General features: G+C 47.4%; 4 protein-coding genes across 10 annotated transcripts; 2 read left to right on the forward strand and 2 right to left on the reverse strand.

The window, feature by feature from the left end:
- The first annotated feature begins 283 nt into the window (after window positions 1-283).
- Window positions 284-26,814, forward strand: LOC118245299 (SLAIN motif-containing protein-like). 4 transcript variants are annotated; one of them, XM_035541339.2, is made up of 10 exons: window positions 317-517; window positions 1,186-1,286; window positions 2,247-2,971; window positions 12,707-12,843; window positions 15,327-15,476; window positions 20,371-20,511; window positions 22,478-22,795; window positions 23,018-23,155; window positions 23,327-23,645; window positions 25,658-26,795. In XM_035541339.2, exons 3-10 carry the CDS (start codon window positions 2,265-2,267, stop codon window positions 25,722-25,724), a joined length of 1,977 nt encoding a protein of 658 aa, XP_035397232.1. In that variant the 5' UTR covers window positions 317-517; window positions 1,186-1,286; window positions 2,247-2,264; the 3' UTR covers window positions 25,725-26,795. The 4 variants fall into 4 exon arrangements, with proteins under 4 accessions (XP_035397234.1, XP_035397232.1, XP_050569290.1 ...); XM_050713332.1 differs by lacking the exon at window positions 317-517 and adding an exon at window positions 1,002-1,076 and having other exon boundaries at window positions 25,658-26,319; XM_035541341.2 differs by lacking the exon at window positions 15,327-15,476 and having other exon boundaries at window positions 284-517; window positions 25,658-26,814.
- A 1,133-nt stretch (window positions 26,815-27,947) lies between these two features.
- On the reverse strand, window positions 27,948-47,528 carry VAMP7 (vesicle associated membrane protein 7). 2 transcript variants are annotated; one of them, XM_035541343.2, is made up of 9 exons: window positions 47,418-47,481; window positions 45,370-45,662; window positions 43,007-43,165; window positions 39,933-39,990; window positions 39,221-39,358; window positions 34,901-34,991; window positions 34,261-34,328; window positions 32,280-32,372; window positions 27,948-31,655 (listed from the first exon to the last, which is right to left on the reverse strand). In XM_035541343.2, the coding sequence occupies exons 3-9, from the start codon at window positions 43,150-43,152 to the stop codon at window positions 31,608-31,610; spliced, it is 642 nt and encodes a 213-aa protein (XP_035397236.1). In that variant the 5' UTR covers window positions 43,153-43,165; window positions 45,370-45,662; window positions 47,418-47,481; the 3' UTR covers window positions 27,948-31,607. The 2 variants fall into 2 exon arrangements, with proteins under 2 accessions (XP_035397236.1, XP_035397235.1); XM_035541342.2 differs by lacking the exon at window positions 45,370-45,662 and having other exon boundaries at window positions 47,418-47,528.
- LOC118245301 (DNA-directed RNA polymerases I and III subunit RPAC2-like) lies at window positions 46,110-53,204 on the forward strand. Of its 3 annotated transcripts, none has more exons than XM_050713336.1 (6): window positions 46,110-47,050; window positions 49,836-49,933; window positions 50,920-50,996; window positions 52,032-52,114; window positions 52,225-52,387; window positions 52,576-53,010. In XM_050713336.1, exons 2-6 carry the CDS (start codon window positions 49,920-49,922, stop codon window positions 52,620-52,622), a joined length of 384 nt encoding a protein of 127 aa, XP_050569293.1. In that variant the 5' UTR covers window positions 46,110-47,050; window positions 49,836-49,919; the 3' UTR covers window positions 52,623-53,010. The 3 variants fall into 3 exon arrangements, with proteins under 3 accessions (XP_050569293.1, XP_050569292.1, XP_035397238.1); XM_050713335.1 differs by lacking the exon at window positions 46,110-47,050 and adding an exon at window positions 47,532-47,672; XM_035541345.2 differs by lacking the exons at window positions 46,110-47,050; window positions 52,225-52,387; window positions 52,576-53,010 and adding exons at window positions 47,533-47,672; window positions 53,017-53,204.
- A 5,153-nt stretch (window positions 53,205-58,357) lies between these two features.
- On the reverse strand, window positions 58,358-64,784 carry LOC118245298 (endothelin receptor type B-like). Its single transcript, XM_035541338.1, has 7 exons — window positions 64,323-64,784; window positions 62,325-62,437; window positions 61,619-61,823; window positions 60,776-60,925; window positions 59,971-60,104; window positions 59,267-59,375; window positions 58,358-58,507 (listed from the first exon to the last, which is right to left on the reverse strand). The coding sequence occupies exons 1-7, from the start codon at window positions 64,770-64,772 to the stop codon at window positions 58,358-58,360; spliced, it is 1,311 nt and encodes a 436-aa protein (XP_035397231.1). The 5' UTR covers window positions 64,773-64,784.
- Window positions 64,785-68,606: the final 3,822 nt, after the last annotated feature.

Here is a 68,606-nt window from a genome sequence, read left to right on the forward strand (position 1 = left end):
CCTAATAAAAAGATGCGTCACCCAAAACGAACTACCAGCTTATTCTAAAAATAATAAAGCTTATATTATGTTCTTGAAGAATTGCCAACCACCCCTCTCCCACCTACCCTCCTACCCAAAAAAAAAAAATATGAAGTGAAACGAGTTAAAGACACGAATCCAAAAGTATTTTATTTGTCCGCAAACGCCGGGGTCTCCTCAGAGCCCCTCTCCCCTCACAGCCCCGTGTAGGGAACGGGGCCTCGCGCGCCCCCCTCAGCCCCACGCACGCGCAGAGCGCGGGAAGGCGGCGGGCGCGCGCACGGCGCGAGGGAAGGGGGCGTGGCCGCGGCCCGAATGCGCGCGCGGCCCCCTCCCCTCCCCTCCCCTCCCCGCCCGGCCCGCGGGGCTCCGACCAACGGTCGCCGCGGAAAGGCGGCGGGACCGGACCGGATCGAGCCGGAGCGGGTCGGGGCGGACCGGACCGGACCGGATTGGAGCGGAGCGGAGCGGAGCCTCCCCGCGGGCACCGCCTGAGGTAAAAGGGCGGGAAAATCGGGGGGGGGGGGTCGTGGCTGAGGGCCCGGTCCGGCCGCGCCCCGCCGCCCTCACGGGGCCGGGCTCCCCCTGCCCGGGTGCCCCAGGGAGCGCCCCCCGGCCTCTCAGGGACCCCCAGGGAGCCCCTTAGGGCCGGGGGGTTTCGTCCGGGGATGGGTGAGGGACCGCTGGGTGCCTGCCGGCGGCGTGCGGTCTGTGCTGTGCGCTCAGCCCCGCGGCCGGTCCTGCTGGGTAGTGGCTAAGGAGCCACGCCGCCGCCCTACAAATTCATGTGGCACATAGGAAATAAAGACCCGGCAGGATTTCTGTCATAAATGGAGAGAAAAGGGCCAGCGGTGCGCTCCCCGGGGCTGCTCTGCTGCGGGTACCCAAGCAGGAGCCGGTCGGGGTTTTAACCCGGTGCGCTTTGTGCGCTCGGTGTAACGTGTGGTGATCGCCCTGCCGCCGGCCGGGGGCACCGGCATCGGCACAAACCGTGTTCAGGCGGCGGAGGAAGGGGGAAGAAAGAACAGGCAGGCTCCAGCCGCCCAAATGTCGGGGTAAATGCAGCCGCAGCACCTGCAGCAGAGCCCTTGAGCCGTGCCCTGCGGCCACTCCTCCGTTTGCCATCCATCTGCAAAACAGGATTTAATTTTATATTTTTTTTAGGGGTGCCTGGTTTACCTGCTCCACGTAGCATTAATCTCCTATCGGGGGCTTTTCAATGAAGACTCAAATCGGAAATAAACACGTCGAAACTGAACGCTGAGGTAAATCGCTAGCGCAGGGGAGGACTAGCGTTGGCGTGGCTATAGGGTGCGTGCTGCGAGCGTGCACCCGAAGCAGCCCGTTACCGCTAAATGCAGCGCTTTGAAGCAGCCCATTACTGTTAAACGGATCGCTTTATGGCTTCCCGGAGGCTGGGACACGGCTGCGGTGTGAAGCTGCCTGAGCCCTGCACACTCCTCGGCCCCTGCAGCCACCCGATGAATTGTAGTGCTTCGGGTGAGGAAGGCAAAGAGATGGCTTCCTTCTGTAACGCTTACTGGAATATGTCATCTGCGGGGGGGATTTGTTTGTCTCTATGTTCTTTGCCTTATTATTTTTTTTTTGCTGCATTCACATCTTGCTTCTGTGTCCTCGATGACAACAGAAAGATACACCAGTAAAGACACTAGTTATGCTTATTTTCATGTACCAGAGTAACTGAAGTTCCTATCTGTAGTTATTGATATGTAGTCAGACCTTAATATAAGTTGATACAGAAATGTTTTCAAGTGTTTTTGTGCATGTGTGTTTTGCAGGATAAACCTGGTAGCAAACAAAGGATGTTTTTACCATTTTCTTAATGCTGTCATTGTCTGACGTCAGTACCTTGTTAATTATGTTTCCTGACTTTGCTCCATCAGTGTTTTTTCTCATGTGTTTTGGTTGTTACCAGATGGGGACTAAACTATTGTGCGTGATTAAATTAGGCTCCTTTTATATGGCCTGATTTGTAGCATAAATGTTGCATACCCAGGTGTTTAAAAGAGTAGTTCGTTTGTGTTGAAAGTCTTCGTACTGATGCATTTGTTCTTTTTCACTAGATTTTGATTGAATTCAGTCACCTCGTACCCCAGTACCATTAGCTTATGTTTATGGAAGTCAGGGTTTTTGGTGGTCTAAGTTTTTTGTTTAGAATATCGTGTGTCTTTACAGAGCTCCTGTACATTTGTCGTGTCTTGCAGTGAAGCCACGCGTTTTGGATGATGGTAGTTCCTGGGAGCGCCCCGCTCATACAGCAGGATCATGCTCTGGAGCCTGGCTTAGGGCGAGACTCGACGGAGAATTCTGCCATGGGCCCCGACACGGAGCCGGCATCTGAGGAGGTTGGCCCAGAGCTGGAGGAGGTGCGGAAGCTGCAGGAGCTGGTGCGGAGGCTGGAGATCCAGAATCAGCACCTAAGAACGAGGAGCCGCAGGAGTCTGCTCGGGACCACGCCAAGTGAGGTCCACACCAGCGTGGATAACCATGACTCTGGTCTCAATGGGATGGAAATAAATAATAGCATCAATGCTATAACTGAGAAGCAGGAGTTGCAAATAATGGCAGATCTGCACAACAAGCTAAGCAAAATCAGGAAGGAGGAGGGAGAGAACAATTGCTTAAAAAAAGACAAAGATGCCCAAATGCAGTATAGTTGTAACAGTGCCACTGAGGGATTGTCTTCCAACACGTACAAGGCGGAAATGAAGACTGATGATAACGTTAGGCGTTCTTCACGTATGGATGGGAGTAATAGCACAGAGCTTATGGGAAACGTGGTCGTTGCTGGTATTGATTCCTCAGTTAAAATACATGAACAAAATCCAAATGAAAACTGCGGAGATGTAGAAAGTCTTTTGAATAACACAGCTCTGGATGAAGTGAAAGTGTTAGAACTTGAGAACTGCAATGAGGAGGAAGATAGCTGGTATGTATTTTGAAACTTTGCTAATACGTAGAACTCGCACTGCTGCAGTTCCAAGTTTCTGTGTCTAAACATGCGATGTTTTTTAAAGATATCAAATGCTTTGATTTTTAGCAGCAAGAAAGTGCCTAACATTATTGATCGTTGTTATTTTTAAGAACACTGTGTCAGAAGTTTTTTTTGTTCCTGAAGCAGTTTAACTGTAAAGCTCGTCCTTCTCTTTACTTGCCGAAGCTGCTGGAGCACGCGTAGAAATCCTCCTTTCCTTGTTAGTTCATTAACACATGCAGAAGAGTGGATTTTTAATCTTTGTACATAAGCTTCAAATGTTGTATTTAAAATAAGTATTTAGCAAAACACGAACTGAGATCCTAGAGCATCTGGAATTTGTGGCTTTCACTAATATCGCCAAAGAATCCGTTTCCATTTCCTGAATATGGTTTCTTTGCAGTTAACTGGTTTCTTTTGTTTAGCGACATGATCTGAAACAGATCAATGATGTCATCCTTAACTGACCTGACTTTGTAGGGCTCCACCAGCAGCCTCATTTACAGCTGGCTGTATAAATCAGCAGATTAATTTCCCTTGCCCTTCCAAAACTAGTTAAAGTTTGAGGCTAATTCCAGCTCATGCAATAACTGGGACTGGAGATTTTATCCAGAGTTCTTAAAATTAAGACTTTGTAGGATAGCCTCAGGGATCTACAAATTGTGTTCCAAACTTATTTAGCTGGAGATTAATCTGGCAGTGAAGATAGCATTCCAGAATGGCTACTAAATACAAAACAAGCCATAAAATCTAAAAATTCATTAGCTGTTGCAAGTGAGGGTAAGCTTGTTTGTAAATGGCATGGAGCTCAGTAACTTAATGATGTCAGCTCAAACCTTTTTTTTTTTTATTATTATTATTTAAAAAACAGGGAAAGCATTTTTCTGATGGCAAAATGCGGGAAGACTGCTTTTCAGCATTAGTTAGTTTTGGAAAAAAATTCATAAAGTTAGAAGTGCTCTTCAAAATTGATTTATCGTGTGCTGTTTTTGTTTTAATTTTATTTTATTTTCCTGGGGCAGTCAGAAAGTTCTCCTGCACGCCTTTCCTGGCTGCAGCTGGTACATGTGACTCCTCATCTGTTTGTAACTGCTACTGACAGTCACGATGCAAGCCTCATTTGGACACCCAAATACTGGTTCTAACTTGATCACTGAAAATCTAGCATACCTACAAAGCATTTTGATCAGATTTTTTTTTTGTAAAAAAAGGGGGGGGGGAGGGAAGGGGATGTATTTGACAAGCTGGTATATTTAACAAGCTGGTAATTTTCCTTATTTCCAGTCTTTCATATATACTTATAGCCTACAACACGAGATGTTCTTCAAACTAGGTTGTCTTGATAAAGAAACCAGGCACAGCTGGAGATTTATATGGGCAATGAATACTGTGAAATGAAGCCAGGAGAGATTCTGCACTCAGAGGCTGAGTTTATTAATCTCCCCTTGAGTTGGTGGCTAATAACGTCGTTCTTCTTTACCAAGTACTGAAAGTGAGGAACTAATAATGGATGTCGAATTAATAGTGCATGTCTGTGCTTAGTGCCAAGTATCCGAAATTCACTTTGCAAGAACATCTCATATGCTGTCTGTGCTGATATTCTCGGGTTCCCATCAGCAATAGCCAGATAACAGTGGTTATGTGGGTGTTTCTTTTTTTTTTTTTTAAAAGAAAAAAAAAAAAAGAAGAAAAGCTTCTAATGCTATACGGATTTAAGATCAACTTTAATAAGGTGGCTTTGCTGACTGGGGGGATTTTGTGCTGCCTGGACGGAAGTAATAACTAAATATGTCAAGCAGCGCATTAGTCAAAGCGAATAGCTTACTATATTGTCATAGTTGCAGTCTTTTTCAATACCATATGTATGGGAAAAAAGCAATAGCTAATACGGAAGATAATCTTGTAAGCACATCTTTGACATTTATGATTTTTGGTGGTCTCTGAGAAGCGCCCTGCGGCTTGTGTTCCCCTCTCGGTGCTGAGCTGACAGGCTGCTACCGGCCACGACCTCTCGGTGTGCCGACCTTCTCCTTTAATATCTTCTGGTAGGTGGGATGATGCTCCATACCATAAAGAATACCGAGAGCTTATGTTGCAGTTTTCTAAAATATAAACCAGTTTCAAATATGGAATGGGGAAAAAAACATCCTCGTGTCACTTCTCTAGCTTTAAGAATATGCCCAAACCGGAGGGTGGCCTTGTGCTGGTGCCCTCGTGATTTACAGGGTTTGAAACCTCCAGCAAAATCTCCTGTGTGGATTTTTGCCACCTGTGCTAACAGCAAAGCGTGTTGCACTCGGAGTGCCAAGGGGGAAGCACGACGGAGTGGGTCAGAGGCGTTGCCACAGGTCTTTGCAAGCACAAGTAGAGTCTCGGTTCCTGCACCACTGAAAACACCGTTCCTTGGTTCAGACTGCAGGCGTTTCTGGGCTAACAGTGCAGCTTCCCTCGGTGTCAGCAAGACCTGGTGTCTCGTGGGCTGTTTTTAGAAACAAGGGTGCGACGAATGAGCTCCTGTGAAACTTGAGGTACGGCATCACAGGCGGTAACGGTACTCTGCGCTTCTTTGGTGTCTGTCCCTTGACTTGCATCCGTAGGTCGCTTTCTCAAGTAGCTGTTCAACATTGTAAATATCCTGGAGGCCCAACTGAGGGCAAGTCGGCTTTCTGTGCTGTCCAGCTCAGCACGATGTTTGGCGTAGGCTTCAGTGGTCTCTGCCCCGTATTAGATTCCAGCTCGGTCCTTCGTGGCACGCTTCTGTGCACGTCAGCTCCTGAGCTGGTTGTGGAAAGGCAGAAGGGAGCCGACAGGATACACGTGCAGTCGTCCCGCCTCGTTTGTCATTCCTGCGAACTCCCCAAGTGGAAGAATTAAGTTACAGTTTTCTGTGAGCTTAGTTTGATGTTCTTCATGCGGTGATTTGTATTCAGCATTTTGTTATGCAGACCGCTGCTGCTGGTTTGGTGCTTTGCAAATTGTCAGTTATCTTTCCTGGTAAGACTTGGGCGAGAGGATTTGGAATTATGATGAAATGATTCAAATTCCACCCACCTCTGAAACACAAAGTGTTCCTGTTGGTGTGGCGTTGCATGAAAGAGAGAGAGAAAAATGGTCAAGTTTTGAAGAAGTTGGGCTTTGCACTCTTTCTCCTTGTTACTAGATTAGACGATTTTTATCTCCGTCCCCCAACGCCTGTTTTTCTGTTACTGGGATGAGTACCAACTCCTCCATCCACGCATTGCCTTGAACAGCTTCCCTTTTCCTCTTGGTGGAAGGAAAGAAGAGGCCCTTGGACACGTCTTCCCAGTAGTGCTACTGCTGTTGTTTGAGATGATCTTTAAGCTAAAAGTTCTGCATCCCCGGGGCTAAAGCTAAACTGCCAGCAGGTTAACATGGGGCTTCAGGTAGACTTCTAGTGTGTTTTTCTGCCTTTTTTTTTTTGTTTTGTTTTTTAACTCAAACCTAACAATCATGCAAATTCAACAAAATCTTTTAAGTTCCTTTAAAATTGTTGAGTTCCTTTTTGGAAAAGCTGTAAAATGGGTGTCTACATGAATGTACAAATCTACTCGGCCTTATATCCTGTTATTTTTTATTTTGTGGGGTGAAGAGGAGAATGAATCCCTGGGCCACTCGGGTGAATCCCCATGTGGCTGTTTCATCCGTGTCTTGCAGGGTCTCCATCCCCAAATCATGTCTTCCCACTGAAAGCAGGCTGTGCCACCGTCACCTTTGTGCTGTGTTGCCTCCTGTTTGAACCCAGGATCCCCACACAGCAGGGAGGGACCCCTTGAAATAATCTTTGAGCCAACCGTATGACCGGTTCCTACAAATAGATTGCTATTTAGGAGCTTCCTTGGAGCGTATGTTTTCAGCATTAGCTCTGGCTCAAGTTTTACGGCGTTTAATTCAATACGCTGCAGGGTATCCTTGCTGTTAGCTTGTGCCGTGAGAGATGGGAATGAAGCTTCTGGAGAAGTCCCACCGAACGAGGGGTTCTGCACAGAGCTCAGGTATTACACCAAAACAGCATCCTGGAAACGTGACATCTTCCCACTCTAAGCTGGGGAGAGCTCCAACTGCCTTCCCTCTGGACTCACTTTGTATGTTTCAGAGGCCATGCAGTAGTTCTCCAGGGATCTCCCCTTGCCAACAACCGCATGATTAGCGACAGTAACTTGCGCAGTGTCAGTTTTTCAGACAGGTTAGCTTATGAAAAGCTGCTGGAGGTATTTTTAATACCGTATCAGCTAGCTCTGTGGCAATAATGTATTGATGACTTCTCAAAACCATTTCCTGATGTTCCAGCTTGTCTTAGCAGCCCTTTGTGTTAGCTGTAGGAAGCCGTTCGGATGTCTGGGGCAACGTCTGACCCGCTGTGCGCAATGCTTGGGCAGAGGAGCTCCTTCAAGACCTTTCTGTGCAGCTCGAAGGTAGTGTTGCCATCAGCAGCCTTCAGTGCTGGTAATTGCCAGTGCCTGAGCGGAGTTAGCTGAAAGGAGAGCCTACCAGCTTGTCTGATGCTTGCGTGCAAAATGCAGCCTTTTGATTTCGGTCACTTTTGATGGGGGAAGCCTGAAATGCCAGAGTTTGTCCTGATGCGCTGGAGGTGCTGGGTGAGGGCTCCTTCTGAAATGAGGGGTGGGCAGGGGGCCGTCTGCGGGGCCTCGGGGGGCTGCAGCAGGAGCGGTGCTGCCCCGCTCCCCGACGGGACCTGTGGGTGCCCCTCGCTCTTACAGACGGGTGGCCGTGTCAGGAGATTAAGCTAATGTGGTGTTGGAAGCTCCTCCGACTTAGTGCCGCGATCCTTGGTGGTTTGTTCAGCAGGATTAGTCACTAGAGAGACATAAAAAGGTGGTGCTGCCTCTGGGATCTGCTGCGCACTGGTTTTTTCCTTTCTCCGGTTTCTGTTTCTTGGGAATGAAAGCTCAAACTGCTCTTTTAGCTAATGCTCTACTGCTTGTGTTTGAGGAGTGTTTCCCACAGGGATTTTCTCCTTATTTCTTTCGTCTGTCATTTCATGGACCATGTGTATATATATATATATATATAATTTTTTTTCTGCCGTTGCTTTCCACAGCACTCCATTACTGATATTTCTGTTCAACAGCAGTGTTAGATTTGAGACTGGGAACTGCAGCAGCACAGTAATAAATCTGAAAATCCACCCTGTCTGAAGGCTGATACGTAAAGGAAAGGCAAAAGAGCGCATTGTGCGTTTGAAATGCTCGCTTTATAGAAGAATTTAGCTGCCTTCTTAGCACCGTGGAGGTGTACCTTATAAATCTAAATTGTTCTAAACACGTTTAGCTACCTCAGGTTTCTGTTTCCATGTGTCAGTGCCCGTGTACTGGTGCTAAGTGCCTGTAGGTGACGTGTAATAAACCAAGCTTGTGTCATAACAACCGGGGTTCATTTTATTTTCAATGTAACTTACAAGTGTATTAATTATAGAACTTTCTGCAGCCCCATTTCTCATCTCATGATCTACAGGTTGACTTGTGTAAATATTCTGCAAGATTAGGACCTTAAATTTTCAGTCACTGCTGACTTTTGCTCTTACAATTGATCTGATGCGTTACTAAATTGTAAAGAAGCTTTTTTTAGTGAAGAGTTCAATTTAAGAAAGTTGTCATAGTATCGTCTAGATTCTTTTTGTTTGGTTGTTTTCTCTAAGGAGGTATTTTCTAAAACAAACAATAGTGGCTACTGGCTCCCATGTATCCTGTAACACTCGAAAATTGCTAGAGGGTGTTTTGCTGTTAGTACACTGGAATAAACTGCAAAGAATGCCGCAGATTTATTTTTGAAATACTTTTTCTTCCATTATTCTTAAGGGAAGAAAAACCTCACATGCTCACTGCCCAACTAAACCCACTTGCCTCTTACTGGAGGTGCATTTAACAAAATACTTGATAGGGAAAGCGAAATGCAGGCAGAGTAAGGAGAAACTAAGGATGCATTGTGTAAGGATTTCCTCACAGAAGCTGTAGAAAATCTCATTCATATTTAATGAATGACACAGCAAATCTCCGATATATCAAACAGAATAGATATCTGCCCAAGCGTCTACTTCCTGAACTCTGTGTTAGGCCTTGGAACTATTTAAACAATTGGTTAGTTTTCATTTGTGATTTGACAAAAGGAAATATTCAAAGCATAACTTCTTGCTGTTTTAAACAGAACATGCTTGCTTCCAAAAACTGCTGAGTTGTAGGAACAGAGTGCAAGGTAAAGCTTATTCACTAAGCAGGTATTTGCTAAACCCCAAAGACTTTGGCTGACTTACAAACTGGCAGCCTTGTGCACGCTTAATGGCATGCCTGAGTACATTTTTTCCAGTGATTACTGGATTAAGTTATCCTGACAAATCAAACATGCTCACAGGGTGAAACTACCAGAAACAATACCCTGCATATTTGGAAACAGAGCACAGTGAACTTACTTTGTCACAAAAACCTCTTTCAGACAAAAACTTGTTCGAGTTGGGCTACAAACGTGGCGCTGTCTTAACTTCCCTCGCTTGCTGTGGCCGTTGTGCCACCGGAGCGATGGAGAATGGCACTCTGGGAGAGGCAGTAGTAAGGACAGACTTTTAGGTCTGAATACTGTCCAGAAAGATCCTCGCTTCTGGTTGCGGGGCAGGTGGGTTTAGTTTGTCAGCTGATGGTGTGCAGAGTTGTGGGAGAATAAGCGGTCAGAGCGCGTTGTGACGAGTTAGCTTGGGGAGCGTTGAACCCGTGCCCAAAGCTGCTAAAAAGGAAGATGGCAGCACGGACTTCGTGAAATCAAGGCAGAATTCCTCCGAAGGCGTTATCTTTCTAGAAATTGCCTGGCAGTGCTCTGAAAAATTGAGTTGTCCTTACTTAATTGAGTTTAGTTAAATCGTAAGTGAGGCCGTCTCTTGCCGATAGACTTGTCAGCTGAAAAAATGAGCCCTCTGGCAGACCGCAGAGCAGGTTGCTCTGCCTCGCGGGGAAGCGGCTCCAGCAATCAAACGAGCATCGTAATTTTCTGCTGGTGCGGTCCTGGGTAGAAACATGATTAGAAGGATCTGAGTAGAACACGTACTTCCCGAAGTAGAGCAAGATTTTCTCCCTAAACCTAAAATAAGCAAAGAACAGCGTGACCTGCCCTAAGGAGGCTGTTGGCCTCTTTTTTTTTTTTTTGATGGTTTTATTGCTGCTTTTTTGGTCTGTACTGTAAAACAAACCCAGCGAGAGCGAGCGCTTCGCTTTCTCTGTTTTATTCAGGCTGAGTGGCTGTAATGCTCGTTTGCCCGTGCAGAAACAGCAAGGCTTGCTTTTGGAGTCTTTTATAAGAGATAATATTGTATGTTCGGGAATATTGCCTTCCCTTTTCTCAGCACTTATTTTCCCCATAGCAAATTAGCTTTGGGATTTTTTTTATTTGTGTGTGGTTTTATGTAAAGCTTGCTATGAAAAAGCCTCTGCATGAGACATGGCTACGTAGACTGACTCTCTGCTCCCCAAAAAGAGGATCTGGCCAGGGGCAAGAATATTATTAAGATCAGTAAAGTTGTGGGCGGCATGTCAAGAGACAATGGAGAATAGTTGCCTTCCAAGCTCCCTTCCCCAAGAACTTCCCCTTGGGAAGCTCCCTTCCCCAAGAACTGGGCAATATCACGAGTAAATAGGAGGTGACAGCTTCACAGCAAGCGAATAGAGGTGTCCCAGCGCATCAGTTGGCTGCCAGGGGTGCTAAAAGAAGAGAGATAAGGATCCAAAAAGATACGATTTAAAAAAAAAAATCTATAGAGAGCTGTTGTGTATGGAGGTGCTCACTCTGGTAGCCCCAAATAGCAAAGGTGTGGGAGTCCTGGAGAGCTTTCTGTGCAAGGACAGCTTCAGGGTCGATCTGTTGTTACATTGTCTGAACCTGGGTGCAGGATAGGGGACAGGGCCGTAGCTTAGATGGGCGTTCTGATGTTGGTATGGTATTTTAAATATCGCAGCTCTTTGTTTTCTGTAGGCCAGTCATCGCTTTCATGGGTAGGACACCTGAAAACTGAGAGTTCAACAGAATGTTTATGTAGCTCAAACATGAGGGTTTTTTTTTTGTTTTTGTTTTTGTTTTTTAGAAATTAGTGGGATAATTACTAAAATATCAGATGATTTATGTTAGTTTTGTTGGGGGAAGGGGTATTTTTTGAATTGAGTATGAGATATCAGTGTGAGGAGTAACCAGAGCAGAAGGACTTCATGTGTCTCGCTGCCGCAGCATACAATGTTCCTGCTGGAAGAGGGGCACTGAGCAGGCCCTGCTGAGACAGATGGACTTGGGAGCCGCAGACTTTGTGTCTGCAAAGAACAACTAACCTTCTCCAACAGCTTATTGTATGTTCAACCCCAAAAATTTAGTCTCAAAGCATCTCTCTTCCTGAAAGGTATTCGATACCTCAAAGATTTCAAAGAGTTGGGAGATTTCTACATCTTTTGGTATGCTTCAATGCAAATTCAGTAGTTTGAGCCTTTGGTTGAGAGTCTCACGACCTTGTTAACAAGATCAGAAAAGTTTTTGCTTTCAGCAGTCTGCTGTCTGCTTCTTACTGAGCTCAGAAGTATCACCTCTCAGACCCTTCCATTAATTGCCCAGATGGAGGTCCTAAAGTTCGTCATCTCAGAACGGGCTTCCCTACCTGTGAATCCTTTTTGTATGATGCTTTGGATGACTCCAGGAGAATGCTCTATTAAATACCTTTTTGTAACAATGCATTCATAGCACAATAAATATTTTAGCATGTGCAGATCAAGACAACTTAAGTGGAACTCTAATATTGAAGCAAGGTACGTATAACTATATGCAGAAACTATACCCTTTGACCTTTCTTGAGAGAATTGTCTACTTATGGAATAGTTAAGATGCTGCTTTACGCATAATCAGTTGTAAATAATCCAAGGCTCTAAGCTGATTAAACTGTTTATACATAAGTCTAGTCCTGCAAAATGATGCTAAGTGTATTAAAACTGTCAAAAACTTGGGCGTTGTTAGAACTTAATTAACACAACAATTTAAAAAAGGAAAGGTAACGTATAGTTAATACTCCCTAATTGTTTGAAGATTTCCAAAGTGTTATTTAAATTGCTTATCCTGTCAAACTGTGGCTAGTCCCTATGCTACTCGTGCAGTGCCTGAGAGCTGCTGTTACAAGACAGGAGACAAATGTTAGACATTTGTGTAATACAGCTTTAACACCCAGACCTGTAGGGTTTTTCAACAGAGCAAAAACCAACCAAACATTTAAAGACTTCTAAAAGAAGATGAAGATCAAATTAGAATCACCTTGTCTCTCTTGCCATCTCTGTCATGGGATGTTTTTTGGAGGGGAGGGATGGAGGGAGAGGAAGGGGCGATAGGTGATGGCGAGTGTGCCAAATGGAAATTGGTGCTCAACTCAAAGCTTAAAAGTTCCAGCAGTATTGCAGCATGTCAGGCCTGAAGCTTGCTTCACAGAGGCTGTGTATTTCTCTGTGAAGCTGTCTTTTAAGTGAATTTAACTATCATGGTAGTACATTTGGTTTCTGAGTCTGCATTTTTTTTTTCCCCTGTTTTTAAGCTGGGTGACGTTTCCGTTGCTTACTGCTAGGTATACTTCAGTAAATGCTACTTCTGTGCTTGCATGCATGAGTTAATGGGCGTTTCTGCTGTCCCTTTGCAATCCTTACAAAGGCTGTACGTGTCCCCGAGAAAATCTGCCGCAGACCAGAAAACGGGCTCACCTTTAAAATGGTGCCGCCAGGTGTTGGACAACCCCAGCCCTGAGACAGAAGCAGCCTGCCGAACTCTGATAAACAGGCTGGATCAAGGTATGTCAACTACAGGCTTTGCTTCTTCAGGTGTCTTTTTATTTCTGCTTGCATGCTTTATGTTATCGAGGAGTAACAAAGAGACATGAAGTTTGCAGTTACTGTACTGGAGAGTATCTGCAGAGGCAGCACCCTCAGATGTTGTGTTCTTACTGCGTATGTGTACAGCAGTGTTTGTCGCTGTATGAAAACCTCCCTGCTTTTGGTTTACCACGGTAGTACCATCAGCTGACCAGGGTAAGAGATTGTTCTGTAAACGTTAAGAAAACTGTGCTGATTGCAAGTAATAGACTGAACGAGGAACCCTGCTGTTTTGCCTCCATGTATCTTTTTAAAATGCTAATACAGACACTACAAATTTAATGCCAAATTGACCGCCTTGTTTTCTGTTCTTTTAATGTGTGCAGAGCCTAAAAACACTGCAATTCATGTCAGTGTTTTCAGACTCTTAACTGATTTTTTTTATACTTAAAAACCTTTAATGTAAAAATATATACGAAAAATGTGTGTTTTTCTTTTGGGGGGGGTGGTTATATAAATCCATTGCTACATCTTTTTTCAAGTAAAAAGTTCTAGTGATGTTGACTGTTTCTAATGATGATTATTTTTATTGTATCTTACTGTTACTGTTATTACCTGAGTAAAGTAATTGTCTGACACTAAGAGCTTCTAATAATTAAATGTTAAAACCTGTAACTTGCAGAAACGGTGTGAGTTGGGAAACTAGTTTTGCTTCCAGTTTTATCATTCTCTAAAACAGGGCAGGGAGATGTTTTTATTTTCCTTTTTCAAAGCACAGAAGGATCAATCCCGTATTAATCATTCACTGATGTAAAAGCTCTGAGAACGGATGCATAGTTTATTTCATTACAGAACCGAGGTTGTTATTTTATTTCTACATATCCATAGTCCATCACCTGGAAACCATCTGGTGGATAATCCTACCTTTGTCTTTTCAAATGCTCTCCTGGTTTGTATTTAAAATGTGCAAGTCCTGAGGTGAATTGCTCATAGCCAAGACACTGAGGGATTTGAAGTGAATAAATAATCTGTTTCTGTTGTGTAGCTTTCTATATCATATAGCTTTCTTTACAGGCAGCTGTGATTTTCCCCACAGCTGGAGGGATATCTAGTTTTATTGTTTTCTTCTAAAAACTCTTCATTGAAAAGCATTGCAGAGTGGGACATGCTGCAGCCCCATCTGTCTGGTTTGAATCACGAGCACCTAAACGCAAAGCAGTGGGTAGCTGTGTGTTTTAAAAAGTGAAGTTTCTGCAAGAATTAACACTTCAGAGTCCATTAACATTTTATTAATTAACATTTTAACATTTTGATGTTAACTGCTGAAAATACAACCCCCAGTTTGGTACAGAATTAGTTGTCTGCATGGGTGCCAGCTTTGTCTTCTATGTGAATACAATCATTTCGATTTCAGGTTGAGCAGTAGTTCTAACTCAGTGATAGGAAGCCAGAGGCTGCTGGCTTCTCAAGTTTATATCCTAACTGTGTTTTGGCGCAGCTCACAACCAGGCTCACTTTGAGTTTAGCCTTGAAATTCCTGATTTAAGATAACTGAATGTAGTTTGAGAACAAACTTCATTTACTTCTGTAAACCATCTGTGCTTAACAATTTAAATGAAGATTGATTTGATTAACTCTTTGCTTTCTAACTGAAATGTATCAAGCTTTTATTTGTAGTCTTCTTTTTAATTACAATACTTAATATTTGTGTGTGTTGGGGGGGAGGTGGGCGACCAACAACTGTGTTTATTTGGTGAATTCTCACGCACTTCCTGAGCTACTCTTCTCTGGATTTCAGGGGTGGGTAATTCAGCACCCCTTGAATATATGCAGATCACAGAGTGAGTCATTTTGTTAATGTTGTAGCTGCTTATTTCCAAATTCAGTAAGCATGGATGCACTGAGTTTTGCTACCTGGCTTCTTTTTGATCGTTTCAATAACTTGCATGCAAGTCTGTGTTGAATAAATATTTCAGAATAGCTGTTTTTCATAGTCATTTGCTCTCCTTTTAATTTAAAGTCATAGCTTTTATAGTTTTGATGCTGGTTTAATTCTGTCATTAAGAATTCAAAATGATACACGTTTAAACATAAAGTTCAATGGAGTTCTTTAAAATGAAGACAGAGTGTAAAAGTGACAGATATTTATGGAAACAGTCATCTTTGAAGACCAGCATTGAAACTTTCAGGAATATACAACTTCCTCAAAGCTGTTTTCAGAAGTTATTCTTGGAATTCTTTAGAAGTGATAAAAACAAGTTAAAGGGCAGAGTGAGCCAAGGGAACAGGCGCTGTTTTGCCTCCTGTATCTTGTAACTGACGCCATCAGGATGTCTCATTCGAAGTTCATCCTTTACAACATTTAATTTTGTTTGACCCAATGCCTTTCTTTAACTTATGCTCTGTTTTTTTTTTTTAATAATTTGATAACCTTTGTGGCTTTTCTGTATTTTTCCTTCTAGCCAGTAGATGGAAAAACCTGTATTGCAGTCCACTGGCATCGCCAAGCGCACATAATTTGAATACAGAGACATGCTCCTCTAGCAATGCACTAAACTCTCCCGGGCATCTCAAATCGACTAACAAAGCACTACTAACCTGTGGCAGCTCAGGTATGGCATGTCAGTAGAGCAGTGCAACCCTGTGGTGTTTAAAATGCAAGGAGTATTACTAAAGGACACAGGGAAAAGCTGTCAAGAGCTGTAAGTTCACCCATGGGGTTTTCTCCTTTTAATTTGCTCTCTTATCCAGGTTTCATCTATTGTGGGGAGAAAACCTCCTTGCATTCTAAATGTCTTGTAGTTTTTGTTGTTTTTGTTTTTATAACTTTTAATATTTTTTAAACTGTACTAATTATAATAGATTTAAAATAGAAAACAGCTGTTGGGGGGGAAACACGTTTGTCTTGAATAATGTTGTTATATGTAGGTATTAACTATATAAAGTTACTTGGTTATTGTTTTTTTGGCTTGAGCTTGTGAAGTTTCTTTTGAAAATATTGATTAATATAGTCAAAAAGAAGCCTCGTGCTTTAAGAGAAAACGCATCATGTCCAGGACATGTCTGTAAACTGTCTGAATGAAAAACTAAACACAAATAGCAGAAGTTTTCCATCAGACTTCATTGTGTTTGGAGTAAGATTTTGTAACTTAGGGCAACTTGTACAAAATTCCTGTTAGAAGCGTATATTAATGAATTATAATAATGAAGCTTCTCCTAAATGCCTTGGCCTCAAGTCTGCGTCTGCTTTTAAGCTGCAGCCTTAAGAGTCCATGTAGGCTCTTTCAGTAGCATTGTTGATCCCTGATGCACTTTATGCTCAGTTTCCAAGTAGAAATGCTTTGCCTCCTCGCTTATTATCAAGAGTCTTCCTTGGTTGTTTTATTTATTTATTTACTTGTGGAGAATGCTATATCCTAATTTGCATGTTTAAAAACATAAAGCATGTTTAACAGTTTCTGGATTGAAAGTTGATGTTAAAAGAACCTGTTAAAGACAACAACAACCACCTTGCATATGGATGTTTTCACAGCTGCAGGAGATCTGCTGGTTTTCTGCTGTAAATAGAAACGAATGGTTGGCTCTATTTTGTAAACAAAAGGATGCATGTACACCTGATTATTTTTGAGAGTTGAATTCTTCAGGGAAAAATGCTCTAAATCAACTTCTTTTTTATCTGTAATAGGTTTTCTTGTTTTTTAATATGAAGATGGTTAGCATCAGGGTTTAAATCTAGATTTATGACCTCATCATTTTCATATAGAAACGGTTACTGTTGCTTAAAACTGAAGTGTCTGTGCAACTTCTAAAATTCTTCATCCACTTTGCAAATCTGAAGTTGTCAAGAGTACCACATAAAGAGAGAGCATAGATCAATCAGGTCATTTCCCCGTAGGGTTATTATGCACCTGTTCCGTGGCTCTTCCCTTTCCTCACCCCTTTAATTTCAGTTGTTGAAAACTCATACCTTGTGTAAGTGCTGACAGAGTTCAAAGTTCATTTTCAACTTGATTGATTTGGATCTATTTTTATTTCTCAGAAAAACAGAGCTTTCCTAACAGTTTGAGTGGAAAAATGTTCAACAGTAACTTAAAGCTCTTACAAAATCCGTATTGCCAAGCTTCTGAAATGAAAACCATAATCAGTTCATCTTGCAATGTTGAGCCACTACAGATTTTACTGATGATAGAATGTAAATGTTTTTTGGCTTTTTTCCTTTCTTCTTGAGTGTTTCTAAATAGACCTGTAATTTGAAATACAAGGAGATACACACAACTAAAGCTGGAAATTTGCTTTTAAAAAAGCTGTATTAAACTGGAAGGTGATAGTCACAACAGGAAAGAAAAAATAAATTATATAATCCTGATGTATATTTTGTTCAATAACTTCTTTTTCCCTGTCCACAAATAACAATCAAGTATCAACATCTAAATATACTTACAGAAGGCCAGCAAATTCAGACCATTACAAAGATCAAAAACTCACCTGAGTTTCTTCTGAGCAGTTTGACCGCATACAGAGCGTGTACTGCATTTTAAAATGATTCATTATTCATGTATCTCTCCTTCTTTCCCTCTGAAGTTGCTCTGGTGGACTATGAGAGTGTGACAGGAGAAACTTTTTCTTAACCTTCTGTAGTTTCTCATTTTATTACTAACATTGTTTTGTCAACTAACAAATAACTTGAAGAAGGCAATTGATGAACGTTTCTTACGCTCTAAAAATTGTTTCTGATTTCTTCTTTCCCATCCAGTCTCATCTTCTCTTCTATGGAGATGGTTTTCTGTGCTTTTATTGCTGCAAAAAGTTTCAAAATAATATCAAGGTCTAAATTCCAACTACTTCTGCATGCTTAGAACAGTTGATATAGTGAGTCAAGCAGACTGCATGTCTGTAGGGTAAGGCTTACATTATTACATCCTTGCCATTTCTGTGAGACGCTGAAGCCCAGGTGTCACAGGAGAACTAGACTGACACGCATTCAGTCAGTGAGAAAGAAGTCTCTGTTATTCTTGGCCTCAGAATGTCTTTAAACCTTTTCTGGAGAGCCAGAAAGGGGAATATGTTGATATTTGGAAGATCATCATGTCTGTCAACTAACACAAGATAAGTTGGTTGTCCTTTTCCCGGGTTTGAAGTGTCAGGTAGTACTTTGCATTCTGTCATTAGCTGTTGCTTGCACCAGAGCACTTCAGCCTTCCTCTTTTAATCAGTGAAATGTTTCTAGAGCACCTGTAGTTTATTCATTATACTGCATCCTAGAGGTGCAGTCCCTGGAATTAAGTTCAGTCTTAATACTGCAGTGTCTTGGTTTGGAGGGTGAGTGTGGTTGTGTAATGCACGCACATGTCCCTTACACCACAGTCACAGTACTATGCAATATGTAAGCATCTTGAAACTGGAAAAACGTTACACCTTTTCAGATGAGGAGCTTGAAGTTCATCGGTAGAAAGCACTTTGCTCAATATCCATGTAGGAAATGTGTTTTACACCTGGATTTGAAACGTGTGTTTTCAGTGTTGTCCATTACTACCCTTAACAACTGGTGCAAAAGAAAATCTTGAAGAGATCACATTGGGAATCTGCTGCTTTTTCTTGCACAAGAGGAGTTAACTATTGTTTGAAGGGGTTGTTCAGGAACGATTTGTAGATGTTTTGCTGAGAACAGAACAGACAAAATGTTTTACTTCAAGTGTCACTTGGAGTAGTATTGTTGAGAATTAGTCAAGTAGCTGCATTGCTTTCAATACCTTTTTTTTTCGCTAGAAAACAGATAGCAAAACCGAGCTAAAGTGAAGATGGTGAATGACATCATACAGATGCTATGGGAGGCTGACGTTTTGTTCTTGATTTATCTGCTGATGCTGTAACAGCCTACTTGTTGCTTCTTGTGTCAGTGATGAGCTTGAATCTCTGTCTGAGCAGGATTTGTATTCCTTAATCCTACTCTAGCTTCAAGTGATGGCAAGTGTTTGTAGGCTCTCGCATATCTACAGCTTTATCTTCTATCAGATTGGTTGTGTTTCTGTGTGTTTTTTTCGTTGTTGTTGTTGTTTTTTTTTTTCTTTGCATTTAGTACTATATATATTTAGACAACCTTGTCTTGTAATTTCTTCAAAGGTAACGGGGTGCTGTCTCTTAAAATAGCTCTACAGGTTGGAAGGTCTGAGGCTTAGTTATGCTAGGAGCATGTTGTGGTATTTTGTAACAAGCAGCATGGACAGGCACATTTGCTGTGTAGAGGCTTGAGATTCATTAATCCCTTCCTGTGTTTCCAGAAGTTTTTCTAGTAATACTTTTTTATATATACAAAGCAGTATGGATGTTCTAATATGGGAGAAGATGGAGGTAGGCTAGTGTAATAACCATTCACCAGCTCTTGTGCTGTCTTTCAAAGATACTACCCCGAGCTGAAATTCATGTTGATGGAATGGCAGCAAGACTCTTGTAACATTGCCTGCATCTGCCTGCCATCTACAGATGGAGATGGGCTAACTGCTGGTGATGCTTACCCTTACTGCAGTAACAGCAAGTTGCCAGGAAGAAAGGTATTGGAGGAAACCCAAAAGCTGTTGTGATACCACATTTCTGTGTACATGGGGTTATTTGCAAGCTGTCTACATCTGAAGAACAAGTACCAGTATAACTCATGAGTTACACACCTTGTTCTTGTCTTCCTATTTCTGTGGCAAGTAGTAGTGCTTGTACACCATGGAAGACACTGCCTTGCTTGACCTCAGAAAAAGTAATAGCAGTTGAAGGTCTGCACTTGCTAATTATGATTATTTTTATTATTATTTATTATTCTAAAGGAAAATTGGTTGTTCTTCTTTCTAATGCCTGATTTATGAAAGGCTTCTCTGGCAGAAAGATCCTTCCAGTTTGGTTTTTATTATTGCTATAGTAAAGGTTCCATGACCTGCTGTATGTATAAGCTGTATCCTTTCCTGTAAGAAAGAGAATTTGGTTTTTGATGGGAGGAAAGAAGCATATAAACCTCTAAAACGAGGAGGATGTAATCCTGTATAAACTATACCTTACGTAAGCAAATGGCATGAATGATTTTTGAGGTATTGTAGTGTGAAAGCCATTTGGATCCTTTTACTCCTATTCCTCCTGCTCATCAACACCTTAGCAGATGCTTCATGTAGCTCTGCTGCTTAATATCTAAATCAATAGCTGCCCCTTCCTCAAAATAGGCAGAAATAATAAATACTGATCTTATTGGCAAGTTTGAACTTACAAATATATATATCTCTGTTACCTTCTGTCCAGAAGGTGGCAATTTTCTCCCCACCCAGACTCTCTGCCTCCTTAGAACTGCGGGTTAAAACCCTGAGCATTGTATTCTCAAGTCACTGCTAACTTCTTAATTATTTCTAGCAACCATACCTCAACTTCATAACTGTACTGATTTTTATTACTGGAATAAATATTCTTCTGCTCGTTCTTGCTTTGTATGCGGATGTTGAATGTTTTTTCTATTCTTCCTCTTCTCTCCTATAGGTTACTTGAGCATGCATTCTGCACTGAGCTCTCAGTCATCTGTGGACAGTGAGCTGAGCACATCTGATGACTCCATCTCTATGGGATACAAACTGCAGGACTTGACTGATGTCCAGGTTATGGCACGCCTTCAGGAAGAAAGTACGTGACAGCGATTTTCTGTGTGATACAGTTTTAGAATTGTAGAGAAATGTAGGTGGATTTCAACTGTTCTCTTCCCCCAACAACAAAAGGATTTAATAGATCATTTGTAACCTTTGTGTTTTGCAAGGGCTTCCTTTAAAAGTCTACAGACCCAAACTGCCACTTTAACTTAGCAGTTGTGTAACATTCTCGAGATTATACCTCTTAAAGCAGAGAATAGTCTTGAAAGTATTAAACAAAACCCCAACCTTGTTAAATGTGCAAGCACCCTTTAGTCTTCAAAATGTTCTAACCCAGACCGTCTCTCAAATACAGGTGAGGTTTCATGAGTAACCATTCCGTAGCACTGGCAGTTCAGACAGCAGCTGCTCATCGAGTTGCTTGACTGGTTGCTGTTGCCTTGCTTCAGCCCACATGAGCAGCTGTGGAGCTGCAGTGCGTGTCAGTTTGGGGAACTGATCCAGCTGAGAAAATAACCCAGCAAACAGTTTTGCTTGTAAATTTTTGTTTTTCTGAACAAGGTTGCCTAACTGCAGCCTGAAATCGTATTAGAAGCTGTCTAGAGAACCGAATTTTACAAGCTGTGTTTCTCACAGAAGATGCAGGTTGCATTCTATGGCTGTGTTGAGTAAACCAAGAGTTCAAGAGCATTAACACTGAAAGAGCTGAAATTACAACTTTAGCTTTTCTCTGGTAAAGTGCTTAGAGACAGCTCTGCAAATTTAACCAAGCATAAAGCATGTCTGCGTCACAATGTGGGGATTTCAGGGCCGTGAGCCAGTTCCCATTAAGTTACTGGTAAAAACTTACTGCTGACTTCAGTGCGATTTATAGAAGTCCTGACTGAAGATCAAGGTGGAACAAAATTGTAGGATCTGGTGGTCTGTGCAAATTAATTATTGATTTTGATTTTGGTTTACCAGAAACAGAAAATGAAAGACTGTTTTTCTTTTGATGAACACCTCCTTTTAGTACTGTACCTTTATAAATATAAAAGATGTTATGAAACAGTAATTTGAATATGAGACCAAAAAGAGCAAAAGATCATGTTACTGCGTCATTACGCTTGAGTGCAGCAAGTTCTGTTAAAGTGAATAAAGCAAGTAACAGCCCTTTCCTTTTTAAACTCAAGTATTTTCTTATGCTTTGTGATCATTAAAAAAAAAAAAAAGAGTATGTCAGAGAAATCCTGTCACATCACAGACTTTCTAGTGAGGTATGAAAAGATTGCTTCATCCTCAGAACTATGTACCCTCTTCATATTTGTATTGTGAAGGGAAGTGAGTAGACAATTACACATATTTTTTTTAATCCCTGCGATGGCGGGAATGCAGCGAGAAGAGAGTTTTTCAGAATGTTGACTAACCAGTTTTTTCAAAAGCCCAATCAACTAGTTTGCTAAATCAGTTACTGGTAAGAAGTTGCTTGCATTTTATTAGGCAAGAAATCTTAAATAAAGGCACAAATTGGGTGAGGACTTATAAGCAAACTAGGTAGATGCACCGTGGATATCAATAAATGCAGGTCTTTTATCACTTGGAGGCAGAAGTTCAAATCTTTGTTTCACATTGAAATGCTGGTGGGTGCATAATTAACTGCACTGAAAAATTCATAGTGTAATTTAGACTCATTTACACAGCTCACCTAACAGAGTTTGCATGGCAATATATAGTCCACAAGCACAGCTGCTCATGTATGTGATATAAGGAGTAATTTAGGTCATTTTGAATATTAACTATTTGCTCTAATTAAACAATGCTGATATGGGTGACTCCTGTTCCAGCTTAGGGATTCAGTGTGCTTAGAGAGCCTTCAGTAAAGACAGTTATATTAGCTTAAGTCTCCTTCAAGGGTGAAATGAATTACTGATGCAAGTATTGCTTCTGAGTTTGTGTTGCTTATGGGTAAGGAATTTTTATTTTAATGTACGATGACCTTGAGCTATGTTGCCCTCCGCCTCCAGGTCTCCGTCAGGATTGTGCCTCTAGCTCTGCTTCCGTATCACGTCGCAGTTCCAGCGCCTCCCTTCACTCCCTGCGAAGAGGAACCTACAGTGACCAGGAGTTCGATACATACAGCCTTGAGGATGAGGATGATTATGACTGTTCCCTGTCATACCGTAGTGCTCACAGATACTCACCATCTCCGCTCAGTTCACCCAGATGCCAGTCCCCTTCTTCCAGTGCAGATTATAGTAGGGCATCTACTTCCCGTATCCGCCCCCCAAGGAGATCTGTGCAAAGTCCGATGCAAGACCGGCTGAAGTACGCGAACAGCGAAGGTAAGCTAGTCATGAGCTCTTGGTACAATTTAAAAAAAAAAAAAAGTATATGTTTTGAAGCATTCATTTTGAAAGTGTTGTTATTTACTGGAAATAGTTAATTCAGGAATTAGTTCTATACCTGTCTACTTTTAAGTACATAGATTTTTTTAATAGTCTAAACAGTTTTACCTCTTGGTTGCTACCAGAAGCAGCAAACAGTGAATTTGCTCTTGATTTCAGAGGAGATGCGCCACAGCATGCCCAACCTAGCCAGGACGAGCCTTCGAGCTCTAGAGTCTGTAAGGAGCAGCCGGAGCTTGGAGTCGGACCTGCAGGTGCCAAGCAGTCGACTTTCAAGAATTCAGCAACCGTCAGCAAGTCAGTGCAATGCTTCCACACATTGCTGTAGTGCATTTCTTTTTTTTTTTTTTTTTTTTTGTTTAAACCTCCCTGACTAAAACCAAGGCCCTTAAAACGCCTTGTGTCCTGATGTGTTCTTATAATACTGTTGCCAACTGGGTTATTCTTTCTTTGTCGTTCCATTTCTAGGTCTGGCTCCCAGTAAGCTCAGGTATTCCTCCAGTGCTGGGCAATCTCCCTTAACAGTGCGACAACCAATGAAAGCCGGGTCGTGCACAAACTCTCTGTTAACACCCAGGCAGCCGGTAAAAGCCTGCAGTTACACAAATCCTGTTAGCGGAGTTCGAAAGCCACAGGCTTCTTCGCTTAGCACAGGCTCTTCGAGTAGCAGTTCCGCTACTAGAAGCAGCAACATGGTCACTGTGGCCAAAAATTCACCCATTAAAGCGCGCACGTCTGTTGGAGGATCTTCAGTGCCCAAGAGCAAGCTGACGCCACCGTCCAAGAGGTAAGATCTTAAAACTCACAGACCTGAATGTCTGCCTTTATTTCACAAATTAGAAACTTTTTTAATAGAGTGGTGTTCATCGTGGAATTCTTCTAAAGCGTGCCATGGATATAAACTTGGGTTAGACCTACTGATGTCTACTACTGAAAACAGCTTGAGTCTCAGATCTCACGGTCTCAGCAGGTGAAGCTGTAGGAGATGATAGTTTAGCACATCTGTCCTGGTATTTTCAGGAAATCGTAGCTAAAACAGGGAAATTGTTTTTGGAATTCTCAAACTGGTCATTAAATCTCTCTCATGAGAGGCACCTGGATGGATTTTGTTTAATACAGTGTCTGCCTATGGATCTCCATGAATATGGAAATTAGACTCTGCTCTAATACAGATGTTTAGATGTAGGGTTGGGAAGCCATTAAAGAAAGGGTGGCACAAAGCTGTTACGTTCATGGAGGTTAAGTACCTTGCTGCCAGTCAGGAAATAAAGGGTTGCAGTTCCTTTAAATACCACTAAAATTAAGTTCAGTGAATGTATGTGTGAAGTGATAGGCGAGATAGAACTCATCAGCTTCTTGGTTAAATGCCCTGTGACCAAGTCATACAATATTCTGTGCCTCAGTATTCCATCAGTTTAAAAAATAAATTCTTTTTATTTATTTATTTATATTTTTTTTCAACAAAGCTAGTTGTCCAGGAAAATATGGAGCCGTAGGCTCAAATGTATTTGTATAAGAAATGAACATTATGAAACATTTTTATTTGGTGCATACATCTGGTTTGGGGAAAGAAAAAAAAATCGTTCAAAAGACTAATAAACTCTGTTTTCTGTTAATATAATAAACTTCCCAGATGACTGACTGTGGTGCTCTAACTTTGCTGCTTGTAAAATAATTTTTTTTTAGTGTTTAGCTAGAACTCTAGGTGAGCATTGTCCAAAACCTAATGAGTTTTTAGAAGGGTTTGGAAAATAGGAATATGTTTAAGACGAACCCTGATGATTTGTGCTATGTCATTAAAATAACCTCATAAAAAAAGCAAACATAATGGTAACCAAAAAATATAACTTTTGTTCTTGTTGCATAAGTGAACTGATTTTGAGGTTGTATTTTAACCCAGTATGATGCAGTTGGATTTGTTTTACAATTATTTCTAGCTCTTTAGCTTTTGTGATTGGATACTTAAATATTTAGACAGTGGATATCTGAAGTTTGCAGATAGTCTAAAGCAACAGCTGTTTAGTTAGAACATATCCAATCTCCTTAAAGCCTCTAAAATGGCTTTAACAACTACATGCATGGACTGCTTTATGCCATTCGAGCAATGTTTTCTTATCCCATCATCCCCAGCCATCTGCTGTATTCTTGTCTGTGGCAAGCCCCCTACCAAATTGCCCAAAGCTATTTTTTTACAGCTGTTTGCAGCACAATTTTAATGTGAACTTTTAATGGGAAATTAACTTGATTGAATATCAGCCTGCTAAGGAATATTGTACTTTTTAAACGTCTGTTTATAGCCTTAAATTGACTTGTATCTACTACTTAAAAAACCAAAAAATTCCCTTTAGTGTGCTTTTGTTGTTAAGTGCTTGACTTGTAGCAGTACTCTACATACAACTGGATTGTATTTCATGTATTCAATCATACTTGCAAGAAAAAAAATTGTTCTAGACTCAGGTGTGGGAAAACCCACAACAGTGCTCATAATGTAGCACAGCAGGTTAAATAGGTCTCTGCTGAAGTATTTATTCATATTCAATTGCTTTAAGCTGCCTGAAATAGCTGCTGCTGTACCTGTTGCGTGGGCCTCCTGGTGCAGGGGCTGGGCAGGCTGGGTGCCTGTGTGACTGCAGCAGTTTACCTACGGCAGGCTGCTGCTGACACTGTCATATGACAGATGCTGCAAAAGCCCAGTGTGAACTGAAGCCTCACACATGCATTCATTCCTGTGTGCACCAACAGATTACTTGGAACTTTGCATCTTGTAGCTGTCAGTGACTTCTTTGTCTCTCAAAACAGATTTCTTCAATCAGCAAAGACCACTCAGAACACTGTGGACGACTCCTGGAAGGATGGGTGTTACTGACACAACCCAAAATGCCGATGCACTGCCAAACCCCTCTGTGAAGCAGAACCCCAGCTGGCTGGGCTTTGAGAACATTATTTTAAAACAATCCTCTATGTGAGAGACCCATCACTTTGGGACTGATGTGTATAGTTCCTCTCCTCTTGAACGCAAACTATTCTCGCCTTCCACTACTCTGTCAAGAGCCTGTCCTGAGCGGTGGAACACACAACTGCTTTACCATGTTCCCACCGTTCAAAACATTACTGAAATACAAGTCTTCGCACGAAGACTGTAAAGAGCCTTATTTCATATCAACCTCTATTTGCAGCCCTTTGGAAGGCCTGTTACAAAAAAGCTTCTTATGAACTGCTCCGGAGGATGCTTGCTTAGAAAGGCTGCTGGTTGCCCTGCTTGCGCCAGAAAGCAGCTTTGAGCCACTGCTGTGGCGTGTTACATGGCGGTGGCCTGGGGAGACTAGAAATAGCTGTATAGGTGTTAGAAGTCAGACTTTTTAACTTCAACCTGGTGTATTCTACTATTTGTCTGAAACAACTTTTTTTTTTACTTCTGTATAGAATGTATTTCTGCTAATTTTTATTGTTTGTTCTAGGAAATGAAGCAGGTTTTTATAACTGTAGCATACTTCAAGCTGTTGTATTCAAGTGTGTGCATCACAGTTCACAAGTGAAGGAGCAGTACACAATATTTGTGTGGGTTTGTGAACAGGCAGTTGCAGGGACGGGATGCTATTTGAAAACTGCTGTTTATCAGCATCTTCATATCTCATATGAGGAAGTTAACAAACACCAGTTACAAGTAAACTTTTAAAAAAAAATAGCTCCCACTGACTGATTTGACTTGAAGTGGTTCCCTTTGATCTTACAACTAGCCCCTAACTGCCCTCATTTTTGTAGAAGAGTTTTCTACCGTCTCTTTGGCTATGAAGGATTCTGTTTCAATGTCCTTTTCCTCAGCAAGTGCTGGAGGCTACGACTACAGTCTTAGTACACAAAATATGCACTGATAGCAATGTTCTCCCTGCCATCAATGTGATTTTGATAGTGTAGTTTAATAAAATGTTATGGTGCTGAAATAGATCTGCCTTACTCAAACGGTGAGCCTGACTGCGTGTTTTTTGTGCTAGGAATGAGGCTGCTTTTCATGACAGCCCCAGCGCTACAGAAGTCTGCTTCAGCTCTTTGGAGAGACTTCCTTTGGAGACCTGTTTACAGAGCTTTATGATGCAAGTATTGGTATTTACCTTTCAGCTCCTTGGATTTCATAAGAACGAGGTAGGTGTCAGCAAAGGAAAACAATTCATAGCACTCAGTTCATGTCTTAAAGGAGAACATCCACAAAGGGCTTAAGCAAAAGAAAATATGGGAAACTGCTTGCAAATAGGAAGCCATTCAGGACACTTTACAGCAGAGATCACTCTTTGCATCAAGTTTGCTTTAGAAAGGTAAAAAGAGGAAGAGTTGTATCACATTGAGTTTCAGACTAGCTCTCATGAATATCTTCCGGCATCACCTACTGACTGCTCCTAGAAAGGTAATGCTGGTGCAGGACTGGTGTTAGCTGACCTTTTTGCACAAGGGGCTGAGAGAACAGTTACACAATAGCAGCTTTTTGCAGTGGGTGGGTAAGCTTTGAGACTAAGGTTGTTGCCTGTTGAAAGAGATATACATGTAAGCTAGTGAGAACTGCAAGGGTTTCTTTCTCATGTTCCACGTGCTCCTTCTAATGAATATCAGTGCTTTCCTATTATAAAATAGCTGCATACAGTAGTTTTCCTGAAGCTGAACTAACCCCACTTCCTCTGCTTTAGAGCAGCCTCTAGCTGCAAAAATGGGGATAGGGGTAGGTGGAAAGAGATCCCCTTGTAAATCTCAAAGCCAGTTCCAGTTAGTGAAAGGGCAAAAAGGAAGGCTTTTGTTAGCACAGTTACATTGCAGAAGAGAGACAGATGAGAATGAATTAAGGTGACTGCTCGTTCTCTGAATATAAGCACCTCCCTGCCACACATCAGAAGGCCAGAGATGACTACTGTTAGACAAACAGGCTTCTTGCTACTTCTGATAAAGCCTTGAAAGTTTACAGGACGGTCTTGTAAAAGCTTTTCCGTTGTGGAGAAGGTTCTTTTCTAACACATCTGTCTGGTGGAAAAACTGGAAACCTCGTTACATTGGACTTATCTTTCTGTGCATCGGGAAAGTAAATAAGAGACTAGCAACACTTCAGTTAGATTTCTCTATTGTTTGAGAGTTTTTCTTTTGTCTTTATTGTGGTTTATATTCCAAAGTTAAGAGCATGCCAGCATTTTACATGCACTACATTTCTCTGCAGCCTCTTAAGTTGAGACAGCTGCTACTTATTTAATCAGGTACTTAATGGAAAATAAAGAACAAAAGCTTTCTAGAGAAAGTAAGTGTTTAAATACTTTAAGATTATATTGTAGATAAAGCTTAACAGATTTTTGTAACTGTTTCTGTGAACTGCAAGACAGCTGTCTACAGACTCAGTTTTAGATACATGTTTCTAGACAGACCTGAGGCTAATTTAGAAGCAGCAAGCCAGAAGGTTAATCAGGGCCATATTCTGAAGTTAGCTTCTGCTTGAATTCATGGGCATTTTAAATATACACCTGATACCAACAAGCACTTGAAGATGGTTATCCCTCCCCAGAGAGAGCCACATATTTGCTTTTGGTCCACAGATCAGGAGCATGAAGCACAAAACCCAGCTCTATAAGAACAACTAAACTAATGAGATGTTAATTCAAGAGAAATCCTTTCATTTTCCCAGCCAGGCTTAGAGCAGGTGATCTTCATTCGGATTTGATATTCTGTATCATCTCTAAGCCCTAGCAGCCATCATTAGGATGCAAGTTTTCTTTACCTCACACCAAGATATCAACTGAACTTGAACAGTTTCTGCAAGTTTAAGAGGAAATCCAACCCCCTCATACTGATGCATGAGTCTGATTCCAGCACCTAACATTACTACAGCCACTTAACATTCCTGAGGTAGATGAAAGGCTACCAAGCTTTTTTGCCTTTTTTTTTAAACATGGAGACTCAAGTGCAAGGCAGTGAGCTTAGTCACCAGCTGCTGCTGCACTAAATCAGTCCAGCACAGTATGGTAAACTCTTCCAGAAAAGATGGGTTCTTCCCAGCTAAGACTAGAGGGAGGAAAGATACCCATTATTAGCGATTTTGCGTAACACAGAGGTTTCATCTCATGTCGCTGAAAATTGCCTTAAAACACATTTTCACACAAATTTTTATTTAGCTTCCAAGTGATAGCACTACTGCCTGTATCATCACTTCCTTTTATATTCCCTCCACCCCCATAAGTGCCCTGAGCAAGGGGGCATCCTCTCCTGTATCTCTCAGTATCCCTCTGTCCCAGGCACTCACAGATGCTCTAAGTCAAAACCAGGAAGAAGCAGATTCTTTCCATCATCAGAAATAAAGCCACTGTCAAGTCATGACAGGCTCTAACACCTGCATCAAAGCTAAGTCAGAATCCTCTCAAAGCTGAGAAATTACACACGGACTTCGTGGGAGCTGTTTCACAGCACGATTTCTATGTGTGATTTGTCAAGCAGCCACACAGGGTGACACCAGGCTTGGAGCTGCAGCGTTACACAGGGAGATCCACATCCCCACAGACACACTGGTTTCACAGAGTAGCTCCTACCAACGGTCTACATCTAGCGCCAGGCAGCCTTTCACAAAGCTAAGGAAACCTGCTTTCTGTACAGTCATTTTATTTAAATCAGGTTAACTTTGTTTTTACACTAATATCTCAGTGCATCCTTTAAAAGAAAAGGAAGTCTTCATTAAAAAGTGTTTGTACATAAGACAACAAATCATAGAAATTAACACAGTAACATTAACAATCCCTAAAACATGCACAATTGTACACTGAGCTGGGGGGTAGGCTGTATGGATAATAAGGAGGGGCAGAAGGGCTCTCTTCCACATCCACTTCCAGGTAAGAGGAAGGAAGTCTTTCTCTGCTTCACAGTGGCGTAACACAAAATAGAAACCAAGGCCAGTGACCACGGTACTGATCAGAACCACTGGCACTTTCTGGATATCCAAGATCTGATTACCATTAGTAAAATCAGTCAAATCCAAATAACCATGCAAGTTTACAAGAAAACTTTTTACCTGGCACCTGCTGGAAAGCTCCAAGGTCAATGTACCGTACACCAAGCAAAGCATGTGAAGGAGCAGCCATTTAATATCACTGTCCTGCCTGTGGCAAGCCTGTGTTGCAGGGCTTAGGGAACCCATGGCACCAAGTGTCAGAGTTTAGTCACCAAACTGAGCCTCCCTTTCCCACACCTGCACAGCTTCCACCCATCATTAGAAGTCACTTCCCTGTGCCAAAGCAATGCAGCTTCCTTATTACACCACTTGATGCTTTTATGAGATTTCAGGTGTTTCCATTTCTTCTCTTGGAAATAATCCTCTAAGATATGAGATGGAAGTCCCACACTCCTCGCACCCCAGGCAACAACAGCTTCTGTTCCAGTCAGCCAGGACTTCCAGCCACCACACTGCCCCGCCTGCTTGTTGCACAACGCCCATCCCGGGGCTGTCTGGGGCTTGTGGCCTGATAATTCAGATACCCAGATGGGACAAAAATACAGCGATCACAGCTTCCAACGCTAGGCAGAGCAGTCCCTATACTCTTGATAGCAGCACATTACCAGGGTAGCTGATCCTACATTTGGTTATTAGCCTTGGAGATTTGGGTATATATATATAATGTTTTTTGCACACAGGAATACCTGTTACTATATCCTCTGAAAGATCTTTTCTGCTTCAGACCATAGAGAAAGTAACCATCCATTCAACTCCAGCCTTCTGTTCCTTCTCTGTCTTCAGTTCTTAGCACAAACCTTCTGAGTAGAAGCACAAGCAGCTAATACCTGACACCTTAAGCCAGATTGATAGGTTGGCCTTGATTGGCCCCCCAACTTCACCTTAACAAGTGAGAATGTTAATATTCATTTTAGTCCAACCTCAAAAGAAGAAGAGAAATAATAGGTGACAACGCATATGCATTATTGCAACCTTAACTATATGGAACGGTCTCCTTTACTGGATTGATTTAGCCACAAATTAAAGGGGAAGGGAGAGGAAGAAATGTTAATGAAGAGGAGGCCATTTCAAAGTGCTGAGGTGACCTAACACCCTCTCCTACCAACTGCAGAAAGACCACCAGGAAAAAGGAGATTTCATACAGAAGCAGCACCTACATTTTACAGTGCATAAAGCCCAGCCCCAAAGCCATTTTCTTACTACCAATATTGCACTTGCAATCGCTACGTGTTGAAACACTGCAAGAGGCCAGATGTGCAGGGAGGGGCACCTGGATCTCCACCGTTTGTGGGAAATGGAAACACACACACCCATCCTGTGTCTTTCCCATTAGTTTGGCTCAGCCCACCCTGAACTACCCTCCAGTGCCATCCTTGTGGGTAGGACGGTTGCTAAACCGTAGTTCTCCACTTGCACACTCACATGAAAGTGCAAAGCTGCAGGGGCACATGGGCAAGCATGCGTGTGCCCTCCAGAGCTGGCTGTACCGCCTACCCAGCTGAGGAGGCTGTAGATGGGACAGAAAAACAAACAAAAAAATCCCTTCAAGTAATTTAAAACAGCCCATTCTTGAGGTTACAGCTGCACAGAAGCAGCGACCAGCTGGGCCTGTTTGGGGTGGTAAGGCAAAGTAGTCTGAAGTCCTGGAGGGATGAAGAATGAGAAGGTGTCAGTAGTGAAAGATTAAGAGTTATTCTGTAGGTTGCTTCTTCACACTCCTGTGATTCTCATCTCCAACTGACCAGCACCAACTGCTCCCGGTTACTTCTGCACACAGGCTGGCTATGCAAGCTTACCACAGGCAGCCGATACAATGATATAGATGATAACCTGGGGAAAGAAAACAGTAGACTTCAGTAGAGAATCAAAGTTCTGTCCTTCAGTCAACTGCTCACTTGGCCTGGCAATCAAAACAAGTTTGCAAACCCCAGGTTATCAACACCCTGAAGTAACTTGTCAGATGCCCTACAGAATTTTGCACCAAGACCTCCTCCTCCACATCCATGCAGCAACACAGGCTGAGAAATGTCCTCCGGCAAAGGGTTCAGTGCTGACAAAGTACTTCACATATCTAACCTGAAGTTATACTTCAGCATCCTCACATTAGCACCGTTTACATTTATCACAGGCTGGAGGTACACTGTCCCAAGTTAATTCACTAAATGCCAACAGGAATAAGGCCTAAAAAGCCATTAGAGGTGGAGGAGCCATGAGCTTAATGTCTTAGGTTCTTACAAGCTAGACAAAGCTGTCTAGAAAGCTTTTCCTATTGCCTGGACAAGAAAAGCTGTCTGGCACAATGCTCCTCTCTCCACACCTCCCATACAACCACTGTAACACTTGTAAAGCTAAGACCATTCCAAGTATGTGTGCATGCGACAGCAACGTGCTGTTGGCATTTTCCAGTAGTTAAGCCTTACTTAAGAGCTAAAGGTTGTTGAGCTCCGTACTTACGATTGATACAATGATGATGATAATGGTGAGCTTGAGGTTCTTCATGCACATGGCTCTAGCAAGGTTCCTGCTGGTAGTTTTGAAAGTGACCGACTGCAAGAGAAAGTAAAACAGCTATTTCATTCCTGAACCTGCTGTAAAGAAAGCTGCATCCCAAGAAGCTAGATGAAGATGCACACACCCATACCATCCTACCTCCCTAATAACCCAAAGCACTACAGTTATCTCCTCCAGAGTAATTTAATTCCCGCAATTACAATACTGCAAGGCCAAACAGGCATCACGAGAAAAATTCTCCCCCATGCTACTTTAGGGGTGACATCAAAAAACAAACAGACAAAAAAGCCTAACAGTAAGTCCAGAACCAGCTTGAGTTTGTGCCCTCCCACACTCAGCTTGGGAGAATTAAGCATGCAGAACATCCCCAGGTCTGTAGGCTGTCCACAAGGATTAGTTTATCTTGGATTACCTCTGGTTGGGTTCTCATTCAACCTGCAAACTTTGGAGAACTGAAGCGCTCCAAAATATTTAAGGAATTACTGATATTTCCTACACTCAACAGCAGATCTACTCAGGCTAGTCAACAAACCCTTTAATGCTACAGCTTTCCTCCAGTATGCTTGTCCTGCTCCAAGTCTTCCCAATATCCTGCAATCCCCACCTAGTCAAGACAGGCAGTGGTTGCCAGACGACCTTGAACACCCACCAGGCTGCGTTAGTATAACGTTTTTCACATGCATGCAAGGAGATGCCTGCACAGAGAGAGGCTGCAGAATCTGCGCTGAGCCAGCTCAGCAGCACACTCTGCTGGTTATTTTCAAGTTTTCCCCGCAAAGCATCCCTCAGTGTTTTCAGATAAGGCGACACCAAGCAGAACTGCATCCCTAACTGTAATTTTGATTTAAAGCTGGTTTCCAGGCTCAACCACCACCTGAACTTTGGGAACACTTCTCTTACCCAGCTGTGAAGTTCCTAGGTGTTTCTAGGATTGCTGGATACCGACACAACTGTCCAAGCGCAGACACGCAGCAACATGCCTCATCTCAGCCCAGACTGGCTGTCCAGAGGACAGGACTACTTTGAGGACCGGCTTCTTCAGATCCCCCTACCAAAACAAAGCCCTCACTACTCTTGCTGGGAGGAATCTGATGTGCTTGGTTTATGTGCAGCATTCTGGTGGTAAAGGCTCACACGGGAGTAATAAACTGGTCTCAAGCTTGAAAACTTCAGTCCTGGATTTCTAAGGACACTCTCACCACTGGGCTGAGTGGCACTGGACTGAGGCACTCAGACTAGAGCCATGTCCCATTCCTTCATTTTCTGCATGGTTTCCAACAACAAACAATCCCTGAGAGAGTATATGTGTGACTTCACATTAACTGAAGAAGGAATTCCAGTCTGTTTGTCTAAGGCATTACACCTGAGCTTAGACTACTTCCTGCCACTATCTCAGAAAGTGGTACGATTTAAACACCCCGTGCTGGAGGACAGTATTCCCAACTGGGTAACCACGAGCTTCTCTAGTGTGTCTCTCTTAAAGCATTACTCCTTTTTGCCAGCTCTGAGATGTTTGGATCTCCCCAGGCCCCGTACAGGACCCACCGGCACTCTCCTAGACCCTGCAGAGGAAGATGCTGAGTCAGGTCTAGGGATTCCTAGGGAAAAGGCAGAAAAGTTTCCAGAGCGTAGGCCATTTTACTGGATAGCATATGCTTTATAATTACATTAAATTTGCCTCCTCAGTCATTTCTCCCTTACTTTACTCCTTCATTCTGTTAAGGAGCTGGAAGGCTGGTATGCAGCTGGTAAAACAGCTATAAGGAGGGGGGAAATAAGACAGGACTCGTTTCCGACACAGGGAGCCTTTACATCCTGATACTTCAGTGTCTGTTTAAAAGCAGTTCTAGATGCTGCTCTTCGATGAACACAACTGATGCAGGACCCCAACTTCCCCATTTCTAAAGCTCTTCCCCAGCCTTACCGAATCCACAAGGTTCTCGGTTTTATCAATCAGCAACTCCAGCTTCTCTCCTCTTTGTGCCACGAGGTCTGGAGAAAAAGAAAAATCCGTATCTGTAGGTAGAATCCCAGTGCAAAAAGCTTCTTCTAATACCCAAAGATCAAGTGCAAGCCAGGAGCTCTTGGCAGTGGTGTCTGAGACAAGAAGTGGTCCTCAACCCTTCCAGATTGCCAGGCACTGGTACTTAAGGAACACTCTCATATCTCACACGCTTTGGGACTAAACCCACTCAATTTTGGTCAGTTCCAGATCTAGTCCTCTATTTTCAAGTGGTCAGACTTGTCCAAACCCAGTCCAAAGTCTAACGGGACAAAATGCTGAGAACATTTTCCTCACAGCAGCTGCAGGAAGGCCACAGTGACAGAGAGACCAAGTCCAGAGCACGCCGCACCCCATCGCAAGCTCTGCAGTGCCATCAAGCTGTGCTCCTTGCCCCCATGTGCCACCCTGAACCAAATCCAAAACAATTAACAGCTCACAAACTCGGAGCTCCCCCGGCTCCTTCTTCCCCAGTTTATTCTGTCAGGAGAGGACAGCCCCCCATCAGCTCCGCTCACGGTAACGCTCCCTGCAGGGCATGACACAAAAAGAAGCCGGGTACCTATGTTTCGAACCATGATTCCTTTAAGTTCATCGACTTGGGCTTGCGTCTCTGCCACCTGGTCAGTGCCCTTGCTCTCCGAGTGGTATTTCTGTAACAAATGAACAGTCAGTGACAGCAAGCATCATACACACAGCACTTCAAACAAAAAGGGAAGCTCCTGGCCACTACTGAACAGCACAAAGGACATACATTTGAGACTCCAAGTTACCTGAGACATCAAGAAGCAGGTAGGAGACAAAACCCAACTTCTCAGCCACTTACAGATCACACATGCCCATCTGCTCCTGCACTGCAGTAGCTGCACAGCAGACAAGTGCCTGCAACTTCCAGAGTGCCCAGAAGTAAAAGCCTCTTTTGAAGGTTTAATCAGTTTGCTGCAAGGAAAGTTAAGACACTGTTCCCACTCCCACACGCCATTTTGTTGCCTTTGTAATAGTTCAGAACTCTTCATCATCTTCTGTAATTCTCTGTGAAACGTATCAGGAGAGCCCTGCAACTTCACACGCAAGGCAGAGCGCATCTCTCTGTAGGTGAGCATCAAGCAGGAGCTCCGACAAAGAAGAAGGGGGCCTGTGAACTGCGAACACCACGCACTGTTTGAGATGGCCAGCATGAGCTGCCTAACTGCTCTTCCTGTAAAGATGTAAGCAGATCACCAGTGAACCTTTGGTGGCTACATGGTTCCGGCTGCTAGGGGGAAGAAGCACTAGCCAACATCCCCAGCTTAAAAGGAGTCTCACGATGTTTGCAGAAGCAAAGGAGGGGAGTTGAGGTGAAGTCTGTATCAGATAACTAAGTTCTGCTATTCCTGGATTGACTTTAAGTCTGCTGTCCTCACAGGTCCTCTGCAGTCAAGCAATACTAGCTACAGCTCCACTGCCCTGCTCCCTAAGTCTCCTTCACCCAGGGAAACAGGTCTCTCTCACAAAATTCATGGATAAACCTTCAACTTGCTCTAAACTTGCAGCCGCTGCACTCGTATCTGAAGGCCTTCACAAAGCACCTCTTAATAAGAGACCATCTTAAAAGACTTGCTGATAGCAGAGACCAGGACAAGATCATGTTTGCTGTACTTCATGACAACCCACGTGGCCTCTTAAACCCCAGTTTTCTCCCCAGTAAGCACTCAATTTGCATCCATTTCTGACCACGTGGGAAGAACCAACAGTTGAGTGCTCTAACAGCATTCATACACTCATGCCATAATCAACAGCTATAGCACTGAAAGGAACTCAGAGGTTCGTTTTTTAGAAGTTGGAGAACTGGCACTCTCCGAGCTGGTCACTGGTTTTACTGGAAGCGCAACCTCCCTTTTCAGCATTATCTGTGCGATGCACTTGACTAACAGCGTGATCTCTGAACTGCCACAGGGTCTCTTCCTCCACACTCAACATCCTCAAGTTACTTCTGTAACCACCTCGATACAGTCCTGCTCTTGCACTATGAGGCCTTTGATCGTTCGGGGCTCTAATCTTAGCAAGTTTTAGAGCCATCTGAGGGAACAGCTCTCTCTTATTGCTTAACCTTTATTAGTCGATGCCTGGAATTCATCAATATGCGAAACCCAAGGAAAGCAGCTCTACTCCATGCTTTAGAGAGATGGAAAGGCTGGGATTTTTAGAGAAGTGATACCACCACGGCTCTGAACACTGCCTGGCTCTTCTGATAAGGCAATTCATTAAGCTTACTGCAGCCAAGAATCACTTACATTTCGACAAGTCATCTCTTTGAGTAGTTTCAGTTTCAGACTCCACACATCAAGGCTTGGTGGAAAGGAAAAAACGAACTTCCTATCTGTGATAGGACTGAATCTAATTTATTATGCACAACTCATTGGGCTCTTCTGAAGCCACACTGGCTTTATTATTCATTTGTTTCTGTCTGCTGCGTAAGCCAAAGAATAGTTTGTGCAATAAACTACGTGCAATTTTACATGCTCTGAATCACCTCTGCTCATCACTGAAGGTACCAACACAAATGACTCTTTTCACAAACCCCAGTACAAGATTCAGGAAGCAACAGTGCGAGTGCAAATCCTTCCTTCAGGGTCCCCCACGTCAAAACCCCAGCTACACCCTGCATCCCAAAATGCAGCTATTACTGCTAGAGAGCGTTATTAAGTTTGTTTGGTTTTTGCACTTACACAAGCTATTCTCCCAGACCAGCAGCAAAGTACTTCTCCTCCTGCACCTGGAATATCATGAAATCTGGCATTTTTAGCAAATCAACAGGAAAAAAGCCAAGCTTTAAGGACGGCAGCAGCAAAACAAACATGCTCACCAGTCACAGCAAAGCAAATGGGGAGCCTCCTACACCTTGTGTACAGCGCCAGCTGTTGCTGCCCCAGATACAGCCTGCGTACTAGCTCTGAAAGCCAATATTCCAAGGACATCCTCCTTTTAATTTCAGACAGGTCTCAAAAATAGTATTGCTCAACTTATGAAATTGTCTGTAGTCAATTAAGAACTCTCAGAAGTGTGACTTGAACTTTAAACACGATTAAAAACACTGTTCTTGCAGACCATGTAGCCTGAGGCTTTGTACACTAATAACATTATTGATCATGAGTCACAGGGCAGTTATTTATTCCGTCTCTACTCCTATCTGACTTCATTCCTCTAATTTGACGTTACATCGAGCAACCACGACCAAGCCTGTAAATTTCCACAGGACTCTTTTCTTTGCAGGTGCTTGAATTTTACCACTGCAAACCAAACACAACAACCACTGCAAACCAAACACCAGGGATAAGCAGGAACCGCAACACTGCCACTACCAGAACACCTTATATTTTAAGAGCATCCTTTCTCTTTCCTAGAGCAACTGCTTTCTGCCTTTCCTCTCCTTTCCAGCACAGAAAGTCCCACTGAAGTAGGGCAGGATGTTGTCTGCAGACTCAGGTTACCCATAAAGTCAGTGCTGTCTTTGAAAATGGAAAAAAAAAAAAAAAAAAAGCGCTCCGAAATGCAGCTCATCTCATTCTACAGAGGGTGAAGGAAAATCCAAACACTATGCTGTGCACCGAAATACTTCAGAAGCTATACCCATACACTGCTGTGAATAAAACACAAATCAATATTGGTATTTGAAATCTCCGTCTGGCAGCTGTGGGCTTTGCCACACCTCAAATAAGCAGCGAGCAAAGCACTTTTCTGAAAGTGTGAAAGTAGCTCCAGGGCTGCATCAGGTTCTTGTGGCGAGTGAAATAAGCACACAATTCCTCTGCACTTCCAGTTGGAGAGGGACTCCAGACCAGATCAACCTGTCCCTTCAGGATTCCACAATCAGGCACAGGGTAGCTAATATAAACTCTTCTGAAACCTGACAATTTCTTAAGAACTATAGTACTTGGCAAGAAGATGCACTATGCTGCTGGAAGCTCCCTTTCAGACAGCAGCTTTCCTCACTGCATCTGTGCTGCAGCAATGCTCTTTGTCCCACAGCCCTTCACATGCTGCTCTTCAGGAATTTTTCATGAACTCCAGTGGCACGGGCTTCACCTTACTTCCAAACTGGAATCCTACTGGAGGAGCTACTCACTCTCTTGCAAAATTACAGTGTCTACGGTCTCCAGACTCAGAATCCAGCACCATCTTCAACACCAGTCCAACCCCAGCTGAAAAGTGTGAGTTGAGGGTGACACAGATACATGCCCCAGCTTCTATTGCTTCTGGGGTTTGGAGGCTCCAAGTAAAATCCTAGCACATCTATCCTCCTGTTTAAGCTGCTGTCTTGGGAATGGAAGTCCTTGGAGCACCTGTGCAAGCTAGCTGGTGAGCCTACCGTGATTCTGTACATAGAACTTGCCTGCAACCCAAGCCCATTTTTCTTGCCTCCTGAAATGAAAGCTGTACCGTGAGCAAATACCCTATCGCGCTCCAGCAGCATGCCACAAATTACCATGTAGTAAGAGGGAGAAGCGAAAGGCAGTCTGCAATTACTAGGTACTCAATTTTGAAGTTTGGTTCAATAGGAAGAGTAACATGCATTTTTCTCGCTCATAATGACAGGGACGTTATCTTGGACTGCATAGTCAACTGGAACTAGATTTGAGATTTCAAACGTTACCTTTGAGACCTGCAGTGCACCTATATGGTGCAAACAGCGAATGCATCGCTAGAAAAAAGGGGTTCGGGTGGATAATCACTGAAGCAGTAAAGCAACCCAGCTGTAGGGAGAGCACAGGGAAAACAGCCAATTCCCCTGGCTTTATAGTCTCAACGTGGCACTTTGGTTACAAGTGAACAAATACAGGAAGACCTTCTGGGGAGAGGTTTAACTTGTCAGAGCAATATCCCATGTAGCAACAGATCTCACCAGCTGCGCGGCTAAGACACTTGAGAACTCGCTGTTCATTGCGTAGGGAAGGGCTGTCTGTGCTCTTGAGCCATACGTGGTCTGAAATCTCTTCTTGATTTCATTCAGGAAGTTGAAGGCTCTGGAACGTTCAAAGTCCTAAAAGGGAGAGAGCAGACCGCATCCAGTCAGTTAGATAACGGAGCGTACGGGGCACGAAGCCAAAGAAACCACAGTTATCAGTTCCTAGCAGGCATGCTGTGCAGAACGCTGCAGGATTTGACTGGTTATCCTGGGGTTTCAATAGCAGCCAAATCCCAGGCACCTTCCTGGACATCAGCTGGAAGCAGACATTACTTAAGTATATGTAGTTCTCATTCTGTGCCTGCTATCTTTTTCCAATGAGGGAGAAGATTTTGCTTTAGCATTTCTAGAACTGGAATACACTGACGATTAAAAACCTACCTCTACATCTAGATTCTATGCACTGGGGCTGCTGAGAGAGAAACAAGGAAAAATAAGAACTTAACTTCAGGCTAACTATTCAATGCATTTGAGTTTCAGGCTTTGGCTTCAGAGCTGTGTTCTCATTCCCATCAGTTAAAAGCTCCAGTGGAAAAAATAAGGCATCTCAAATTAGCACCCATTATTGATTTTTCATTGACATACAGACAGAAAAAGCTAAATCTCGTGAAGAGCCTGCATACGCAACAGCTGTAACCCAAATACTTACATCATCCGTGATGCAGAGGTATATGATCCGGTCTTGGCAGATGTAATGAAACAGGTAACTGCAAAGAGGGAAAGAAAACAAGTCATTTGAAGCTGCCACAAGACTAATCCTCTGGAAGATGCCAGTGTCCGCAGGGCCTTCAAGGGCTGGAAAAGGGCAAACTCCAGTTACAGTACCGGAAAAGGCACAGATGCCAACATACCCCGGCCACCTTTGTTCAGATCCTAAGCATCTCCATTCCTATAAGCTACACTGCGAGACCACTTACACGTTAAGGGATCGCTGACATCGTGCGCTTAGCATCCCACGCTTTGCAGGAACTGTGGGACATTTACCTGCCAAACAAGTTCACTTCCATGTTCTTCCAGCTACTTACTTGTGAAAAACAAAACCTTGATGGGATACCCGGCGTAAGATTCACGTCTAACCCTTGTCAGTGTATCCAAGCACCCACGCACAGTTAGCTTGAGAGATTAGTTGGAGTGACAGGCCAGTTAATACTTTAATGAACCTCACTAGTACAGTGACTTGCTTCTTTAGCCGTGTCTGTATGACCACCGGCTTGCACTGCCTCAGGTTTTTGTTGCAAACACTACAAAACAAAAGCAACCACAGAAGAAAACGAATTTGACAGAACAGTAATCAGGGCAAACTGGCTTGAAGCACGTGGCTGCGTTAACGCCTCGAGAGGTGTGGCGCAAACAGCTGTTAGTTAAATGCAAAACAAACAACCCACAGTTGAAAGCAGTACCTTCTCAAAGTAAAACCAGGCTGTTGTTTCTAGGCCCATGAGAAAAACGAAACAGAAAAAACATACAAAAAAGTTCATACACAACTAAATGCAGACCAGAACTGATCAGAGCAGCGCAGTTCAACTCACTGGCTTTAGCTGCTGTTTTTCCTGACACTGTCCCCTCACCACCAGCTGCGGAACCCTTTCACAAAGCCTCTAGAATGCAAGGGAGTTAATGCACACGCTGCAGAGCAGTTGCCTCGTACAGCTTTAAGGATGCAGCTCTGTAGCTTTAAAACTCAGGGTTTGTATTATATGAATAACTGGACACTGAAATAAGCCTCGGGAGCATGCTAGAAGTATAGTTTGCTGTCCTGAAGCTCATTTCTCTTGAAAAAATCCCTCCGTACCTACAGGTATTGCCCCTCCATTCTGAAGGGAGAGGTAAAGCTCACCTGGCACTGCCTTACGGACTCCCCAGTGACTTGTAGGAGAATCTTAACAGCAGAGACAGAGCAACACCCAGAACTTCTGATGCTAGAAGGCTGATTTTCCTTGGAGATTACATGAAAGACCCCGAAGATCTTCTAAAAACCAACAACCAATGGCAACAACCCTCATCAAATGGAATATAAGCCTATTTTTTTTCCTGTTGCAAAATAAAAATATTTTCCTGTTGCAAAATAAAGTAATCATCCAAGACAGGCAACGGTGCAATTCTCTAGCCTAATGGCTGGGGCCCTGACAAGGCAGATCTCTGAAATCCTGCAGACAGGAAGAATAACAACTCCTTGTGCACGCTCGGCTTCATTAAAGCTGTAACGACCTGTCCAGGTATTATGATCATGCAAGGGGAAAAAAAAAAAAAAAAAAAAGAAAAAAGGAAGAAAGAGTGCCTGTTCTGCACCTCTACAAACCAAAATCCTTGCTTTTTGACAGTGGGAAGAAAGCGCCAGCTCCAAAGCATGCATGTGGGAAGATATTAATGAATGCCGTGCCCAAAGACATGGCTGGGTACTCCTCCTTCCCCTCTCCCCGCGGGGAGGCAGGGCTGGCAGATTCTGACCTAAGAGGTTGTTCTTCCAGAGCACAGGAAAAGCGACGCCAACAGAAGACCTGTCAGAAGAGACTGAACGTGAGCAGAGGAGGCGCTGATGCTAAGCTCAGTACCCAGAGCTGCAGACGGGCACCAGCTGATTTTTAACAGCACAATGCAATGCAGAACCACCACGCTGCAAGCTGCTCTGATCTTCTGCAACGTTTGTTGAAGCCTCATTAAGGAAACCTTCAGTAGTGAGCAAAAGATTATACGCTTCACAGCACGCTTTGCAAGTGTAGATGCATCAGTTAACTGCCTCGCAGTGCTCCCAGCAAAGGGCAATCAACCTCTACACCACGATTCAAGCTTTCAGCTATAAGAACACACCACGGCATTCCTAAAGCTCAATTTTGTAGTTGGCTGAGCAGCACTCAAGGCAAAGGTAACGCAAAAGGAAATGACTGTTCCCTGAAAATTACAGTAGAAAATGATTCAGCATCCAAAGTACTTTAGACCACGGAGCAGGCAGCGTCCTCAGAAAGCTCCTCCCCAGGGACTCTTAGTGGTCCCAAGGCGGGGAAAGGCGAAGGAAGACTACCCAAATTCTTATCTTTTGAATCCCCAGGCAGCCAAAACAGCTTTAAGACAACAGCTTGGACAATACTGAGAATCCAGCCGCAGTGCTAACTCAAAAGAGAGCTGAAATAGCATCCAGTGCTGCTGCATCTGTTTTCTCCGCACTTTTCTTTAGTTTGCCCATCAGCACATTAACTGATGTACTTCACACATGCAATAAATTAGCATAGCGCCAGGAGGGTTTAAACCTAACACGTTCTATCAACATCAGCCAAGGACTGTTCAGAGACCCGTACAAGCCCGAGTTAAATGCCTGTCCCAGACACCGGATTTGTGGTAGCTCAGGATGCCTTTCAGAGAAACAGCCTGCGGGACTTCCCTTAAAGCAACCAGGATGCACAAACGATCTGAGACAGGTGACATTTTTGCCTAAAGCACTGGAAAAGCCAGCAGATACAACGGGCCAAATACACGCCCACAGCTGAGCACCTTCCCATTCACTGTGGATGCTGTATAAGGGTAGAAAACTTCGTTTCATGCCAGCTGCCCTGGTACTAATTTCTTAAGCTAAACTCAAGTCCTGGTTACTTTGCAAAACCGGGGGAAAGACTAGCATACCAACACATCCAGACGTTGTTGAGAACTGAATTTCGCTACCTCCATTCACTGCTATCCTCACGCACGTTAGCCAGTCTCTCCGACATCCAGAAGAGAAACGCTACTCACTTCCCATGTGAATAGGTCAGCTTGTTGTTTTCAGACGGTATCTTTGCCAGGATCTGCTCTGTCACCTCCAGGAAGTTTCCTCCGCACCAGGCATGCTTGGCAAGGATGGTTGTGCCCCTCGCCACGACAGCGAACAGGATAGCCATGACTTCACGCTATCTGGAGATAAAAAACACAAGAATTCGCCTTGTTATTTGGCAGAGAAAACACTGCGGTCTTAACAACACCCTCCCAGCCCTCAGCATGACGGGAGGGAGCGTGGTCAGTACTTCCACGGGATATCATCAGCAGAAAACTTCTCTCATTCCACCTTTTACATTCTGTTCAGAACACCACCAAGACTACCACGACCTTTAGAAGAGTGCTTTTGTTTTGTTCTTTTTTTAAACTGCAACCGCAAGGTGTCCTGCACCCAGTGAATGTCGCTCACAATGAATATTACCTACACTGTTTCCACCTGGATTTCTAGCTGTAGGTACATTGTTTTCTTCTTCAGGGGACCCTTCAGATTTTTCCTGCTTCACAAAGAAGCTACCTTCAGAAGAGAAGGAACTGTCTTGCAGCGATGTTAACAGGAGGTCATCGCACAGACCGAGCCCACCATCCCTGACACAACTTCAGTTCAGGAGCGACGCCTTGGCTTTGACTGCTATCAGACTGCAGTGAGAAAAGCTGCCCCTTGATTCCAGTCACACCACGCACACCTGCTTTTTACGGTCTTGAGGAACTCACTGTTGCACCAAGGCACCTATAAAACACAGTCTGCATTTCTCAAAGCAAGAGAGCACGTCTGCGCACCGCCTGTCCACAGCTACACGCCCTCGTACAAGCCATCGCTCCTGCACGTGTACCACACCAAACAGACTACGGCACACAAGTGGCAGAGGGCCAGACGTTGGTGAAGTCCCCGCAGTCAGAAGAACGTGCCTGCTGCCACATAAAGGGGCACACTTTATGAAGTACCATCGCATTAACCTAACGACAGACCTAAGATTTAACACGTGAAACCACGTCAGACCACAGCTGTGACATCTGCTCGGCTGGTTCAGTAACTCCATAAGCCTCTTTTCTGCTTTGGAAAGACTTCTGACCCTACCAAAATAAATAAATAAATGTAATCTCGTTTTTCACTTTGCACTTGACCGCCCTGACGCTGCCTGCCTCGCACTGTGCCCGGAAATCTCTGCATTCTGGCTGGGAAGATCGCACGCCTGCTTCAGCGCAGCGCGAGAGCTTGGAGACTTCTCCAGAAATAGGTACGGCAGCTTCAGCTTCAGGATCCAAAGACCACGGGTAGAAAGGCTGAACACAGGCTGTGCCCAGTCGAATCTTCTACCCCCCTGGCACTGACTGAAGCCACCTACTGACACAAGCGGGGTCTTTTGCTCCGGGGTCGGCCCTGCCGAGCGCTGTGCAGGAAGAACTGCCTGCCTTCGTCTGAACTGATGCACGAGCGATCACAGCAGCAAAGGAAAAGGTGGCAGGAGCAACACGGGGCTGTTAGCAAGACCGTGAAGTTAAAAGACAACCAACTAATGCCTCACGGGTCTGCTTTTTGTCAGCCAGACCTTTAGGGATTCAGGCTCGGCCAGCAACAGGCGTAAGAGCTTGAGATCGGAGGAGAAAAGCATAAACTTGTGGATTAATCCAGAGAAGCCACCCCATGGTTAATCCCCAATCTTTAACCAGCTGGAGCACCAAGGAATTCACGGCCAGCACCACCTAAGGGAGCAGAAGGCAGAGGATTAGTTTGCGAAGAGACCACAGCAAGCCGAGCAGGAACCAGAGCAGAAGTCCTCAGACTGCACAGCTCCAGCACAGCATGCTCTAGAAAAACCGTCAGAGCCCGCTGTCAGCAGAGGGGGAGGGAGGACACAAAAAGCCCCACGCTGTGCAGACAGAAGCTGCTCTGCTCTGCTGCTCCTGCCTGGTACCACAAAAGCACATCAACAACTGCAGGGGAAAGGAAGCGCTCGGCTGCAGCCCCCCCTCAGGCAGACCTGCTTCTTTCGCTTCCTCCTGGCTTAAAACTGGCACCTCTCAGAGCCACGCACCTGCCCCCTCATCTCCACCAGGGATCCAGGGGAAGCCCCTCGTGCTGCTTTGCACGGCTGGCTTCCCACTTACCCCGTCTCAGAGCAAGACCTATTTTCGGAGCACAGGCAGCGTCTTGCATTTACCTGTTCTTTACGAGATGACCACTCCCCTTGCTCTCGCTGTGCCCCACACTGCTTGTTTCCCCCCCACCATCCTCATCTGGAGGCAGCTCAGGGACTTAAAGCAAGAGGACTGACCCCCAGCTGGCACACACAGCCTGTTAGGAAGGAGGATGACGAGCGCCCACATCAGCAGCCCCCTCTTACTGCTGCTGAAGAAACGGCGGTGTTCGCCTGCCTCCTCCCTCTCCCCTCCGGGCTGAAACTCCAGCACAGTTAAAAGTGGCAGCAGAGAGAGGTGAAAACCAGCCAGGTTTGCGTTTCCTCCCCCAGCCACAGGTAACGCTGACTTGCAGGCTCACAACTGCCCTCCAGCAGCAAGTCCGTCAGCAACACGAAGTGAAAAAGCCACATCGCTTTACATCCAGGATCTAGAGGAGATGATCTCTGAAGACAGACACGGACGGTGCTCATTAAGGCCGATCAATGTCAGTGTCCACCTGGAGATCGTGGCAGTCACAGAACATAAAAACGGAGAAGAAAGCTGTGATTACTCACTATTTCTAACACAAAAATGAGAAGTTCACGAACCGGTCCCACAGAAGGGAGCGGCTGTTCCCACAGCGCATCCTCTGAAGCTCATTCCCACATAATATCGAGGAGAAGAATAGCTCACGCGAGTTCAGAAAGTGACCGACACGTTTATGGAGGAAAAGAATCCCATTAAACCAAAAGCATCCAAGCAGCCACTCACTGGAGCTTAAGAGCTCATCTCAAGTTTCCTCTGTTTTTCCACTCCTCCCTGGGCATCCCGCTAGTCAGGTGCCAGGGCCACCTTCGGTCTGACTCAGTACAGCTGTTCCCAGCATAGAAAATCATTTATTCCACAGAAGCCCAGGATTATTAATTTATTTATTTTCAGGGAGAGATATTCTGAAGAGCAGATCACCCCCGCCAGCAGCAGGGCAGGTGAGCCGTCACGTCAGAGCCCCAGCTGAGGCAGCGACTCTCCCAGCATTTCCATTTCAGTGCTGTCCCTGCTCAGACACTGCTCCTCTCAAACAGGAGCAATGAGGGGTTACACCAAGGCCAATGGAGCCCCCGCACCACCAGTTCTGGTGCTTTACAGGAGCTTCAAAACTCGCTTCCAGAGCGCCCAGTCCTTTCTTGCATCACTTCTTCAAGTTCGGCTGGCAAGAACATCATATGACGAGCAGGGAGCCAAGTCATTTGCAAGCCTCTCACAAGCCTGACCACAGCATTTCCTTCCAGCACCACCGACCCTACCGGCTCGCAGCTTGCCTGGAGTGCTTTAGAGCTGCCTCGGCGCAGAAAGCTGCGCCCAGAAGAGCCCAGAGGCTGCTCAGCACACCGACACACCAACGTGAGCTGCCTGAGGGAGCCCCGAGCTCCCCGACATCCTGCCACAGGTCCTGGCGCCTCTGTCTTCGTTTTAAGCCAGCCTTAAACTGCTGCATCAGCCACACGCCGCCTGCGTTGAAGCAGGAAAAGCAATCGCAGATCCCGGTAACGTTTTGCTGCCTTCGGCCTCTGAGAGCTTCTCTCAGCTCTTCGAAGCGCAGCACCGCAGCCGTGCACAGCGGGACCGGAGCCCTGGGCCAGGAATCGGCCACCCGCGGGTGGGCACGGCTGAGCGAGGCGCTGACCACGGGTCACAGCCCTGAGGCCCTCAGTTAACGGCGTGAGACGGGGGCACCGAGTAGGAACGGGGACTGCTCGGAGCTGAAGCACGCAGGAGCCACTTCTCGGAGGCTTTGTGCAGGAGCTGCCGCCTCCGCCTGAAGGAGCGGGAGAGAGGCCAGGCCAAAAACCACAGCCGCCAAGCTGACAGACGGGGCGGGAACACAGTTAACCTCTGACAGCTCAGGTTAGCGCTTATCGCACCAGAGGCGAGAGCAGCCCCGCGGCCGGTTCGGGTCCCGCTAAAAGAAGCGACTGGCGGCCACGCAGCTGCTCCGGGCCCCTCCTGACGCAGGAGGCAGCAGCTGCCAGACAGGGCGAGCACAAATTCTCCCAGAAAAAGCACAAATAACGCCCCCCCCGCGGCAAAGGAAACCATACAAATACATCCCCGTGTCCCCAGCCCCGTGCCCGGGGTCCGGCCGGCCCCCCGCAGCCGCCCCCAGCCCCACGGGGCCCTGCCCGGGGACGAGCCACGGTGCCGCCTCCCGGCCCCCCCCGCCCCGCCGCCATTTGCTGCCCCTCACGGCCCCGGCCCCGGCCCCGCCGCTCACCGCCCGCCCGGCTCCTCCGCCCCGGCCCCGCCGTGACGCGCTTCCGGCGCGGCGCGGCGCCCGCTGGGAGTCGTAGTCCCGCGGAGTCGCGTCCCGGCAGGCCATCCTGCCTCGCGCGGGGGGCACGCCGGGAGTTGTAGTCCCGCCGAGTGGTGTTCCGGAAGGGCCTCCCGCCCCGCGCGGGGCACGCCGGGAGCTGTAGTCCGGCGGCGCGACATGGCGGAGGAGGACGAGAGGAAGGCCGCGCTGGAGATGGTGAGGGGCTGGGCCGGGGGGCGCAGCGCGGGGACAGGACGTGGGGCACGGGGACAGCCGGGCCACGGGGGCTGGGCAGGCTGGTTCCCGGTGACCCCGGGGGAAAGGCGGGGGCTTCTCCATCCTTCTGGTCCCCTGGGGGGCTCGGTCAGCCCTGAAGCTCTCCCCAGGTTTTCCTTCTCCCTGTACCAGGGCAGAAGAACGAGGACAGCGCCGTAGCAGCGCTGGTGAATCCGTGTGTAGCTGAAGAGGGGAGAGCTCCGGAAGAGCAGGATTTCCCTACCCCAGGAGGAGTTTTTGTATTTTTTTTTTTTTTTTATTATTATTATTTTTTAGATCAGGTTGGCTCTTAGGAGGAGAAGCCTTCCTGCAGCAGGCAGCGCACTACCAGCACGCCTCTAGATTAACACCCGGGAGAGATCTCAGCCTTCTGCCGCGGGGCACGGGTCTGATGCCGCGGGGACCAGGGAGGAGCCGTCCTGTACCAGGGAAGGGCTGCGTTTTCCCCCCCGAAGGCTCAGGCAGCGGCTGCGCCAGAGGCAAGATCCCTGGCTAGGTGTGCCAGTGGCCGGGTGAGAAGTGGTGAGGCTTTTACGGCCTCGGACCTCAGCAGGGCTGCGTCAGAGAATGCTCCACAGGAAAAAGGAAGAAAGGAAAAAAAAAAAACAACCCACAGATCTCTGAAGCAGACAGGTTCAGCACAAGGTGTTCTTTGTGAAACGGCCATGCTCTGCCTCTCCTGTGCCAGATCAACGTGCTGGGTACTCGTGCTGTGCTGAGGAGGCAGAGCTGAGCTCGCTGTGTTGCTGCTCTTAGGCACTTGTTGCAGCCCCAGCTGACCTCGTTGCTGACCCAGCCACCACACAGGAGATGTGTCCTGCCCTGTCCCATCCCTCCCCTTCCTGCACACTAAAGCTCTCAGAAGGACTCTGAAGCCAGTGCAGCTCCCAGAGCTGTGCTCAAGCCCCAGGCATCCTATTTTTCAAGTCAATTCTATGCAACGTTTATAACTCAGCTGTAAATATTTGCTCTCAGCCTGAAAAAACACATCTGTCCTGTATAGGGCTTCACTGGAGCTAGGGTGCAACTGAATGCAGGGACAAGACAGGGGCCAGACAGCTTCCTCCTGAGTTAGCCTGCAATCCTAGGAAAAATGCTCTTGAGGACAATTGAGGCAAATAGTTTTAGTAAATACTGCCTTGCAGAGCACGACAGCAGGAGGGACTGAGGCTGGCAGCTGTGTCTGGGAAGGAGGAGGGAGCTGGGTCTGGCGAGCCGGGCAGCAGGCAGGGTCGCTGTGCCAAGGGAAGGTGTTTCTGCCACTCCTTGTTTCAATCACCAGTAAGACTCCCTGCTTTGGTGGTGGGCTGCGAGTTGCTGGGAGGCAAGGGGGAAAGAGATCAGGCCTACATCATCACGGTGCTGCATCACATCTGCTCTTCTCTGACAGCCGGCGTGCGGGGAGCCTGCCCTGGAGTCACGCTGCGGGTCTGGGTGACCTCTTGCCGAAAGCAGCCTTCATCTCCCTGCTGAGCCGCTGAGTCAGGCCCCCGGGGGCTGCTGTACCTGGAGGAGGGGAGGGGGCTGCGGGGAGGCGGTGCTCCACCAGGGGGCTCTAAAACTGCCCGAGCAGTGAGGATCTGGCAACAGGCAGGACGCAGAGAGATCAGCGCTCAGCCTTGAAGCCTCCCTGCTGCCAGGAGAGGAAGCTGCTGGGGCTGCCTGGGCACGCCGGGCTTTGTGGAGCCTGGGGAGAGGTCAGGGGGATCAGCAGCCCCCTGGCAGCTGAGCAATTAATTAGGTGGCTCATTGGCTTTGGAGGGGATCCCAAACCAGGCTGCTCAGGAAGCAGGGGTTAGCAGCACATTTTTTGGGGCACCTGAGCCTAGAACAGCTGCTGCTACGGGGCTCAGCAGCAAGCCTTCCCTTGCAGCAGAGTTAGCAGCCTGCGACCTGAGCTCACACGCAGTGCCCCCACAAGCAGCCCGTCCACCGGGGCACAGGTCACTGAAAGAGCAGCAAACGCAGTTCTCAGCCCCTGCTAGCTCAGAGACCCCGGTGTAGCTGCATCAGCTAGGTCTGGTAACTTACTCCTCACCAGCACCCTGGCGTTCCTTACCTCAGGGAGCCTTACAGCACCTCTTCTTTCCCGATTTGTGGCAGGTCCAGGCAGATGGGACAGATGGAAACTGCGTCACGTTTGTGCTGCACGACGAAGACCACACGCTTGGCAACTCCCTGCGATACATGGTCATGAAGAAGTAAGCAGAGCCTCCAGGGTGCCTGGTACTGCTGAGGGCATCTCTGTCCCCTACCCTGCTCTCCTTTTTCTTGAGCTGCATCTCAGTTGATACTGGAATAAAACATGTAATCAGAAATCATCTTCCTTCACAAGATCAGCTCTTTTCCTTGTGCTGTTGGTGTTAGGACCCAGAGGGCACTTACAGGCCTTATTGGGCCTGACCTGCCTCACCTGGGGCCTCCCCCACACCCTGCCCATTGGCCCAGGAGCCCCATTTAAGCACAGCTCAGGGCTTTCTCTCTTTGTCTGAGCTATGTAACTGGAGGCCTAGTCTGCAGTTTGGCTAACAGTTTTGTCTGTACTAGGTGCCGTTAATTGGGTACAGCCCTTCTTCATCATTATCGGCCTCCCTTGTGATCACTGGGCTCTGTTTGACCTGATTTCCTTCCCCTGCTCTGCTGTGAATTGACTTTCTAGCCTGACCTTCATCTCCATGAGCCTGTGTGATGATCTAGACCTCAGGTTGACCTTGGCAACTATCTCTGGGCTGCTTTGCTCTCTCACCTGAGTGCTGTGGGATAGGGCTGGCTGGTGAGATCTCCGTCTTGTTGGCTGTCTTACCCTTATGGCTTCTAGCTTCCCGTCCCTCGGGTAACAACTAACTCTCTCTGCTCCTTGACGGTTAGTTGTGGATATAATTTAATATCTGACATGTCAAAGACATTTTAACTTCTCTGGCCTGCCACTGGACAGTTGGTGGTGCTAGGCTGGTGCCTGGGAGCATGCCAGACGTAGTTTTCCTTTGCAAAGCTGCAACGAGGTGGAGAACATGAGTAAAGTTACACGGGTCGCTTCCCTTCAGCATACCCCTCCCGTGAGACCCCCAGTTTTATAAACTCCATGAGCCCCAGCGGGTCTGGCTGGCCTGAGCCTCTGACTTCCTTGAGCTGTGCTGTGGGCAGACCTGGGATTCACTGCTCTCGTCTCCTCTCTCTCCTCCTGCAGCCCTGATGTGGAGTTCTGTGGCTACTGCATCACCCACCCCTCAGAAAGCAAGATCAACTTCCGGATCCAGACCAGAGGTACAGACACGTGCGTTCCCTTTGTGCCTGGGGTTCTTCTGTGGGATCCCCCCTGCTCGGGTCAGGTTTCAGCCGTGGGTTGTTCTAACAAAGAAAAGCACTTTTCTCTCTTTTTTCTGCTAGCCATCTGCAGCCGCTGTGCCCTGTTGCTCAGCTGGAGAGGCTGCCCTGAGCTTTATGCTGCAGCTCTTGTGTTTCCCAGCTGTAGAGCTGAGCAGCATCCTGCCAGCTGAGGCCCGAGGAGCCCATGGCCCAGGTGTCTGGGCTGGCTGGCAGCAGGCCCTGAACGGCAGCAAAAGGACAAAATAGATCTGCTGCTCCCTGTCAGGGCCGATCTGCCCGTAAATCACTATGGGGTTTGGAAACGGGGCTGACATACCTAGCTGCAGCAGGATAGCTTGTTCCTCCTTCTCCCTGCCAGCTATGATACAAGGCTCTCTTGAAAGACTTCCCCTGTCTGTGCTGTCCTGCTGACTTGCCTCCCAAAGAGGATTTTGTCCCCTGGTAACAGGTAGCACTGACAGCTCTGAGCCTCTGGCACTCACTCATTCCTCCGAGCACCCCACCCCCTTTTCTCGCCTGCTGCCTTCCACCCAGACCCTGCCCGCTCGGCAGCTTTGCCTGCTGCCTGGAGGGATGCTGTTGTTTCATTCCTTCCCCACGGGGCTGTTCCCTTGAGCATCAGATATGTAGAAGCCAGTTCCTGGAAGCAAGTAGTTAGTCTGTGCTAGCTGACTCTTTAATTTCTTAAAAATAATTCCTGCTCAGTCTAGCCTTGCCAAAACAACCTCTTCCTCATGGGGCTAACCGCTGAGTAAGTGTCTGCTGCTCCTGCACAGCCTGGACCACCCCTCTGAGGTCAGGTCTCATGCTGCTGGGCTGGGCTGCGAGGCAGGAGCGTGTGGGCACGTACCTGGGTGCTGTGCGGGAGCCTCTCCCCGTCACAGGGACTCGGTGACAGCTGCGCTGCCTTGCAGCGATGAGGGAGAGGTCCTCGGCCACCCCCGTTTCACTAACGTGGTTCCTTTCCGGAAGGGTCCCTCCCTGCTGTTGAGCCATTCCGCAAGGGGCTGAATGACCTGATGGGCGTTTGCCAGCACGTGCTCAACACCTTTGAGGTGAGATTGTTGCCTGAAGAGCTCTGGGGCATTTTCTGTCTCTTGGTCTCGGAGGGGAAAGGAAGGGGCTGAGAACTGTGTTGTAGGCACTTTTGACACACAAAATGTAGTTTTTTCAGACATTTTCTGCCAGACCTTGGTTCGACTGTGGTTTTCCAAGTCCTAAACCACTGGGATTGGGGAAGAGGAAAGGAGAAATCAGTCTCTGCAAAGCCCTCCTGGTCCTCCAGTGGAAGGTGGCACATGAGATTCAGCAGAGCTTGTTGTTTCCCCGTGAGTGTTTCTGCCCGTGTTCTTGCTGTTGCTAGAGCATTAAGGAGCAGAAATGCCTGCAGGTGGCAGAGGAGGGAGGTCTCAGACTTCCCATCTTTTAACTTAATTGGGAACACTCCTGAGCTTTCTCCTTCCCTGTGAGCGGGGAAGTGCCAAAGTACCCACAAGAGGCTGTGCTTGGTCTGTAGGTTCCCTGCTGCGTCCCGTGGCCAGTCTGTGGACTGCACAGCTCTGAGTGCTGCCTCTGCCCTGTGCGTTTTAGCAGGAGAGTGGCTGAGAGGTGGAGCTGCGGGCTGGTGAGGAGACCCAGCATGCTGGAGGCTGAGCTGCTGTGTCCTCCCAGTGTGCTCGACTGTCTGCTCGAAGGAAATGGGTATTGCCTCAAGGTCTCCAGCAGGATGAGGCCAGTGCCTGCACAGGTTCTCTGTAGGGTGCACACCTGCAGCTGGACGCCGTGGCAAGGCTCAGTCACTTCTGAAAGTACCTGGAGCTCTGTCAGAGCATTTTGGGTCCCTCAGCCTTTCCAGGCACCGGGCAGAGAAGTCACAGCACAGACCTGGGCGGTGGCAGAGGTGTGTGAATTGCTCAGATGTGTGCCGTTAACATTTATCCTTTGCTCTTGTTTGCAGAAGAGCATGAAGGAATACAGGGCCCAGAGGGAGGAAGAGATGCAGTAGCAATTGGGGCTGGCAGTCCCCATGGGTGCGTGTAATGTCTGTGTGTCGAATTCCCCATGTCAAGAGGTGCTTTTTTATGAGTATTTTGATGCAAATATGTATTTTCTCTAATAATAAAGCATATAAAGTTTGATGCTGCAGAGGCGTTGCTGTGTAAATGGTAGCTAGAAGGCAGCTCTTTCACTCTTTTTTTTGTCTTCCCCTCTCCGAACGTTGCTGTTCTCTGCTCGGGATGTTCCGATTGTTTATGGTGATGCACTGCAGAACTAGGCTGCCCCAACGTCCACGGGGAGCAGAGGGGTTCCGTGCTGTGTACAATCAGACTTTGAGAGAGGCAGCACCCTCTTCTGACTTAAATCTTCCTGTTACTGGCCTCAGGGCTCCTGACTCGAACAGACATGAATTAGAATAGTTCAGCTGGAAGGGACCTGAAGGGTAGGCTCCAACTGCCTGACCACTTCAGGGCTGAACAGCAGTTAAAGCATGCTGATGAGGGTATTATCCAAGTGTTTCTTGAACACTGACAGCCATAGGCCGTCAAACACCTTGCCAGGAAGCCCGATCCAACGTTTGGCCACCTTCACAGTGAAGAAATTTTTTCTAATGCCCAGTCTGAACCTCCCCTGGGGCAGCTTTGTGCCGTTCCCTCGTGCTATGTCACTGGTGACCAGGGGGAAGAGAGCGGCACCTCCTGCTCCGTTTCCCCTCCTCAGGAAGTTGCAGAGAGACACGAGGCCACCTCTCAGTCTCCTTTTCTCCAGACGAGACAACCCAGGTGTCCTCAGCCTCTCCTCACAGGACCCGCCTGCCTTACTGACTTCGTTGCCCTCCTCTGGATGCATTCCAGTAACACAGCCAGTCTTCATTTGGTAACAGATCACTATAAAATGGTCCTCTGCTCGTTTGGGGGTGAGATAATTAAAAAAACAAACAAACAAACAAACAAAAAAACAAAAAAAACAACTTTCTCTTCTTTAAACCTCCGAGGAATGCAGGCAGCTGCAAGCTGAGACCGCTCCTCGTGAGCAGGTCTGAGGAGTGCAGCGCTGGAACCCTGGCCTTGTTCGGATCCGCTGGCAGCCAGCCAAGGGGGAAAGCCTTTCATCGAGCGTAATGTGGCATGAAATAACAGGAGCTTTTCTGCTCCACGCTGGGGTGCAGGACTGTGAACCTTCCCAGCGTGCTCTGCCCGGGGGGACACCTCTGTCTCCTCAGCGGAGGTCTGCCACTACCAAAGGAACCTGCTGGCACTCAATTAAGTATTTAGCAGACTTTGCAGACCCCCTGCTGCTTAATAAGAAACACCCAGAGACTTTCCTTCTCAAACACCAGCATGTTTTATTAATGTACAGAGGAATAAGAGAGGATGTAAAATGTCGGGTTTTCTCTAGAAAACTGTTCTTTCAAATACAAATTGACAGACTTGCTTTCTGCCGGGCTGGCAGTGGGTTTGTGTTCACAGGCGTTGGGTCCTGAAGCCAGCTGAACCCTACACTTCATAATAAGGCTCCTTCACCTCTCTGGCGATGGATTCACCTCGCCCATGCCAAAAGGCCCCCACATCTCCAGCAGGTGGCTGCGGTGGCCCTGCTTTTGGCTAATCCTCCTGGCCTGGCGGGGTTGGGGAGAAGGTTTGGATAAACCAGATCCACCCGTGCTCAGTCCTGTGACCTCTCAGCCCAGGTGGCACGGAGCACAACTCTAAAAAGGTTGCGAAGGCCAGGAGCTGGCAGCAAGGAGCTGTCTTTGCCTTCGCACTTCCATGAGCAGATAAAATGAGGCTGTATGCGCACCCCTTTTCTGATGTTCATTGCTTTCTTTTTGAGCTGAAATGCGCTGATCCTGGTCTTACTGTATCCTAACAGAGACCTCCGAGGGCTGGGAAGGTGCCATGTGAATGCCAACACAACGTAAGAGCTCTAAAAGGATACCGTTTCCAGCGGATAACTCTCTTCTCTTCCCTCCCCTCACACACGTGGTCAAATTTTGTGATGTTGGTTATAATAGGAGGCACTTGGGAGGAGAACACAAGGGGAAAGCAAAGGAGACAGAAGTCCCTGTTAAGCAGGCATGATAGCAATGTCTAGAGCTGGGATGAGCACATGGCAGCCTGTTTGTTGCAATATTAATCGTGTGCAGATCTGAGACTGGTTTTGAACCATTTAAGGTGAAAATGTTGATCTGACATAGCTGCTAATGCGGGAATGATTAAATCTGCACTTGGAGCATAAAAAGAGATGTTAGGCATTTCGGGCCCAGGAGGTTAAGTAAGGTGAAAGGATTCCCCCGGGTTCCTGTAATTGCTGTCTGTCTTGTGAGCATTAGCAGGTCCTGGCTGTCCTTAGGAGAGAATCATGGCTGTTGAACATTTGGGACTCTGCTCCTTATGGCATTACCAAAAGGCACTGCTGGGAAGTTGTTAAGACGCTTCAGTCTTCACTGAAACGAACGGGAGCTGTGCGTTTACATCTGCTAGCTCGCATGCAGCGTGCAAGTAGGAGACAGGACAACCCTTGCCCAGCTCCTGGCAGGCACCAAACGGCCTGGCTTGTGATCGCCGGTTTGGATAGAGCAGGAGGAAGCCAGGCTGACGTAACTGGGGCTGTCCTGGGTGGAAAAGGACTTCTGAATGCTTTGCTCTGACATTTTGGAGCTGTTGCTGAAACAGAGCACGATGAAGGTTGAATCTCACCGCTTGGGACTGACCTAACGTGTAACTGGCTCTGCTTTGGAGCTGAAGCTGGCCCTGCTCAGAGTCAGTGCATCTGCTGTCCCCGAGGTACCTGCCGTGACCCAGACTTACCAGCTTAGCCTGACACTTCTCCAGATTTCTGTCTCCAAAACTGACCCACAGCATCGTCTGCTCTCTGGAGCTGCCGGCCTCCTCCAGGTCATCCAGGCTATGAAGGCACTGGCCCAAATCAGCCCCCAGCAAGTCCTGGGCTTACGCAGTGCTGCTCACCTCTAGGATTTCCACCAGCCAGCGCTATGTTCCAGGCCCATGCAATGCAACGAGGACCCTGAAAAAGCTTTTGGCTCAACCTGTGACCGAGGCACCAGCCATTCCAGGGGAGTGGGAGGAAGGCTGTAGCCCAATTTGCCAGCCTGTATCCTAATTACTGCTTTTTATGGGACCTCTTTCCCTGACAGGCGATTTGACACTTCGTGGGCCTCCCCGTTGTGTGGTCCAACAAGCAGACCCTTGTGTGAAGTAACACGAGGTTTGTAACGAGTGGAGATCCCCTGGTGTTGCCCGTGGCAGCAGATGGAAAGGTCACTGCGTCCCACCTGCCTCTTCCCACCCTCCCTTCCAGCCACCAGCACTGCACATCTGCCGTGGCACCTCCTGAGCAGGCTAAATCCAGGCGAGTGAATGAGTTGTAGGGAGCACCAACGAGATGCAGCGCTGGAGGTGTTAACCTGAAGCAAATCACCGTGTGGCAGCTGCTTGCAACCCAGCAGGACAGGCCCTGGCGGGTCAGGGCCAGCCCTGTCCCGGCAGGAGACCGCTGAGAAGCTGGGCTGGCCAGAGCTGAATTTGCCACAATTTAGGATAGAGCAGAATTGGAATGAGGCATTGCATTAGGCTTGATGTGCTGCTGGCTTACCCATTGCTACATCCTTGGAGTGGTGTGAGGTGCGCTTTTGAGGCCACAGAATCCCTTTGCCTGTAAATGTGGACAAATATAGAAACGTGCAGAATTTAGGTATTTTTTTAATAAGCACAGTCATTTAAAAAATCCTTCTGCTGTGATACCTGTGTTAGAACATTTCAGTCTAAACAATTTCTGCATTGACTTCCATTTGTCCAGCTCTGGCACAAAGCACAGCAGCAGTGCTGTGAAATGGATACAGACCAATCTACTCTAGTGGGTAGGTAAGATTATGGAAAACATGCTGGTCTAGATAACCCTCAGTTTTGGTTTCCATTGAAACCCATTCGTCTTTCAAAAATATTTGTTTGTAAAAATTTGCATTTCAGTGTAAGCAAAGCTAAAAAAAAAACACAAAAAAACACAAAAAGCAAGCACCATCACCTCGAAAATGTTCTGCTTTATTTGCAGGTCTTTTCTCTTTTCCCTTTTTCCTTTCTCCCTTTTTTCCATGAAAAGGTGAAAAGGGAAAAGAGGAAAGGAGAAAGAGGTAAAAGAAGAAGAAAACAACAGGAAAATCATCAAAAACTTGGCAACTAAAGCTTCCTCATGTAGGTTTTCTTGAAGTTTTGGCAAGAGGTACAAGCATGACTTTTAGGAAGTCGTGCTGGAAAAAGCTCCTGGGGATAAATCATTTTAAGTAGTAAATTTATGAGGCTCTTTGCCGTATTTCGGTTAGCTCCAGCAGCTCTTTCAGCTGAGATTGCCCCTTCCCCATTGCCTTTTCCACCTTAGCTTCACCCTGAGGGTGAGGATCTGAGCTGTGGTGTCACGGTGCTGTGGCCAGGACGTGGTGGGGTCGAGGAACTGGGGAGGGGGAAGCTGGGGCAGATGGTTTGGTTTGGCTGGATGCTGCTGCTGGTTTCTGCCTAGGACACCTGCCCTCCTAAGCCGTGCTGTCGCGTGCATGCGGTCACCTCCTTGTGCTATACGCAGGCGGGGGGAATGCTATCCCTGGGTGGAGAGCCCGGAGCAGATTTCCCAGGAAAAGGGAAAGAGGAGGGGTCCTTTAGGGCTCCCCAGGTCAGGTTGGTCACATCACAAAGCTGGGTCGCTGCCCATCCCTCCGTGCCACGGCTGCAGGCGGGGAGATTTCAGGCCACTGATGGTCTACAAAACCTACACGTGCCTGGGTCTTATCCTGGCTCTCTGCCCTGGGACAAACTGTTCCAGCAGCAGAGGGAGATCATAGGGGATGTCTTTTTGGCTTTTTCAGCTGGAAATCTGTCACTCAGGTGCCTTGCCCTCTCCTCCCCATCCCACATCCATCTCAGGGTGACAACATCTCAACTTTCCTTCCCTTTTCACACCCATCTCCCCACCCCATGTTGCTACCCAAGACGAATGGCTGTAAGTCACTTGGCTGTTCCGCAGGGAACTGAAAAATCCTACAAGGAGTTGGATCCCATTCTTCCTCCTCCTGCGGAGGCGACTTGGATGGGAGGAAGGACAAGCAGAGCTCAGAGGCAGTGTTCAGAGCTAGTCCCAGGGGTCAGTGAAATGCTGCAGCTCCTGCCAGGTGGGTTACGATGCGGAGGCAAAAACAATTCAAGCCCAGCTAGGAAATGGCTGTGCAAGAGAAATGGAGGTGTCCTGCTGTCTTTTCACAGTGCCTTCTCCGCTCTGCCCCGCGGGGGGCCTTAGGAAGAGCTGTACTTGTTGCTCAAGCGGGAGCTGCTCCGGTCCAACCCAAGCTCCTGCCCGTTGGCTTTCCACTTGCCCACAGAGCCCTTCTCATCTGTCGGTGTGATGCTCAGAGCGGGTCTCTGGCACCAGCAGCACAGGCAGGACTGCGGGGAGACAAGCAGGGGGGTGGGTTATGGGATAAAAGAGGAGGAAATGTGGGAAAGTTCCCAGTGATGTTGGTGGGTCAACCCACGCAGTGCCGGGCTGGGAGTCACAGGCACAGTGAGCGCGGCTCTCCTGCAGGTCAGGTGTGTCGAGATAGGGCTGGTGTGGATTGGAAATGGAGATAGCAAAACGCTGGACACCTTTTGTAGCTGTGCTTTCTCATCAGCAAATAGGGCTGATGCTTGCCTGGGCTCAGCCCCTTGCCACAGCCACTGGGAGGTGATTCCCATTCCATCCGCTTCCTTTCTCCAGCCTCCCCTCCTCCTGAGATTTTTCTCCGAGCAATTTGGGCTCAAAGTTTATAGCAGCCCCAGTCCTGGTTTAAAGGTATGTGGGGATGCTTCTGATCCAGAATAGCAGGGACTTCTCTGGTCTTGCACTGGCAAAAGCCCCACCAGAGCAGGGCAGGAAGCTCTAGTGTGCTTGGAGCTGGGAAGAGAGGCACCCAGCAGGGTGAAAATTTGGGAGGAAGAATACAATGAGGACATAAGGGAATCCTGTGAGCTGCTGGCAGCCCCAGCATGTGCCTGGTATCTGCCTTTCCCCTCATCTAGGTCGCCCAGAAGCCCACGGTGATGGGAGTGCCTGGTCTGTGGGAGCTGGTGGCCTTGGGACCGGTGTCTGGGCATGCACCATGCATGAAACTGCAGCCAAAATGGGCAGTCAGCACAGCCAGGGGCTCCAGGAGCCAGCCCTACCTGGAAGCAGTTCTTGAATTTCCTGCTGACGAAGTAGAGGGCCACAGGGTTGATGCAGGAGTTGAGGGAGGCCATGTTGATCCCAAAGTAATCCATCACGAGGAGGAAACTGAGACAAGAGGGGAGAGAAGGGGCTGGGAGCTCGCTGAGGGGACCCCTGAAGGAGGGTTTCCAAGCTGCCTGGCCTGGGAACCTGCTTCCATGGGGCATCAGTGACAGATACCAGACAGAAGAGCACAAAACAGTTCCTCCTGGGGTTCAGCAGTGGCACAACACTTTTTCCTGCGAAAAGCATTTCCTGAGGAACCTAAGAGCAGGAGATCTGATTTCCTGTGGTGGCCTTGATGCTCTCACATTCAAACACAGTAGCAGTGTCTGGCCTGAGCTGGATTTGGGGGTGATGGGTAGGGAGGAGAGGGGAAGATGGGCATCTACCACCTAGTGGAAAGTGTGCGCTGCCCTCATGTGCGCTACAGTCCTTTTGGCCCTGCAGAGAACGTTTCTCTGCCTGGGAGACCTCTTTAACCCATAAGCTTTACAGAGACGTTTCAAAATTGAATTTCCTCTTTTCTTAAGGCCCCCCACCTCCTTTCTCTGTTCCTTTCTGGAGAGCAATGCCATCTAGAAAAGCAGCCTGAAAGTTTTTGGAAGGCAGCTCCACCAGCCTGCAACGAGCCCAGCGGAACATCAGCTGGGGCCCCTACCTGAGCAGTTCGCATCTGTTGGGGTCCGTCTGGTCGTAGATGGTCTTCTTGAGGATGCGGCTGAGGTGGAGCGGCAGCCAGCAGAGCGCAAAGATCACCACGAGGCAGAACACGGTCTTGGCCACCTCCCGGCGCTGCGAGGAGAAGGTGGGCAGGGGAGAAGGGATGCTCTGGCTGAGCACTGGAGAGAGCGGCCGGGGCAAAGCACCATCTCCCTGTGCTGAGCAAGGGCCCCTCGAGTTACTTCTACAACCCGAGCAGGGCCGGGCTCCGCTTTGAGTCCAAAGCACACTCCCAGCTCCTACTTCAGGAGGACGACTCATGAGATCCAGGCTGCAGAAAGCAGTAAGGTACCAGTAGCACGAGATAGATCAGGATGGGGTCTCCTTCACCCCATCCTACCATCGCTCCTGGTCACTTTGCTAATCCCTGGAACATGGACCCTCATCCGTCCACTCGTCACGCTGGGTTATTGTGACAACCAGCTCGTCAGCAAAGCATGGGAGTGAATGGGAAACTACAGCAAGGCCAGAAATAAATGGCCATAGAAGTTGAAAAGCAAGCTGGTCCATGGCCACAACGCTGGTGGCTTGTGTTGACGCTGAGGTGGGGGACTGGCGCTGAGGGCCCCTCTCCCTGGTTGAATCCATGCATCTGCATTGATGGGTCAGGAAGTCATTGACCACTGTGAGGCTACGTTAGCTCATACGTGTCCCCTACAGGAAGCTGGGTTTGTTCTCCCCTTCTACAGCACTACCTCTCGTTTTGGGAAATATTGGGGTTTCTGCCCTCCTGGCTTTCTTACCCGTTTCATGTGGTCATTCAGAGCGATTCTCATGCCATTTCTCTTGCTCAACATTTCACACGACATGAGGGTGTAGAAGATGCCAGTGCATACCAAGGGCAGGCAGAAATAGAAGCCAAAAAGCCACCAGTCCTTCACGTCACGATAGAACTGCATGCAAAGCAGAGAGGAACAACAAGTGGGAGAAGGGGGTAATGGGGCATCAGTCCCTGACACTGATGCTGCCCCCCATCAGACCACTCCGACACTTCAGATGTGTGAAACTTTAACTGCCCCGGGCTAAGTATACATGGGGTAATCTTGCCCTGAGGCTGGTGCATGTTTAACCCAAAGAAGTGAAGGCTGTTTTACATCTGGCTGCTGGTCTAGTGCTTTTGTACAAGAACCAGTTGCAAGGAGCACATTTTGGCAGGTATAGGGTTGGGAGGGTAAGTTCTGATGATTTGTAAGTGTCTTCATCCCCTTGCTCACCCTTAGCTGGCCCTGTGCTAATGGCTGCTTGTACAGCCTGGTTGTTTAGATGCTCCTTGGCCTGTTGTGACAGCCTAGCATCTTGCTGAAGTTTCCTGAGATGGGTAATGACCTTCTGATGTGGGCAATGAGGACACAACACAGCTTAAGGACCTTCTGCCTTTTTTCTGGCCCCACGTTCAAAGCAACTCTACCCCTTCAGTACTTGCTGAGTCTTCTGTGCTTTGTCTAATGCTGCTCTCCCCAAATTCACCCCGACAACTGGAAGTCCTCTGCAGAAGCATCTAACCTCTCATTGAGGAGGGAGCGTGCCCCGTTTGCCTGTGCCTCCCTCTCCCTCGCGCTGCAGCTGGGATGGGTCAGCGTACGTACCATCATGAAGCTAGATTTCTGTTCGGAGGCGAGCATGCACACCCACAGGTCTCGGTCCCAGTAGTTGAACTCTACCATGTCAAAGGCTATGGCTTCAGGGACTGCCAGCACGATGGCCACTGCCCAGATCAGCGTCACCTCCACTGCCTTCCACATGGGGATTCCTATCCCCTGGATCCGACTCCAGGAGGCCACTGCTCGGTACCTGCTCAACGTGTGGGAACACAACAGGAGCAGAGAGGAGTGAGAAGAGCCACCAACAGGAAGGGGTCTGGAACGTGTGTATTAGAGTTGTCCCCTTTCCTTTGCCGCTTCCTCCACCACCCCTGAGCTTTCTCCTTCCGTGGAATGGGGAGGATCAGAAACAGGGGCTCAAGGGAGGAGTGTGATAGCAGCTCTCCTTGGCCAATATATGGCCACCTCCCGGTGGGAGGGGTGCCACCCTTCCCCAGCACCCTGGCAGCTATTCCCACATGTTGTGCTCCTCCTCTCAAGCTTTTCCAGCAGGATTTACACTTCATCCCCACAGAGAAGAGTCAGTTCCTGATGGATTTCAGCCCCATGTGACAACACCCTATTCCCTTCTCTGAATTTGGCCCGGAACCAAGCCACCCTGCAGTCTTCCCATCGGTGACAACAGAGGGGGCTATGCTGTGGTTAAATATGGGCCAGGATGGGCAACGCATCCGTAGAAGTTGTTTCTCACCTGTCGATGCTGAGAGCACAAAGGCTGAGCACCGTGATGCCCACCGAAGCCTTCTGGATGAAGGGGACCAGCTTGCACACCTGCACGCCGAAGGGCCAGTCCTTGGCCAAGAGCTGGAGAAGAACCACAGGGTTAACAGGGAAAGCATGTCCGGCTTCCCGTAATGGCAGGTGGTTACCCACAAGGTGCAAGAAGCCCACAAGGAGCAGCTGAAAGCACTCTGAGGTTACCTCCGCTGGGGCTGCGCGGTGTGCGCTCCCGGTGCTTTGCGTTGTGCTGGGAACCACTCGTTTCCCCGGGGGCTCGTGGTTGACACCTACGTGGAGGGATGGTCCAGGCAACAGGTCCTGAACCCACACCCTGGGTGTTTTTGGGTGGACTGGAATCCTAAAAGCCACAATGGGCTTTGGGTTGCTTTTGGAGGGTGTCATGCTCCGAGCAGCCGAAGTCCAGCAAGAACAGCTTCTTTCAGAGCCATGTAGGCTCACATCCTCACCATACTCTGCCCTTCTGCCACACCTTTGTACAAACCCTCCTCCAAACTTTCGTGCAGCATTATTTGAAACAAATGATGTTTGATTGCTCGAGACCAAAGAAAAGCAACGGTTGATTTAATCAAGCAGTCGGGCATCCCCTGTATGTCGGAACACCCTGAACAAATCCAGGCAAGGCAAGAAGCAATGTTTGCTTACACATGAATTTGAAGAGGGTTTCTTCCCTCACCTGAACCCCGACCTACCACCGATGCCAACAGCCTTCTTTACTCCTGCTCCCAGCTTTTCTCACCTCTGGCAGTTGATTTAATCTGGTTTTCCCTTTGAAGCTACTACCTACTCGTGGCCTGAAACCCAGCTGGGGCAAGCAGAGGGCATCACTGGGGACAATATGCATCAGAGACAGGAGAACAGGAGCTCCAAGAGGTGGCTAGCTGTGTCTCCAAGCCAAGAGCTCGCGTTAACATGAGCTGTCCCGTAGATGAGGCCTTTGGTATAAGTCATGAGCACAAAGAACCGTGCCCCCCAGTTCTTGCCTGAATTGGATGCAGGGCTGGGTATTCAGCCTGTGACACCTTCCTTGGGGGGGTCATTCTTGCAGCCTCCATCTGGTCCCACACCTTTTTATGAAGTATAGGACCTTCCTACAGCACAGACTTATGAAATATGGCAAACAGATCCCAGACGGGAGGGCTGCCAGACTCCTGTACTGCCAGTCATGTTGAATAAATCAGCTATATAACAGCTCTATATCCAACATATCTGTTGTATAAAGCTGGTTGTATAAATCAAGCTGAGCTCCAAGTCCTTCACCCCATGGCATCCCTTCAAGACCTGGCCCACCAAAACCCAGCTCTCATGGTGGGCAAGGAGGAGCCGCACAAGCCCCAGCACATCTCACACCACACAACTTCTGCTCCTAGCCAGGTTCCGAGCCCTGCAGCCCGCCTCTGCCCACCCCTCTCTGCCCTGCTGCAGTGGGCAGAGCTCGGGTTCCTTCACTTCTTCGTCACATCTCTTCCCTCTAGCGTGGGGAGCGATGTCTGAAAGAAGCCCCCTGTTTTGTAAGACAGCCCTGTTCCTTGTTCCTGGATGAATCTTTCTGTTTAGCTGGAATAAAGCAGATGTTTGCCTGAGGCTGATTTGTGAACTGTGCTGGGAGTGGTGTGCCTAGTGCATGAGAACAGTGGGTTTTGCTCGGCTGAAATAAACTTTGGGTTGTAATGTCAGGAGACTGCAAGTGGTTCTTTTCTTGCCATTTTAAATGAGATTTAAAAGATCTGGATGGGTGTGTGTGTGGAAAACACAGCAGTAGGTGGGAACACCTCTGCTTTCCCAGGAACATACTGTGTCAGCTCATGTTTTCCTTTTCCTTTGGAGAGCAGGATCTCCCTCCCCCTTTCCTGCCCAAACTGGAGCCTGAAATAAAGAGCGGAAGATAAGATATTTCCCAGGGCACCAAGGCAGGTGGGAGCAGACGCTGTTCCTGCTGCACGAAGCCTACCTTGTACACATTGATGGGCAGAGCAATGAGGATGTAGAGGAGGTCTCCGAGCGCCAGGCTAGCGATGAGGACGTTCGGCCCATTCCTCATGCACTTGTTCTTGTAAATGATCCTGAGGAGCGTGGAGTTGCCGATGATCCCCACTATGAAGATGGTGCAGGACACGATGGTGTTGATGTACTTGAAGATGTGCCTGATATCCGCGGGCTTCACGCACACGGGCAGCAGGGGCAGCTCGGAGCCGCTGCTCCTGGGGAGGCTCTCGGAGCGGTTCGGCAGCTTGGCGTCCTGCAGCAGGCTTGGCTGGAGCAGGCTGTACGCCTGCTCCTGGCTGAGCACCTCGAAGGGGACCGTGCTCTCCTGGAAAGCCCCTGGGGTCTGGCCGCGTGCCCCGGAGAAGAGGCAGGTCAGGAGAATGGTGAGAGTGGTGGGAGGTGGGATGCTCACCATGGAGGACTGAGCGGCAAAGCCGATCATGGGAGCCCTTGGGATGCTCATGGGGCGTCTTTGCTTGGGTCTGGATCTGTGGGTGGAGGAAGGGACAAGGGGAGAAATGGGTTAGAGGAGAAGGGGGCCTGGCAGTGCTCGAGAAGGTGCTGGAGAGGGTTTCTTCTGGCTACAAGCAGGCAGTGGTGGCCTGTGCGCTGGTCACCTGCAGTCAGCGGAGCACAGGGAGTAGTTTTGGGGCACCTGCCCCACCAACACATCAGGGTAATTCTGCAAACCCCCTCTCTGGGTCCACAGAACCAGGGGAGCTTTTCTTCCAGTTCGTGCCATGGGAAAACCGGAGCAGCGCTAGTGCCAGCAGAGCCCATGTGGCATCGTTCAGTGCAAAGAGACAACCCTCAGCGCGATCTTGCTGGGAAACGTGCTGGGAAGATGCCACGAGGGTTTTTCCAGAAATGCTGTATTGATACCTGACATCTTATTCAGATTTATGTGCTAGTAGAGTGGCCCCTCCTTCCCCATCCTTATCGCTGTTAATTGAACTGCTTCCTTTCCAAATCCACCACGCTGTTCAGCTCCATACCGGGGGATATAAATCTCTCCGTGTTGTTTGCGGCGTTGGCAGCTGAGCACAGTAAAAGGTCTCTCCAGCTGACCAAGACTGGAGCACTGCTAATAAATATCACCTGAGCAGGCTCTGCTTTGCAAATCTCAGACAATGCTCTCAGGCAGGACTGGCCCAGCGGCAGCTCTGTGGCCACAAGTGGCTGATGAGACAGCTGGGGATGCTGTAGTACTGTCCTGGCACGACGTGGATTTGGGAAGGGGCTTTGGGATGATCCAGATATGGCCACTGGTGGGAAATGAGCCCAGAGAAGGAGGGGAAGATGCCAGCACCCTGCCAGACTGTGCCACCTGGGCAGATCTTGGCTCTGCTGGTAGGAGCGCGTGAAGAACACGTTGCTCAAGCTACAAAACTCTGCAGCTTTGAGGGGAGGAAAAATTGCTATGCCGGGATTGAAAATGGGAACCTTGTAGGGCTTCCCCCCAGCCCCAGGGGAGCCACTCAGGCAGGAGTCAGAGTGCCCCCATGGGATTAGAGACGGGACTGGAGTCTCAGCCCGGCTCCACCAGGCTCTGTAGGAACACGTGCGCCTTTCTGCTTGTTTGGAAGTCTTCAAGCATGATCAATGTGAAATTGGCCTCTTTCCCAAGGAACCAGCCTAACCTGACCTACCCTTGTCTCGGTTTCACCTCACTGCTCCTGCCAGAAAATCTAAATCAGGCTCAGTTCCCTCTGACCCTCTTACGTCCTTCGGCCAGGTCCTTAGTGCATGACACTGTAAACAGGCAGTGTTAGGAGGAAACTTGCAATTTATTCTCAGTTACACATCAAACGTAGGCAATAAAATAACCAAATCCCTTCAGTCACAGTTCAGACCTCACAAACTAGATAGTTTAGCTTCCAGTTCTGTTAAAGCAACCACATTTTAAAGATGTTTTCTTTCTAGTTTGAACCCCTGTGTTGTGATGGCACCTCAGATACGATTTCACCACAGGAAAGTTGAAGATCCATCACTTTTCTTTTCAGCTCACCATCAGCATGCTTCCCTGTGCTAAAATATTCATGCCTGGTGCGTAGCAATCTCGTGTGTTCACCGTACCTTTTATCTCTGCAGGCTAAAGCAGCTTTGCAAACTTATCTGGCAGATAAGCCACATTGGTGAGAGCCAGAACAGCCTCTACAAAGTTATCTGCCTGCCTCTGGCTGAGGAAAAGAAAAGCAGTTTTCAATGCCTTCAAGACCATTTAGAGAAGTGTCTCCATGTGACGGTTGGGAATATCTTACAGGACCCCTACCTGTCCTGTAAGCGCCCAGTTTATGTGGGTATCCCACCCCCAAGGGATGCCTGCGGGTGTGTCCTGCTGCTCCTAAGCACAAAATAATCCAAAAGCTGGGGAACCCTCAGCCCCTCCTGCCATCCTGCATGGGCAGAGCTGATGTCCTGAGGAAGGGACATTGGGGTGCCAGCTTATCACTCAGGCTGACCACTGTAAAATGCTGTGGGGAGAACCTCGGTCCGTGGTGGTGGCTAGGAAGGTCCCACTACCTCTGCTGGTCTCAGCACATCCATTAAGTCCCAATTGCCCAGTCTGGGACCTTGTGGCTGGAGAAGCTTCCCCGGCACCACCTTCCCGATATTTACCTACGCAACTGCGTAGGTACCAGAGCATCCTTGGAAAGCTCTGGTGTCCTGTGCCCTCTGCAGCAGCGGGCTGCACCTCTCTGCTCCCCCTGGTGAAGGACCGCAGAGCCTGGTGCTGTTCAGCCCCTGGGTGTTTGGCAGGAGAGCTCATGTGAGTAACGATCACAGGACACGGCTCGCTGGATCCTGCCCATCCCTTCCACAGTGCCAAAAAAAAAGGGCTTCTCCACCTTCTTGCCTTAAAATCCAACAATTCAGTAAAAGGGGAGCATTGTTTTCTCCTGCTCAACAGCCCACAGACTTCTTGTCCTTTGTGTAGCCTCTCCCCTCCCTCATCCCAGAGTGCTTGCAAGCACAACCCTTTCTCATTTGTGGGGGAAACTGAGGCACAGACAAGAGGCTTGTTGGGTGCCCAGCAGATGTGAAACTAAAGTCAGCATCACTTGGCCCCAAATCCTCACGTTTCTGATCCTCCAGGGAGGTGACTCTGTGCCCAACATCCCCATCCCACCTGCCCAGCCGAGGCTCTTCTTTTCTGCAAATAAACATCTCTTGCAGCAAAAGTGCAATGGGTGGGAAGAGGGGAGAGAAGCAGATATAAGCACTGCATCCCCAGCTGCTTCCCTGACCTGAGCCCACCCTGGTCCCTAAACTGTCCGTTTTTCCCCCAGAGGTGTGCCGGCTGGATGTCTTCTCCAGCCCGTGCACCACCTCTTAGACCTTGCTCGGGTCCCACTAAGAAACGTGTGAAAACTCACCCAGATGCAGGAAATCGTTTTGTTTGCAACTCAGTGCACGGAACAGCAAAGCTTTTCATCAGCGTTAGGTTACCTTCCTCGAGGCCACGAACTTTGGGTGCTCCCAGGATCAGTTTCTCTCCCTCTCACGGCCCCTTGCCATGTCCTGCAGGTCCCAGGAGGACGGCAGCGCTGTAGATCCTGCAGTTTGCTTTTGCGTTGTGGGCTGGTGCTCGGGGGGAAGTTTCTTCCCCCTCGTGACTTGCTGAGATCTCTCCAAACGGAGCACTTGGTTATATAGAAAATTGCAGGGCTCCCCCCGAACACAGCCACTGCGACCAATAAGTGAAGAGCAGGACAGGGATGGAGGAGGAGGGTGAAGCAGGAGAAACACGGGCAGCCCTGCGGAGGGATGAAAATAGCAAACAAACAGAGCTCGAAGCGGAGGGAGGGAGCTGGGGGACGGCTGCTGACCGTGGGGCAGCGTGCCTGCATGGCACGGTGCTGTGACAGCTCCGAGGGGCTGCGCCTTGGCAGAGGGACCTGCGGCCCCGAACACCTCTGGGGAAAGGATCTGGGGAGGCATCGAAGCCTTTTCTGCCCGGGTGTATAAAGCCAGCTGCTCCGCATGGAGCTCCTGAAAGGGCTTTCGGGAGCACGAGCAGCACTGTGAGCACGGCGGAGGGGATGTGATGTTTCCCTGCTGGCTGAGCAGATGGGGTACAAGAAGTCCCCAGTGAGGAGCTGGAGATGGGCAGACCCCACTTCTCTCTCCCTGAGCCTTGGTCTGGGTGAAGCAGGCTGAGAACAGGTTTCAGACCACAGTGCCATCTGTCAGGAGGTGCTTTTTCACATGCCAGCTCTTTTGATTTTTGCTGTTTCTGAGCATCCTG

Source organism: Cygnus atratus, chromosome 13, assembly GCF_013377495.2.
Source record: "Cygnus atratus isolate AKBS03 ecotype Queensland, Australia chromosome 13, CAtr_DNAZoo_HiC_assembly, whole genome shotgun sequence".
Taxonomy (NCBI): domain Eukaryota; kingdom Metazoa; phylum Chordata; class Aves; order Anseriformes; family Anatidae; genus Cygnus; species Cygnus atratus.

Coding starts and splice junctions, on each gene's coding strand:
- LOC118245299 (XM_035541339.2), top strand. CDS start 2,265: ATGATGGTAGTTCCTGGGAGCGCCCCGCTCATACAGCAGGATCATGCT. Junction 2,972..12,706: donor AATGAGGAGGAAGATAGCTG/GTATGTATTTTG, acceptor ATCCTTACAAAG/GCTGTACGTGTCCCCGAGAA. Junction 23,156..23,326: donor AATTCAGCAACCGTCAGCAA/GTCAGTGCAATG, acceptor TTCCATTTCTAG/GTCTGGCTCCCAGTAAGCTC.
- VAMP7 (XM_035541342.2), bottom strand. CDS start 43,152: ATGGCTATCCTGTTCGCTGTCGTGGCGAGGGGCACAACCATCCTTGCC. Junction 39,991..43,006: donor CTGACCTATTCACATGGGAA/GTGAGTAGCGTT, acceptor CCCTCTTTGCAG/TTACCTGTTTCATTACATCT. Junction 34,992..39,220: donor GTGTCTTAGCCGCGCAGCTG/GTGAGATCTGTT, acceptor CATTTGTTACAG/AAATACCACTCGGAGAGCAA.
- LOC118245301 (XM_050713335.1), top strand. CDS start 47,634: ATGGCGGAGGAGGACGAGAGGAAGGCCGCGCTGGAGATG. Junction 52,115..52,224: donor ACGTGCTCAACACCTTTGAG/GTGAGATTGTTG, acceptor CACAAAATGTAG/TTTTTTCAGACATTTTCTGC. Junction 52,388..52,575: donor GCAGAGCTTGTTGTTTCCCC/GTGAGTGTTTCT, acceptor CTTGGTCTGTAG/GTTCCCTGCTGCGTCCCGTG.
- LOC118245298 (XM_035541338.1), bottom strand. CDS start 64,772: ATGGTGAGCATCCCACCTCCCACCACTCTCACCATTCTCCTGACCTGC. Junction 61,824..62,324: donor TGTGCTCTCAGCATCGACAG/GTGAGAAACAAC, acceptor CACGTTGAGCAG/GTACCGAGCAGTGGCCTCCT. Junction 60,105..60,775: donor TGAATGACCACATGAAACGG/GTAAGAAAGCCA, acceptor TTCTCCTCGCAG/CGCCGGGAGGTGGCCAAGAC.